We start from the raw sequence: 65,276 nt of genomic DNA on the forward strand, positions 1-65,276 counted from the left end.
TTTTTTTTATTGTACTTTAGATGAAGGTTTACAGAACAAATTGTTTCTCATCAAACAGTTAGTACACATATTGCTTTATCACATTGGTTAACAACCCCACGACATGTCAGTGTTCTCCCTTCTCGACCTTGGGTTCCCTATTACCAGCTTTCCTGTCCCCTCCTGCTTTCTAGTCCTTATCCCTGGGCTGTTGTGCCCCATTAATCTCCTTTTGTTTTATGCACCTGTCTAATCTTTGGCTGAAGGGTGAACCTCAGGAGTGACTTCATTACTGAGCTAAAAGAGTGTCCGCGGGCCATACTCTCAGGGTTTCTCCAGTCTCTGTCAGGCCAGTAAATCTGGTCTTTTTTTTTTTGTGAGTTAGAGTATATGGTCATTTTTTAAAGATAACTTTGGCAGCTTGTGTGGAGAAAGGATTGGAAGAAGCCAAGATGGCCACAGGGAGACTAACCTGGTCATTCAAGAAATACTTTTGAGGGCCTGAGGTGTGCCAGGCATTATGTTGGACAATGGGGATGCAGTGCCAAACCAGATAGTCCCTTCCTGCATAGAGTAAGGAGACAGACCTTAAACAAGGAGAAAGTGTTTCAGAAAGGATGGACAAGGATTTGGTACATATATAAAAGGAAGACTAAATCTAACCGAGGGCGGGAAATGATCCCTGGGGAAGATGTGTTTACAGTGAGCCTGGCAGCCAGGATCTGAGCCACCGGACTCCATGCTAATCCCCTGAGAACTGGAAGGGGGGGTCTTGGAGGAGTTCCCAGTTAGGGACCACCTCTGGAGGGGACGTCTTTGGTGGAAATGTGTGGGACATCCTCTACTCTTACCCTGAGTAGCAGGAGCCTCAGACCTCAGCTAATCTCCACAAGGCCTGAGATGGCAGAAGAGCAGGGATGCCTGTCCCCATCATGGAACCAAGCCTGGAAGGTTCAGTGACTAACTCACAGTCTACTGCAGAGATTGAAGACAGGCAACCTGCAAGTTACAACTGACCCACAGATGAATTTTGTTCGGGTGGCACAGTTTAACATAGAAAAAAATTATCTGTCAATATTTAAAAATCAACAGTATTCAAGACATGGCCCCCAGACTCTCTGTTAACCCAGAACTAAAACCATTCCCGAAGCCAACTCTTCAGACAAAGATTTGACTGGACTGTAAGACATAAAATGATACTCGTGAAGAGTGTGCTTCTTAGTTCAAGTAGATACATGAGACCAAATGAGCAGCCCCTGTCCAGAGGCAAGATGAGAAGGCAGAGAGGGTCAGGAGCTGGTTGAATGGACACGGGAAATCCGGGGTGGAAAGGAGTGTGCTGTCACATTATGGAGAGAGCAACTAGGGTCACATAACAATGTGTGTATAAATTTTTGTATGAGAAACTAACTTGAGCTGTAAACTTGTACTTAAAGCACAATTTTTAAAAAATGAGAAAGAAAAAATAATCAACAGTGTTCACTTAAAATTCAGATTTCTGGTTCTTTTTAAAATAAAGTCAGAAGAGCTGGCGATCCTGGGCCTATGTTCCTGACAGTGGAAGATCAGACATGAGAACTCCAGTTTCACTTGTCCTCTTGGCCCCTTCCTGCATCCATCTGACTCTTGAGTCCAGTCAATGACAGACCCAGACACCTGAGCCCTTGAAACCATACTTAAATCTCTTTTGAACCAACCAAGAAATGCTTCATAAGCCCCAGAAAACAAAAGGTCACATTCATGCACTTGTCAACTGACTGGTACATTATGGTGAGAGTGTGGATGCTAGAGCCAGGCGGCCCTAAGTTCCAGCTTTGCCATTCATTAGCTGTGTGACCTTGAGCAACTCACTTAGCCACTCTGTGCCTCAGTTTCTTTATCCTTATGATGATAATAAAAGGAGCCATTCTGGTGCAATAAGAAGCCCTGTGGCACAGTGGTTAACGGCTCACCTGCTACTGAAAGGTCTGCAGTCCGCACCCATCAGCCACTCCCTGGAAGAAAGATGTGGCAGTCTGCCTTCATAAAGATTACAGCCCTGGAAACCCTAGGAAACCCTGTGGGGCAATTCTACTCTGTCCTATAAGGTTGCTCTGTGTGGGAATTGACTCAATGACACACATGAGAATAGTAAGTCTACCTTCTTCCCAGAATTGTCGTGAGGCTTAAATGAGTTAACACATATACAGTACGTAGGCAAGTGCCTGGGACATGGAAAACAGGAAAAGGCACGGGAGGAAGTGACTGCCCAGGCCTATGTGTAAAGATCAGCTCTACCACTTGTTTACCGTGTGGCCTTGGACAAGTTATTTTACCCAGCTGAGCCTAAGGTCCTTTTAGGATTTGAAGTGCCTCCACAGATGGCAGCTGTTACTATGAAGTACTTGCTAAGTGTGCTTGGCTTGCTTCTCAGCATTTCACTCACCTCGCTGCCCACCCCTTTCAGAGCTAGGGAATGGATATGAATCTGGAAGACAGCTGAAAACAGCAAAGAGGCTCTGCTGGGCACAATGGCACCATTGTGAGCAAACGGAGCTCACAGTTTTCTTTCTATCCTTTCATCCTGAAGGGATGGCATTTGGGGCCTGGGTGGGAGTGGCCTGGAAATCCACCCAGAGCTCTGAAAGCTGGTCATCAGTCAGTGGGGAAGGTTAAAAATCTCAGGACACCAGAGGAGGCACAGCCCTACAGGATCTTTTTATGTCAGTCTCCTAGTTATGAAGCATCTGGGGCCCAGAAAGGGAAGAAAACCTGCCTGACATCATACAGCAAATTAGGAGCAGGGCTGGAACCAGAGCTTCATGCAACGGGTGCCAGGCGAGGCCCAACTGCCCCAGATCCCAAAAGGCATTTTGGACATCTAGACTTTGGACATTTGACTTTTTTCCAAATACAGTTGTGTATTCTATCATTGAACACACTGACAAGTTGCAAAAAGCAGACACTCATCTTGCAACTTAAACATTTATAATATATCTCAGTTGTTATAATCCTGTCTTACCATTGCTTCTTCTGTTTTTAACAGCAGCTTTATTCAGATATAATTCACATACCATAAATTTTACCCCTTTAAGCTGTACAATTCAGTGGTTCTTGGTATGTTCACAGGATTGTGCAACCATTGTTGTTGTATTTGTTAGGTGCTATCGAGTCGGTTCCGACTCACAGTGACCCTAGAACGAAACACTGCCCAGTCCCGAGCCATCTTCACAATCATTGTTGTGCTTGAGCCGACTGTTGCAACCACTGTATCAGTCCATCTCACTGAGGATTTTCCTTTTTTTTGTTGACCCTCTACTTTACCACCCATGATGCCCTTCTCCAGGGACTGATCCCTCCTGATAACATGTCCAAAGTGCATGAGTTGAAGTTTCACCATCCTTGCTTCTAAGAAGCATTCTGGCTGTACTTCTTCCAAGAGAGATTTGTTCATTCTTCTGGCAGTCCCTGGTATATTCAATATTCTTTCCCAACACCATAATTCAAAGGTGTCAATTCATCTTCGGTCTTCCTTACTCATTGTCCAGCTTTCACGTGCTATTAGGAGATAGACAATACCATGGTTTGGGTTAGGCGCACCTTAGTCCCCAAAGTGACGTCTTTACTTTTAACAGTTAAAAGAAATCTTTTGCAGTCTGGAAGCTCTGCTGAAACCTGTTCACCATGGGTGACCTTGCTGTATTTGAAATACCGGTGGCATAGCTTCCAGCATCACAGCAACACCCAAGCCACCACAGTACGACAAGCTGACAGATGTGTGGAGGTGCAACCATTACCACTATCGAATTTTAGAACCTTTTCATTACCCCAAAAAGAAACCCCATTACCTATTAGCAGTCACTTCGCATCCTTTCCTATAGACTTGCCTATTATGAACATTTCATATAAATGGAATTATGCAATATGTGGTCTTTTGTGACTGACTGCTTTCACTCAGCATATTTTCAAGGTTCCTCCATGTTGCAGCATTATCTGTATTTTAATCCTTTTTATTCCATTGCATGTATAATATACCACCTTTTGTTTATCCATTCATCAACTGATGGAAGTATAATTCCTACAATTTTGTTCCTCTTTTGTTTTGACTATTCTATGTCCCTTGCATTTCCATATGAATTTTAGGATTGGCTTGTCAATATTTGAAAAAAAACATACCTGGAATTTTTATAGGGATTATGCTATATCTGTAGATCAATTTAGGGAGTGTTGGCATCTTAGCAGTATTAAGTTTCCCGATCCAAGAACGTGGTCTGTCTTTCCACTTATTTAGGTCTTCTTTAATTTCTTTCAACAATATATATTTTTAGCTTTCAGTGTATATGTTTTACACTTCTTTTGTTTAAGAATAGAATTAGTCGGAAAGTGTTCCTTCTTCTATATTTGGAAGAGCTGTGAAGGAGGCATTTTTTTCAGCCATTAACACTTGAGAGAGAATTAGATTTATCGGGAGTTCTCCAATGTGACCAGCTAGCCGAGACCAGGGAGCTAAGTAAATTGGATTTTGTTTGGGAGGCAGATAGTATCTGTAGGCCAGGCTGGGGGCTCAGGTCCATTGGGGATTGACTATGACTGGAGAGAAGAGTATGTTACCAGAAAGGGAGGACAAATCTCACTGCCTTCCCAGGTTTGCCCCCATAAGACCTGTGCAAAAACTTAAGGAGATTCTGCAGTTAGGAAGTCCCTCTGCAAGTGCCAGGAGCCTAGAGCCCTAAGGTCCTGGGACACAGCAGCCTGTGTTTCCATGAGCTGTTGTTTCCACGATCGGGAAGGTGCCCATTCTTTTTCCTGCTGAAGGCCCATGGCAAGAACAACTATTTATTTCTCCTGTATTCTCTGAGTATGTAGGCAGCACTAGCTTGGGCAGCAGGGTGGCCTGTCCCTGCCTTCCAGGCTGTTGCCTTAGTCCTCACTCCACAGTGCCCATGGATCCCACTTGGCAATCAAGCCTCATGTGATCTATAATGCTATCTACTTGATGTGAATGCTACAATTGGAGGAAAGCACATGGCCCAATGCTGCTCACTTAATGGGCACCCACCAAGGTTGGAAAACAAGTTCTTGTCCTACTGAACTCATGACTGATGGAGAAGCCAAGTGTGCTATATGCTAGGCAGCATGTGCCACACACATCCATTCATTCAGTCCTCACAACACCCCTATGAAGTAGCTAGTTAGTTTTCAGAGTCACATGAATAATGAGTGGTCTAGCTGCTCTAGAGTAGTCTTCAGCCAGTGTCTGTGTGTGCTTGAACTCTGCACTAATCACAGCAGAGGAGCAGTGTTGAGTCAGAAAGCAGTACAGTTGACCGTGAGTGCATAAAGGACAACGTGTAAGCTGTCCTGGTAGGCAGTAAAGCCTACCTGGGGGAAGTACCTCCTGAACAGTATCTTCCAAGATGAAGGAATTGAGAATGGGAAGTGGGGGGTGAGCTAAGACAGAAGTACCCTTGGCATCCTGGAGGCTTGAAAGTGCATAGCTTTGCTCTTTGCAGTGGCTCAGTGTGGGTGGGGCATTGAGTGCAGGTGGAGGTTAGCAACTGGTGAGGCTGGAGGAGTTGGCTGAAGGTAGACCAGGCAAGCCTAGTAAGCCTTATTAAGGAGTTTGGAAGTTGGACTTCATCTCAAGGCAGTGGACAACCTTGGAGAGCTTTAGGGGAAATATCAGAAAGCTTGTGCTGGCTACAGAGGTCTCCGACACTGAGGAGTCTGGTTTAGCTGCAGTTGGTATGTAGGGGGCGGAGGGGAGGAGATGAGCATACAAGGATCTACATGGTTCTCAGCTGTCTCCATGATGACACTAGACAATAGTACAGTTCCTTCAAATGAAATTTCCTTACTTGAAATTTCAAGTGTTTTTGTGTTTTAGGCTAGCCTAGACCCTGGCTTCACTCCCTTCTTTCTGAGTCATGAACTGAGAAGGTGTCGGGGGAGAGGAAACGCTGGTGTGAGATGGTGAGGGGCTCCAGCTGTGCCACCAGCCTGTGCAACTTTGGCCACCCATCCCACATCTTTCACTCCCAGGCCTCCCCAAGCCCAACACCTAGCGTAAGTCAAGTTGTGCCTCTTAGGAAGAAGAAGCGCTTTCGTCCTTGCATGCAAAGAGACTCTAAAGAGAGACAAGCCCTTGTGTCTAGGGTTCTAGGTGGTTACCAATTCATGAGCTACAGGGCTGTGTCTTAGTTTCTTAGTGCTGCTGTATCAGAAATACCACAAGTGGGTGATTTTAAAGAACATAAATTTATTGTATCACAGTTGAGGAGGCTAGAAGTCCGAACTCAGGATACTGGCTCTAGGGGAAGGCTCCCACAGTTGATTCTTGTCTATTTCAGCTTCTGCAATCCTGGTTCCTTGTGGCATCTATCTTGCCTGTTTGTGTTCGCTTATGTCTGTGTCTATGCTGCTCTTTATAACTCAGAAGTGATTATGTTTAGCACACACACCTTACGCTGATAGGACTCATTAGCATACCAAAGAAAATTGTATTTACAGATAGGATTACATGCACAAGTATAGAGGTTAGGATTCCAGCACATACTTTTGGGGAGATACAATTCAATCCATAATAGGCGAGAGGCTCCTTAGAGATCTCCTAAAGCTCTCCTTTCTCTTAACCCTCTCCCTGTCACTACCATCCCCCCTGCCCCTGACATTTTGCAGACGAAGAAACAGAGGGCTGCATTATAAAAATTCCAAAGGAACAAACATCCAGGTCTCTGGTCCCAGTACATTCATTTCTGAATAACAATATTTGTATAGCTTTGTCTCTTTCTGGTCTGGAGTCCAAGGAGTTGATGCGATTTAAATGACTTCATCTTAAGGACACTATGAACTGCATAACTAACCAGCTTTCCCTTTTCACCTTGACTGCTAAAAAGCTTTGGGCCAGATTTACAGTCCACTTATATAAAAGAAGTACCCAGAACTTCTGGGTTCTCATTTCTGTACACCTAATTGTTAGCCATATTTTAAAGTTCTACCTTGTGTTACTTTACTTTTTAATTTCTTGCCTACTTTTCAATCTTTTTATTACTGCAGAAGTATACATATGCATTGTAGAAAATTAGAAAATAAAGACAAGCAAAAAGAAAAGTAAAAAATCTCAGATTATCACCACTCAGTTATCAACCATTAATACTTTATACATTTTATTCTGCAACTGGCTTTTTAAAATCAAACGTCTCCACTTTTCCATTACAGTAAATTCTCATCTTATCTAATATTCAGATGATATTCAAATTTCTCTAGTTTACACCAAAATCTCTTTTATAGCTCGTTTGGTCAGAACAACAGTATTCAATCCAGGAACACCTATTGCATCTGATTATTATGGCCCTTGTGTCTCTTTTAATCTAGCAGAAATATATAAATATAAACATAACAAATATATATATATATATAGCTTACTTGTTGAAAACAGCAAACCAGTTGTCCTGCAAAATTTCCCACTTTCTTATTTTGTCTCATTGCTTCCTTGTGGTGTCATTCATTTTGCTCTTCTATCCTCTTTATTTCTCATAAACTGGAATTAATATCTAAAGATTGATGGAAAGTAAAGCATTTTTTGGCTAGAATAAATACGTTACTAATGATTTGTGTACTTCGTATTGTATCACTACTGAAGACACACCATCTTGTTGATGACTAGTAAAACATTAAAAAACCCCATTGCCATTGAGCCCATTCCGACCCATAGTGACGCTCAAACTAACTCCTGGATTGGGGTGGTGACAGCCTGACCTCGCCATTATACACTTAGATTGCCCCCTTGCATCTAGAAAGTAACCAATGTGGTGTTTCTTGACCCTATGTAAATATCTAGTGCTCTGCCAACTATGAATGTAATTGTTTAACCACAATCGATAATTCTTGTTAAGGGTTTGCCAAATTATGCCTTTTCTAACCTACATTTTGTCCCCTCTCCTCTCCCCCCCCCCGCAAAGTAGAGCCTTTCCTCATCAACTGCAACTATTTGGTTATTGTTCCTACTGGAAAAGCAGAATAAATTCTTAATTCTTTCTTTTTAGTGGGAGGAGATTTGGAGTAGTAGTCCCTTCTTCCCACACTGAAGTTCTATCAATCTCTAGCATGGAAGTTTTCACCTTTTAATTTTGTGTGTGTGTGTGTTTGTGCAAATCTATGTGGTATTTTCAATTAATTTCTGAGACTGCTTTAGCTTTTTTACAATCTTTTCTGTGAACAGTATGGCATGGCTTAGATGGACCACCGTCGTGCCACAGAAAATCCCAGAAATCTCCCGAGAGGCCAACTACCTCTCTGTAGCTTTGTTTTCAATTCTGAGCGTTTCTAGGTGGTAGGGATAACAGTCCTCTGAGTCCGTTTTTGTATTCGGCCCCGCAAGTTTTGAGAACGTTCTTTGTCCCCGGTGCCGCAGACAGATGAGTTCCTGCCCGCAGCAATATTTAGGGTAAACAGGACGCACCCCCACGTTCACTTCCGTTCTCTAAGCGGGAGCGCGGGATTGCCTTCAAGTACCCGCTTTACCTTTAAGGAAACTGGAAGATACTGACCACTAGAGGGCCGTTTATACATTTTTATTAAACAGTTTATGGGTACGGAATCAGAAATGAAGTACAATTTTGAGAACAGTGGAAAAAACTTTAAGAAAAAAAGATTATAAAATATTATTTAACACAAAATATAATTCTTGGAAGATGTTAAAAGTAATCTTTCTCCTTTGAAAGGATCTCGAAAATTTTTCACAACCAGTTGCCCGGCTAGCTCAGTCGGTAGAGCATGGGACTCTTAATCCCAGGGTCGTGGGTTCGAGCCCCACGTTGGGCGACTTCCCTGTTTTCCTCTCCAGTTGCTTATTAGTTCCCTTCCATGGTAAAAACCACTTCGAATTATTAGTTCCCTTCCATGGTAAAAACCACTTCGAATTCTAATCACCGTTAATAAGAGACTTTACCCCTGAGTTTATTATTTTCACACAATTCAATACATAAAAATCTATAAGCTAGTAAATCGAACTAAAATATTTTCATCTTGTAAATACACAGTTAAAGCTTGTCTGGTGTAAAAAATATTTTTACCGAGTGGCCTGTTTGAAGGACAGCAGAATGCCAAAGATTAAGGGATAAGAAGACGTAAAAAGTAATGAAATTGTAGAGTTCATGAATATTGCCGAAGTGCTCTTTGTCAAAACATTTGAAATGTGTATTTTTGACTTAATGGTATCAGTGAGATACTACAGACTTGTTTGGAGAGCAACTCCGATTCACAGGGTTTACTAAGCATCTTATTTTTATATCCTGAAATTTAGGTAAATTCATTTGTTTTCTGTCCTTGGGAAAGGCTAATAATTGTTATGGACTGTTGCTACAGTTTTAAACCACTGTGAGATTGTTCAATGATGGGCTAATAAGATAGTCATTGTGAACAGGCCTTTAGGACTTTTTTTTTTTTTTTAAGTTAGTGATCCAAACAAAATTTTTCCTTCAGTCATTTTGAACTCTCAAAACACATCTCAAAGCAAATATAACTCTTTCCTTCATCTGTTTTCCTAAATGTATCCAGTTTCTTAGGGCAGAAATTGCTTTATGTTGATGGTTGCAAATTCTTTATCTTCAATATTTTCAGCCATTCTCAGCATTTCTCAACCATTCTTCACAATTTCTATGTTATTATTTGCTCATCAATTCAAGATACAATTTCAGTCCTTGGAAGTAAAACATGGAAAATTTCAGCATCAGAAATGAAAGTCCCTAAATACCCCATTATTACAGAGAGGGGTGGAATGGAATTTTTCAAGAGAAGCAAGCCCAGTCAGAAAATGCAAACTGGCAAATTGATGAGAAATCAATGAAAATATATATCCATTTTAAATTGAAGATCAGCATTCCAGCTGGAAGGCAATCTTGATTTTTCAAGGTATTTTGTTGTTAGGTGCCACCAAGTGGGTTCCAACTCATACTGACCCTATGTACAACAGAACAAAACAGATCCTATGTATCACAGAACGAAACACCGCCTGGTCCGGCCCCATTCTCACAATCGTTGTGCTTGAGCCTATATGTTGCAGCCACTGTGTCAATCCATCTCCTTGAGAGTCTTCCTCTCTTTCGCTGACCTGCTATTTTACCAAGCATGATGTCCTTCTCCAGGAACTGGTCCCTCCTGATAACATGTCCAAAGTATGTGAGATGAAGTCTCGCCGTCTTTGCCTCTAAGGAAAATTCTGGCTGTACTTCTTCCAAGACAGATTTGTTCATTCTTCTGCCAGTCCATGTATATTCAACATTCTTCGCCAACACCGTAATTCAAAGCCATCAGTTCTTCTTCCATCTTTCTTGCTCATTGTTAAGCTTTCACATACATATCAGGCAAACAAATGTATTTTTTATGCCTTATATCAAATAATTGTCGTCACCTTCATCCTCAAAAGCCTTTACTAAATGCAATGGTATTTTTGATGTGGTCCTAAATTTAGCTGAAGTGAGGAAATTAGTATCACAGCTCCTTCAGAAGTAACATTTAAAATGAACTTGATCTCAAAGTATATTTTCTTCTTACTGCTGGCTGATGACTTATTATATTGGCTAGTGATTTATCACTATTTGTACTAAAAGAATACGTAATTCAAGGATTTAACAAATAAAACACATTTTATTCTCCCATTGAACTCATATTTGAAGACTTTATGTTCAATTGATTTATAAATGAAACATTTTAGGGACGTGTGCAAATCCCCTGTGGTCCAGTTTATTAAATGGCAAGAAAGAGAGGCAGAGAGACGGAGTCTCAATCAAATAAAATGTGTGGACCTTGTTTGGAACCTGATTTGAACCAACCAGTCTTAAAAATCATGCATGAGACAACTGAGGGAATCTGAATACTGACTGGGTATTTGAAGACATTAAGAAATTATTTATTTTTATATATAATAATGGTTTTGTGTTAAAAAAAGAGTTCTTATTTTTTGGAGATATATACTAAATTATTAATGAATGAAATAGACATGATCTCTGAGATTTGTGTGTATGTATTTCTTGGGAGAAAGAATGAGGGAGTACCAATGAGACAAGATTGGCCATGTGTTGATAATTATAGAAGCTGAGTGATGGATATCAGGGTTCATTTGTACTATCCCTTCTACTTTTGTATATGTTAGAAAATTTCCGTAAAATGAAGTACCGCATTTGATTATGCAAAAACAAAGTGTCTTAACCACCTTAACCCAATCATCAAACTTAGCATCACTAATAACTGGATAAGCAGACATAATGTGCCTCCTTACTCCTTATGTTGACAGCATATTGCATTCTCTCCAGTGGAGCCCTGCTGGCACAGTGGTAAAGAGTTTAGCTGCTATCCAAAATGTCAGCAGTTCAAATCCACTGGCTGTTCCTTGGAAACCCTGTCAGGGCAGTTCTACTCTGTCATATAGTTCTACCCTGTCTTGTAGGGTATGACTATGAGTCAGAATTGACTTGATATAATGGGTTTGGTTTTATACAATATTCAGTCAACAAATATTCAACTTGAATCTAATCGAGTCTTTAGATCTAACTTTCATTTCAGTTTATAGGAAATATAAGGGAGAGAAGTTAAGTAACATCATGAGTAAATAATCAGACAAATCCAGAACGTCAGATACTCAAAAAGCCAATGTCATGGACAATTACTGATACTACTACTAAAAAGTATAGGGGGGTACTTTTGTGCCGAGGACCCCCACTAGGAGACCAGGAGACTGACAAAGCCAATGAACTGTTATTCAGAATAATGTTTTTAAATACATACAATAAAAACAGGATTTGTAAAGAAAATTATATTAAAATACAATTATCAAAAATATTTTAAAATGTGATATGATAATATATATGCTTCATTATTAATGCATTAAATAACAAGAACTACTGGCAAGTCTGAGAACTAGTTACTAGTTTTTAGTTATTTCAAATTAGTGATAAATATAAAATATATTTCTGAGATATCTGCAATAGCTGTAACAGCATGAAAACATCTATAGTTTCTATTGGTGACAAAGCCACAGGGGCTGGGCTAATACTGCTGTAGTTCGCTACCTTCATTCATAATGAAAAGAAATGCTAAATTTCAGTTAGATTTTGGTGAAAATAAAGATGTGACTTTTTTCCCATCCAAGTTCATGGACCTTTTGCATTGTATCCAGGTTAAGAACCTCTGCTCTAGATTTTAAAAGATTAAACAGATTTAACAACCAAATGCAATGTACTATTATTTAACAGTTCTTGTTTTGAAAAAAAAAAAGCAAACAAATATAAAAATATTTTGCCGACAATTAAGGAAGTCTGAATACAGAGTGAGTTATATGATTTTAGAGAATTATTGTTAATTGTGTTTGGTGTGATAATGGTATAGTGGTAATTAGAAGAATACTTTTATATTTTGGAAATGCGTACTGAAGAAATCAGGGATGAAGGGGCATGATGTCTTCACATACACAGACACACACACACACACACACACACACACACACACATAGAAAGATATTTACAATTCCTTTATGTTGAATCTAGATGGTAGATATTGTATTATTCTTTCTACTCTTTTGTGTGTTTGGAATTTTCATAATAAAAAGTAAAAAAAAAAGTGACTTTAAGATCTTTTTATTGAGGTATAATGTAGATATGGTCAAGTGCATTAATTGTAAGTGTATAGCTTGATGAATTTTTACATGTGTAAACACCCATGTAACCATACTAGTTCAAAATATAGAACATTTCCAGCACCGCAAAGTTCCCTAGTACCCGCTTCCCAATCAACCTCCCCTTCCACCCCAGTTAACCACTATCCTAATTTCTATCACCATTGATAAAGTATATACTCTTTTGTATCTGGCTTCATTTGTACAACATGACTTCTTGATATATTAAAATAACTTTTTAGAGATTGATAATACCGTGTTTGGCAAGGATGTGAGAAAACAGGCTCTCTCTTAAATTGCTGGTTGAAACGTAAATTGGTGAAGCCTTTCATAAGGAAGATTAAAATACTCACACCCTTTGCCCTAGTAATTTTACATGTAACCCGTTGCCATCAAGTCGATTCTGGCTAGGGGTCCTAAAATAGTAACAGCAATGTGCACAAAGATATAAACTCAAAGACATAAGCTTCTAATAGTCAAAAATTGGAAGCAACATAAATGTCCAGCAGTGGAAATGAGGTTAGATAAATTATTGTATATTTATACTATGATATGTCATGAGCTATTAAAAATGTGAGATATAGCTATATGTAAGTGGAATGACCTTTAGGCCCTATCATTAAGTTAAAAAAGAGGAAGATCCAGAACAATATGTATACTCCATTTATGGTAAAAGAAAAAAAAAAAACAATAGAAAGGGGTTGAGAAAGATGCATACACCAAATGGTGGGGAGGCAAACGAGCGGAAGTAAAAAGGGCTGTTCAAGTTTTGTCCTGTATTCTGTACTTCTGAATTCTTATATCATGTACAACCCAAATATTCAAGTACTACTTGTGTAATTAAAACATTTTTAACTTTAATATAAATAAAAGAACAAAAAAAGGGTGCTAGGATAACGAAACTACACAAACAACTACAGCAGCTCTTACTTTTGTTGGGGGAACTGGGCAGATTGGGGCTGAGGTGGGAAAGAGACTTTTCATTATCTTTATTTTTATATTTTGTAATTTTTTCATTAGAAAGGTATAGTCTATTCAAAAAAATAATTTAAAAAAAGTGTACTGGGCAGTTTTTTTGGGGGGTGGAGTCACAGAGACCCTTCCCCATTTTTTCATGTAGTTAACAATGTAGTTGCCCCGAAGGAGTAGTAGAGACAAGATGGTGTATATTTAACTGAAATAAGGAGGATTTTTTTTGTGGGTTTCTGTGGTCAAAGAAGGAATGGTATTAAAAGTAGGATTGAAGGAGAAATAGGAATCAGATAAATGAAGGGTGGTTTGGAGTTGGTGGGGTTTACAGCACGCTCAGAGGGTTTAGGAAAGCCATGAAGACGAGGATTTGTGCAGGCCCTCTAGATAGTGTGGGGACTGTCTGTGGAAGCACTCAATCGCCAGACTAAGGACTTTGGGATTTATCCTCGAGGTAACGTTTAATGAGCGCTTATTCACTGTTAGGCACGACGCTAAGCCTTTACATACAATTCTCATAATAAATCGTTTGAGAAGATGCTATTAACATTCCCATCTTGCAACTGAGCAAACTAGGAACATTTTGAACTGGGGAACGACAAGAAGAAATCCATTTGTTTAGACTGTGCGTATACTGAATAAGAATAGCTCAAAGAAATTAGGTGACAACAAATGGCACGGATGATAGCGCAGGTACCGAACCCCGACTTTGGTGTTGTTTGGTATTATTCACTTAAGAATCTTGGCGGGCAGAAATCCATCGATCTCAAAAAGCCAAAGCTCGATCCCGCAGCATGCCTAGTTATGTCCCGCTTCATTTTCCCGCTCATTTCCACAGGAACGGGGCTGGAGAAGAGTGGGTCTGGCCATCAGCTCCACCGAATAAACCAGCAGTGAGCTTCCAGACGCATACCCTATTTCCCACCCGCTTCTCGCCAGAGCTGCCTCTAAATTTTTCCTGCTACTCTGGAGAAGCTATTGAAAGTGAGTTTCAGAGGCAGCTCTGTTCTCTCAGGCTACTGCAACGCCCACATCATTGCAGCCTTGTTTTGCCCATGGGACTCCGCAATTTAGCCTTTCACATTCTTTTGTTGTTGGTGCTCTGCAACACCAACACACAAAATCAAATCCAGGCTTTAAGAATTCCGGATGGGCCAGGAGAATGGAAGCTGGGAAGTGAGGAACAGTCGGTGAGGAATGAGAAGGCGCGGGGGGAAGAGACGCCCGCCCCTCCCCCCACTCCTTTGCGCCTCTATGGACTTGGAACTACCAAGCCCGGCGTGCCCCGGGGCGGTGCGGGCGCAGGTGCGCGTGCGCGGCGGGCAGCCGTTGGCTGAAGCTGCGGCTGCGCTGGTCGCGGTGCTGTGAGGTCTGCGGGCGCTGGCAAATCGGGCCCAGGATGTAGAGTTGGCTGTGCCTGACGGCGCGTCTGAGGCGGAGTTGGGTGGGGTAGAGAGTAGGGGGCGGTAGTTGGGGGTGGTGGGAGAAGGAGGAGGCGGTGAATCACTTATAAATGGCGCCGAAGCAGGATCCGAAGCCTAAATTCCAGGAGGGTGAGTCTGGGCCCTTGGGGAAAATGCACCTAACGGCTAAGGAGAGGGAGGCGGGCTTGCGATGGTTAAGGTTTGGAGGTCGGGGGCGGTACCGGCTGCCCCTTGAGAAGGCGGCGGGCAGTGCTTTGTGCAGAGAAAGCGCATTGCGGAGGATAATTTTCGTGCGTCATTGGGAAAAGACGCTTTGTGAAACGAGAGCGTTACGCAGGCGTTTAGAGTGGAACGCTTTGCGCGTGGCAAAGCCTTAGTCCAATGTTTGTTATTGTTCTGAGGAAGGGCGCGGAGAAAGCAGCCTATTGTAGGGAGGCGACGGATGCGCCATGGCGGCCGTTAAGGGAAGTGATGTGGCGTGGGGGGAGGGGAGTTAACGGCGGCCGTTTCGGGCGGTCTTGCGGAGATGCCGGCTGCGTGGGCGACCAACGGTTGGCAGGCCGAGGCTTGCTTGGAACCCCGAGGTGGTCCTGTTCTGTGGCGACGCCGAGCTGCGGAAGGGGGGGGGTTTCGCGCCTCGGGGCGGTGGAACTGCGTTGTAAAATGGCCGCTTCAAAATGGCCGCCTCGTCATGGCCGCTGGCGTCTCGGCCCCGGTCCGCAGACGCGGCTTAAGGGCAGATGCAGCGCCCCCATCAACAACAACCATACGGATACCAGGTCCCTAGCGCTTACCTCAGCGAGGTGGGTGGGGACAAAAAAAAAAAAAAAGACTAGCCTTTTCATCTGCTTTGTGTTGCCTGAGGCATCACTTTGCTTTCGTAAGAACGGAGTGCCAAGATTCTATGTGAATGTGCGCTGTTGCTGTGCGGTTGCTTGTTTAAAAACAGAACTTTAATGCAGTATTATTGGTGTTTCCATTTATAGTAAACCCTGTAGCCTTGATGTCGTTTTTAAAGCATAGCAGTTATTTGACTAATTGCAATAACGTTTGATTAACAGTAATTTGAAAGTTGAATTAATTTTTCATTGATTGGCTTTTGATCGACAAGTTTTTGGCTGGCGTTAGAATGTGATCTCCAGTGAAAGACAGCTCTTTAACTCTCACAAACAACGCATCTACCCCAAATAAAGTATATTGGTTTTTTTGGGCTGTTTAAGTTTCGATGAGTATCCTTACCTTCTTCTATTCTGCCTTGAGAAGCTATGACTCTACTGTACCTCCTACGGATTTATTATTTTACTAGGTGCTTTAGAGCAGAAATTCTTAATCTAGAGTCAGTCTATCGAATTCAGAGGGTCCGTGAACTTGGACGGGAAAAATTTTTTTAAATTTTTTTCTACCTTCTAACTAAAACTGGGTATTTCAATTATGAATGTAGATCCCCTCCAAAAGAAAACACCGATAGTAGTATTAGCTGTACTGTGACTTTCTTACCAACAAAAATCTCAGAGATACTTTCACATCCTAACATTACAGTTGTGAAAGATATCTTTATGTATCATTTACACTCCCCATTACTTCAAAATTATGGTAGTTACTGGATCAACAGCTAAATCTTGTTTACTGCAATAAGGAGCATATGTAATACCACAGAACACGATATTTAAAGTATTTTGGTAACTATTTCGATATAGTTGATTTCTTTTGTAATACTTGGTTCTATGCATATAAAAACATTCTAAGACTGTCAAAAGGTCCATGGCAGAAAAAGTTAATCTCTGCTGTAGGATATCGAAGGAGGAGAACCATTGAGGTCTGGCAGTCAACGATGGCTTTCTGGAGGAAATGGGATAGTTCTAAGCTTGAGGGATGGTAGAGTAAGTGGTAACAACAAACGATAATCCATATATTGCCATAGTGGTGAATTGGAGAAGAGTAGGAACCAAAGTTAGGGCAGGTAAGGTTTTGAAAGTTATGCAGAATGTCTCTGCACTTTTCCAGGTGTGTTTTCTACTCATGTCAATACTGAATTGTAGAACCATCTTTAAAAAGTTGTAGTTATTTATAAAACATGTTCAGAGGGTTGTAAAAGAACATTAATGCTAATAATTATCTTGAAACACTGGAAAAGTCAAGTTTATGAAATAAACAATAGGGATATGAATTATGAAAATGTGGAAATAGCCTTTTTAATTGTTTTTCTTGATTCTTGAAGGTTTCTTGTTCAGTGATGATACAGAGTATGTTATGTAAGCAATTTTTAAACACAGTGACTGCTTAGCACTGGACTTGGTCTTCACTTGAATGTCTATTAAAGCATAGAATAAAGGAAACTTGGGGGTGTACCCCATTGTCAGAGATTAAGAGACTGGCTGATGCTGGCTTGAGAGTGATGTTCCTAGGAAGCACAAACCAGTGGGAGGATGAGGAATTGGAAGCTCATCAGCCTTGAACTTTAGCATTGGGTAGAATTTCCTTTGTAGTTTGATACTCAAAAGGATGAGAAAAAAGATTGAGTAGAGGAAGATATTAAGCAATCACATCTGGTACAGAGTTTTGCTCTTTACTCAATTACTGATCTTTCCATTTCCATGAAAAACAGGTATTTGTTGTCATGTGTCATTCTCCTCAGCATCTCTATTTTGTTCTCAACAGAAATACAGGACCAGGTAGGAGGTCGTAGGACCTCAGCCTTAGTGCAGTTATTTTTGGTAGCAGCGGCCAAAAGAACAAAAACAAAACCTCTGATAGACCCATTTTCAGAACGCGTTTAAAGTATCTAAAGAGTGAAATAAGGAAACAGATCTGATCTTTGGTGCTCCTCCTTATTAGCACTGTAGCTAATCTGTGTCTCCCCACATTATTTCCCACAGTATTCAGTGATGACTCCAGCCCAGCTCTCCTCGGCTTCAAACATGTGCACCTAACAGTTTACTAGATATTTCCATGTTGGATGTGCTGTAGCCATTGTTACATAGTCCAAAACTGATCTGAACCCTGTAACCCCCATTTCATGTTCTGGTTAATGCTCCCAGTAGGTTGGGACTCTGTCTAAATCTTTTCTATTTTTGCCTTATCTGACCTTTACTCCTTACTGCTTTTGGCTTTGGTTCAGACTGATTTGAGTTCTTACCTCTGGACTGTTGGAGAAGTCTTTGACTGGTATCCCTGTTTCCAGTCTCTGCTTTAATTAAGCTCTGCATGTTGTTGTTAGTTGCTGTCAAGTTGGCTCCGATTCATGGAGACCTTATTTATAACAGAATGAAATGCTGCCAGGTAGAATGAAATGTTGCCAGGTCCTGTGCCATCTTCATGACTGTTGGTGTATTTGAGTCCATTGTTGCGGCTGTTGTGTCAATCCATCTCATTGAAGGTTTCCCTTGTTTTCGTTGGCCCTCTGCCAAGTATGATCCTTTTCTAGTGATTGGTCTTTCCTGATGACCAAAGTAAAGTAAGCAAGATGAATTCTCTGCGTTCACTTCTAAGGAGCATTCTGGACCCTTCTGGCAGAATAACACGCTCTGGATAGACCTGCCAAACACTAGCAGTGGGTTCTTCAGAGTATACCGCTGTACAGATAGTGTATATGGAGAACTTGTATTTAAAAGTAAGGTTACTGGGTTCTACGCTGGGAGATTCTAATATTACAGGTCTCTGATGAGGCTTGAAAATAATATAGTTTCAAAAACTGCTCTAAGAGATTCTCAGTCATTTTTGGGAATCCTGTGAAGGATAAAATCCAGACTTTATAACGTTTAATATATGAGACATTCCATGATACATGCAACTTTAATGACAAGTTTTGCATGTTTATCCTATGCTGCAATGATAGTGAACTACTTACATGGTCCTCTTGATAGTGTCACCCAATCTCTCGCTTAAGTTGTTTCCCTTTGCCTGGACCCTGGCTTCCCTGTGACCCTCCCAAGAAGCACATCGTTCTTCTCCTTACTACTAATTTGTGAAGATAGTTAAAATTTGAAACCCGGGAGATTGTTCCAAACTATTTGCTTACATATATGTGTCCCCTACTAATCTGAAAGAGAGTGCTTAGCACACAAAAGGCGCTGGTTAAATATTTTGTTAAAAAATGAATACTGGTAACCGTAAGATATACAGATTTGCTGCGCGATAACTATTTCACATTAAAGATGCATCTGTAAGTTGTCAGTTTCGAAAACTATGTTTTTAAAAGCAACAGTAAATTAAAAAATGGTGAAACCCATATTGCTCAAAATTTGAGAGCTGTAAGTACTTTTGTTATCTCTGAACCCCCCGCCCCCCGGGCTTGTTGATACCAAGTAGACTGAAACTAATGCGTGAGAAATCTATTTCTACTACAATCAAATGTAATCTGAGATACTGCTGAAAATTGCCTGCATGATTTGTCTACTGAGCAAGTTTGGAACAGGGCTTAAATTTGGCAAAACACAATGCACTTCTTCTCACCTTTAAGCAGCGGTGATTTCAGGTCTTATTCCAGCCCCTTTCATTTTATTTAGCTTTGCAAGTCTTAATGATAGATTCAACATAGATTGTAAGTTCCAAAGGTTAAGATTTTTTTCCTATTTTTTTGTTTAGTGAAGCACCTTAGCACCCAGACGTTATTGAACACATTGAAGGAATGAACATAGTGGGACGCCTTAAAAAAAAAAAAAAAAGTCCTCCCCGGTATACATTGAAGTTTTAATGTATAGAATATTTTACTCAGTTTAATCAGTAAAGGGGTTGGAAGTAAGTGTTTAGGTGGAAGACAAGGTCCTAAACTGGTAAAACAGATGGGGAAAAGTATTTAAAAAACATTTTTTTTAAAGCAAAAAAAAGATACACAATTAAACACAAACCCTGCCAAGCAGATACCTGCCGTAGATTTTATTTGCTTAGCAGGTGATAGATGGTTTGATTTTAAATAGATAGCGTTCTAATAAATTGTTTTTTTGTTGGTCACATCCATAGCCAACAACTACGAATACATAAGTTTGATGTCTCTCACATGTAAGTCTTTATATAAAGGTGAATTGCAGTTAACTAACCCTGTACTTCTTCGCTTTTGCAGGTGAGCGAGTGCTATGTTTTCATGGGCCTCTTCTTTACGAAGCAAAGGTAGGAAACCTGTTTTCCTCTGAGAAGTTGGCCAAAATGACTGCTGCTTAGATCAGACTTTAAAACGAATTTCAGTGTTTTGTTGCTTCAGCAAAAGAGTTGCCTTTTTTCCTTCTCTTTTCCCCTTCTTCCTTTTCTGGGTTTCTCACTGCTTGCTTAAACCAAACCAAACCCGTTACTGCTGAGTCGATTCTGAAGTGATAGCGGCCCTCTAGGACAGACTAGAACTGTCCCATAGGGTTTCTAAGGAGAGGCTGCTGGATATGAACTGCCAACCTTTGGTTAGCAGCCAAGCACTTAACCACTGCGCCACCAGGGGTGGGTCAAATAAAGCATTGCTACTCTTTTCTGACCTTGCCATTCATCTTACTGACCTGGTAAAAGGCCCAGTGGTTAGAAGGAGCAGTTGAGGGGGGTGATAGAAGACTGGTCGGTTGTGGGAGTAAATAACATTATAGTTGATGACTTGTGAGAGAACACTGCCAAAGTTAATTTTATATGCAAATGTAATATGCTTCATAAACATTGAGCTAATTATATTAGGTTAAAGGTAAAGGCTAACATTAAAAATGAATGCATTTAACTTTTGATTATTTGTTGGTTTGTCTGGCAAAATTTGAATCCTTCCAAACTCTTTTAGCCAAAAATAAACAGGATAATGCATTCCAAAGTTTGTAGTATTTTGTTTCTGGTAACCTTTTTAGCATAAATATTTAGGACTTCAGTGTACTTTTAATACTTACAGTTTTTAAAATGAACAAGTTATAAAAATGGAAAACAGTATAATGTTTAGTTACAAGCAGTTTTTACATAAATTCTTGGTAAATAGCTTATACATGTCTGTGAAAATAATCTTTTATTTGTAAAGTGTTGGGCACTGTGACCAAATAACTGTTTTCACTTGTGTTTTAAACACATAGATGTGTGTTTTTAAATTACCAGAATGGCTGGATTTGGAATTAAAGATGGTCAGGAACTTGAAGTGTGTATGTATGTATATAAACTTAATGGTAAAATATGAAATTTGTAAGTAGATTATGAGTCCTTTTGGGCATTTAAATCCCTGAATGTTATTTTCGTTGTATCTACTTCAAGCAAACTTTTTAAACTGGCAGGTTTTTCTTTGGTAGCAAAACACTTCCGTGAACAGTTTTTAAATGGCTCTTGGAATAGAACTATCTTGCCTTGCCTCTGATAATGACTTTTAAATCCAAAACCAGATAATCACGACTTGTTAATGGTTTCCTCTAATAATTCATTCTTATTTATTTGGCTGTTTTTAAGAAGAACACAAAATGTTTTTAATCCCTTACTTTGCTGGTTATTTCAGCTGGTTTTCTGCAGTGCGTCAGTTTATTTTTCATAAGCTAATGGGAATACTTTTATGTAATACAATTAAATGTTTTCTTTAGCTAGACTTTGAGAAAGCACTCACAAATAGCTTTCATTAGCTTTTCATTGAGCTAACGCTTAGGTTGACCTTTTATGTTTATGATGCTTCAGTTTTGTTGGACCTTTTGTGACTGATCTGAAAAGTTTTATAGCTCTTAGATAGTGTTTTAGAGAGTCACATTTTGTTTTCATTTTGGCCACCAGAAAGAGTTTTAAGTCTAGAGAGTATGAGAGAATACTCTAAAATCTTCCAGGTAGTCTTTTTTTTTAAAGTTTCATTTCTAAGTGAATTTTTTCTTCTTTATTTCAGTGTGTAAAGGTTGCCATAAAGGACAAACAAGTGAAATACTTTATACATTACAGTGGTTGGAATAAAAAGTGAGTATTAGATCTTTAAAAGCAATGTTATATTTATGGTTAACAGAGTAATTTGTGTCAGACTGACACAAGCATGTGAGTCTTAATTCTTATACAGTTTTAATATCGTACATAGTGGAAAAAAGATGAACCATTCATAGTATAATGAAGCTATAATAGTAATTAGTTACTCAGAGCCATTTTATTTTAAATGTACTTGATTTCTTGAAGTATTTTTTGTGTTGGCATGTCTCACAAACCAACTATCCTGGTTGAATGGTGATTGACAGATTAGCACGCTACTCTGATAGATTAGCACACACTGCTACTTTGGTACATTTTCAGCCAGCCTGAATTTTCTGGTGTTATTAGTAGAAACTCAGTGACTATATACATTATTTCAAGCAGTTATACTCAAAACTGGCTGGATTTTTCTACCTAGGAAAAGAGGATTACCTAGTTTGGGAGTAATGATAGAATTTATCAAGCCATTTTTCTGAACTTCGGAAACAAATGTTAACAGAAAGTGCTCTCATGTAGCTCACCTTTAGCATATGATTTAGCACAAATAAAAAAAATTAATTACAGACCCTAATTTTCCACTCCCAAGAGTTACTCTTTTTTGGCAGTGGTGTATTAGTCTGTTCCGGGGAGTGGACATGGGTATAGATTGAACACATTCTAGAATATCCTAGCCACTGGAGCTCCTTCTCAGTGATGAGTTTTTATCTTCATGGCCCACAATTACCACATCCAGTAATTTACCTAGGACGCATTTTTGGTGTCTGTAATTGAGTAGCCTGTAATTTTTACAATGAAAGGTTCTAAATTAACTTTTATTAATGGTCTTCTGTCCTTCAAAGATAGCACTGCCAGTAATAATAGTTCTTTTATTAGTTGTTTTCTAGTAATTTTTAAGGCTTTGTGTCACTTGAGCCATGCTCTGGTACTTAACCAGGTGAGCAACGCCATATGATTTGATGACTACTCTGTTGCCATGAAAGGAAGTTTTCTCTATGAAATTTACTGACCCTGTAACTTTGGTCTTGTTTCATATACTCCACTATCTGGGTGACTAACCCAGTTAATTTTATTTCTTTGTTAGGAATTTTTTTTTTCACATATCAAATGCTTCTAGCCAAGAAGAAGTACCAGACCCTTAGCTTCCACTAGTCATACCCATTGCCTTCGAGTCAATTCCAACTCACAGCAATCCTATAGAACAGAGTAGAACTACCCTATACGGTTTCCAGGGAGCAGCTGGCGGACTTGAACTGCTGACTTTTTGGTTAGCGGCCAAGCTTTTAACCTCTTTGCCACCAGGGCTCCTCCATTAGTTGCAGAAATTTGGAAATCTAAAATGTGTAAAAGCACAATTTGCCAACTTGTGATTTTTTTTTTTCAGTTATGAGGAGTAAAGTATATCTCATTAATAATAGGTAATACCAGTAACTCAAAGTAACCCCCATGGGCTTTTGAGAAATTAGGGAAATAATAGCAAAAACGGTCTTTTAGACGTAAAGTATGGCTTTAAATGTGATCTTAGTATTAATGCTAAATTCATTCTAATATCCAGGAAAATTTATCTTGTTTTTTCATAGTATGTCTCATAGCTTTCTCTTTCCTGTTAAATGTTAAAACTGTATTTCAGTCTTTTGTTAGACTTACATTTTACATGTTGATATTCTGTCAATATCCAGATAAAGCTGAGTGTATATTTTAAGTTATGAGGAGAATCTCAGTTCTCTACAAGATATAGAACACCTTATGTATATTATTAATGGGAAGGTTAAGTAAAGTCCAAACGGTATCAAAACAAAAACAAATGGCAGATTCATGGGATGGGCCTCTCCACCTCCCCCCACCCCCACCGGCCGATTTTTAAAGAATTGTTTTTGTTAGAATTTCACCTTAGTAACACAGTTTTTGTACTTAACTCTTTCATGTATAATATTTTGTATAAAATTATATGTAGGTACGTATAGTTCAAAGACTGGATTTTAAGGGACATTTGTAATTGTTCAGAAATTGTGAAAATACCAAATGCTTATGTTTTCTATTTTTGTAGCTTCAAAATAAATATTTTTCCTTTGGTAGTATTGTTCAGTAACATGAGTAAATGATAAGCTTGTGTAGATTTAGTTTTTGTTTTCAGCTAATCTTATATATTAATTACTGTGGAAAAAATCGGAAAATGGCACTAAATATTAGAGATGTTTATTAATATCTTTGTAGATGTATTGAGGAATAATAAAGATTTTATCTTTTGTGGTTGACTTGGTATGTAGGTAAATACATGTAATTTTGAAAAAATTGAACTTAGTTAAGTATTCAGAGAAGAAACCTTCAAATAAACCTAATTTGACAGAGGGAGGAGTTATTCAGATACCTGAGTGTGTTGTGATTTTATTTAGTGCTCTGTAAATAGTTCCCAGGGATCATTGTGACCTTGGGAATTGATCACAAGCTGCTTTTGGATGTTTGTGAAAAATTTTTTTATGCTTGACCAATAAAAAAAAATCTCTGGGCCTTCTGTTACTACCCTTAGTAGTAGTATTTCTCAGGGCAAAGGATGTTGTCATTTCCTTTTCCTTTGGTTTAGCAAGGATTTCAAGCTCCTGACATATAAAGGAAACTATAGCAGTGATTTGGTCTTTTGTTCAGGGTGCTTATTTAGATGTATTTGGAAACATTTAATGAGGTTTTAGATCAGAGGGAGAATTTGCAAGGTTCTCAAATGGAACCTTGTGGTAGTTAACAAAAATCGGCTAGCTCTCTTTGGTTTAGAGAGAATTGTAGGAGTTGTAAGTAGACATATAAATGAGATCCCCATTTTAAAAAATTGGTTTGTAGAATACCTTACTTAAAAAAATTATACCAAAAAAAAAAAAAAAAACCCATACAACAAAATCTCAAACCCCAAATTTGAATTTTCTTAAACTTTAGTTAATATGTATACTTTTTTCAAAAGTATACTAGGTATTAAGATATTTCAAAATTTTCAAAAAACATTATTGGAATTTGTTGACACAGACATTTCAATATTCCATTTGTAAGTAAATCTTAATAAAGCTTAAGCTAAATTCTGCACCTAGTTACTGAGATTACTTTGTACTATGCTGTCTGTATCAGAAGTGCTGTGAGGCCCAGGCGCTCTGAAAAAACTTTGAAGACACGTGAGGATATTGTAGCCCTTTTTCCTGTTCCTGAAGGAGCCCCCTCAGTACACCACCCCCTCCTGACCTCTAGGTAAATGCATGTTTTAAAGTTTTCTCTAGGAAATTATATTGAAGATTGCTTTTTAATCTTAATTTTTTTTTTTTGTTTTGGCTATCTTATATAAGAGGTCAAAGGTGGGAAATCATTAAAAGGTTTCTTTTGCTTTGAGGATACATCTAATTGTGTCACTAAAGGAGCTCCATCAGCAGGAGAAAAGGTTTACTTTGCTTGAAAAGTTGAGCATTCCCTAAGAAATACCCCTAAAAAAACCAACCATGGAATATTTTGTTTTGAAGGAGCTTTCAGTAGTGCCCAAAATACCTTAGCAACTACGTATTTTAAGGGCATGGGTTCTAACTTTTGATTTTTTAGAAAGCCAGCTTTCTGGTCAGCCTTGGAAGTTAGTATATTCATTTGTGAGTGAATAAAGATTTAAAATCGTGTAGTGTGGTAAACTGTTGTAATATTTTAATTTACGTACTTAGCTGAGTCAGTCTAGAGGGTGTTTGAGTATTATAGGCCTCCTAATGTGTTTGTGACATACCGTCAATGTTTAGTTAACATGTGTCAGGTAGTCCTGTGTTTTACATGTGTTATTCAGTTCTCATGACAGTCCTGTGAAAATAGGTTCTGCTACCCCCATTTTACAGGTGATGAAACCAAGGTACAGAGAGTTAATATTTTGCTATGACACAGAGCTAACTAGCCAGTTAGTTTTAGTTTTTTAAAAAATAACAGTTTATTATTGACTTTTGTGCTTCATTTTCGGCAATTAAAATTCTTTTAAGGTAGTGGTTTCATTCTGTAAGGCTAATGGTTTAGAGATTCTTACGTGACATTAACTACTATAATCTTAATGCCGTTGCTAAAAATGATTTGAACATTTCTGTTTTTGAACTCATTGGCAGTTTAGATTTGGAATGCTGTTTCTGGAAATACTAGATTTTCATTTTTATGAGACCGACTTTCATTAGACTGTCATTTTAGTTGACAATGGATTTGTAGTACCAGTTTATCAAATAACTTCAGAGAAATCCGAAGTCTTCCTTCTTGGATCTCTGAAAAATGATTGGCTTCTGAGTGGTAATTAAAATATTTTTGAATGATATTTTAACTTTTCTCTTTCTCAGCTGGGATGAATGGGTTCCAGAAAGCAGAGTACTCAAATACGTGGACACCAATCTGCAGAAACAGAGAGAACTTCAGAAGGCCAATCAGTAAGTTTGTTTTGCAAAATGAATATGAGGAAATGCTTGGAAATTAGTTTTTGAACATAGAATGAACAATGCAGTCATGTTGGTTGCCTGCTTATAAGATGATTCTTGGTACCTGTCAGCTGCTGTGTTATACCTTAGACAAACCTTTCCTAGTTAAAGAAATAGTATACCTGTCATCAAGCATTAGCGCCGGAAGTGGAGCCAGGATTCTGTGAGAAATTGTGATAGTTGTAGGTGCATTGTTCTGTCTTATCCTTTGAGCTGTAGACGGTACGCTTGGTTGTTGGGGGAAACAAAAAAAAAAACGGGAAGGGGGTCCCCATTATTAAGCTCTGAAAGCACATTGAGAAAGGAACGTTAAAAGACTGTATGGTCTATAGGGGGGTAAGTGTTTTTCTTTAAATTTCAAAGCTGAAATGTATATCAAGAAAATTGAAAAGATAAAATGGGATCAGTTAAAAGAAAACTTACTTGTAAAACTTTGGAACTTAGTGTATTCCAAAACAGGAGTGGAACTTTCAATTATATGTGATGATACGACCTATTATAATCACTTCTACTACATTTAATTTTGGTAGTTACAGAAGAATCGAGTTTTAGGCCTTTATTCTTCCTTTCTTGAGTTTTGTAGATTATCTCTTGGTGTAACTTGTTAAAAATTTTGTACTAGAATGTGCATAGACTTGGGAACGTTAAAAAGGCGCCTTAACTTTACAAATTTTTCATCAATCTCAATTTGAATACAGATTTCTAGATGAAATCAAGAGGATACAATTTATTTTTCCAAATAAGTATTAATTTTATGACTTTGTTAAAATTATTTTTGAAGGGAGCAATATGCAGAGGGGAAGATGAGAGGGGCTGTCCCAGGAAAGAAGACATCTGGTCTGCAACAGAAAAATGTTGAAGTGTAAGATGCTCAATCTTTGTTTTAATATTAACATACCACTTTATAAGTGAAATTCAAACCTGACACGCAGTATCACGTGTTAGGGTTTATTGAAAATGGAAACCTTGGGAGCGTTGTTGGATTTTGAAAAAAATGTCAGAATCCCATTCTTGAGTGTCATTAGTTGAAGTCTTTAAGAATACGTATTAATTCTTTAGTTTTCTTCATTAAAGTTTCTTCCGTTGTCTTTTAAATTGTTTATGTAAATGTATGTGCATGTAATATGTTCCTCTCTTACAAAGATAGTATTAAATTAACATTTGAACACAAGTTTTGAAATTTTTTTGGCAAGGTTTGCTTTTTTCAGTAGTGATAAAAATATATACTAATTTCACTGCCCCCCCCCAAACTCATGGTAAGGATATGTGCGATGTTAAGGTTTCAAGTTAACAAGTTAACTCCCTCCCCACAAATACTACTTGTTGTTAAACTCTTTAGATTTTAGAACATTTTGGTAATACAGCCTAGGATGTGGAAGTCATGTGCATGCACATGTCGTATATGTCTAAAGCTTATGTACCTGAAAGCAGGTGTACAAGTGGTAACTTTACTTAATAAGTATTCTTTAATAAGTATTAATAATGTAAGAAAAGAACATAAAGGCCATAACTTTTATTAAAAGAGAATTATTTATAAAAACAAACACTTAAAGAGGCTTGAGGTATGTGGTCAAGTGCTTGTTAAGGTAGTGAAATATTTACATTCTGTTCTTAGAGTTACTGATTTGACTTTTGTACTTAAAAGTAAGGTGTTGGTAATGAAGTTAGTACTGCATTTTGAAGTATTTGAAGCTTCTTTATCTCTTTTGGTGAGAAAATAGTTAATTGATTTGGCAAAGATTGGGTGTGTTAACATTTGAGGACTGTTCATAGCTTCTGTTTGTTATAAGTAGTAACATTTCTGCGGTCTGCTTTTTCAGGAGAACTGGTGATAAATTTATTGAGATTTAATAGCAAATAAGTCTTAAAAGGCAGCAACTTTCTCATATAGAAAAACTATGGTGGATTTTATTAATAAAGTAATACACTTGTTTGTAACTAATCGCTGTGTACTACAAGTTGGTATAGAAGCCTAACCTACGTAAAAGTTATTTATGTTTGAATGTAAAGTGTTCTGTGCAGTTTTCACTAGAAAAGTAATGGCTCAGTTAAGTATGAATTAAAGCTTCAATTTGCCATCCTTAGACAGTGGGAGCTTTTTCACATTGGCTCCTGAGTCTTGAAGGATCCTGAATCTTTCGGGTCTTCCTTGCCAGTAGGTATGGCAAGATTTTCCAGGCTCATCTTCTTCCTGTATGTTTCCTGCCTCAGACATGGAATCTGATACTGCCCCTAGGAAGGCTTCCTTTTAATGAGAAAGTGATATTTTGATAAGATTACAGTATGGATGCTAGAGGTCATCATGTAATTTTAAGTACTACTATTACCTGTGTCTCAGTCATCTGGTGCTGCTCCAACAGAAATACCACAGGTGGATGGATTTAGCAAAGAAAAGTTTATTCTCTCATAGTCCAGTAGGCTACAAGTCCAAATTCAGGGCGCCAGCTCCAGGAAAAAGCTTTCTCTGTCATCTCTGGAGGAAGGTCCTTGTGATGCATTAGTCTTCCCTTCATCTGGGAGTATCTCAGCACAGGAACCTCAGGTCCAAAGGATGTGCTCTGCTCCCAGCACTGCTTTCTTGGTAGTGCGAGGTTCCCCTGTGTCTCTGTTTGCTTCTCTCTTTTATATCTCAAAAGAGATTACATTAAGACACTGTTTAATCTTGTCAACCTCATCAGTATAACCTCATTACAGTGATAGAATTTGCAACACATAAGGAGATCATATATAATCTCACAGTGATAGAGTTTACAACACATAAGGAAATTACATCAGATGACACAATCATAAACACTGAGACTCATGACCCAGCCAAGTTGCTGCACACATTTTTGGGGGGGACACAATTCAATCCATGACAACCTGGTAGAATACTAAAAACCACACCTGCTGCCCTCGAGTGGATTCCGACTCATAGCAAACCTGTGGGACAGACGAGAACTGCCCTGTAGGGTTTCCAGGGAGTGGCTGGTAGACTCGAACTACCAACCTTTTCTTTAGCAGCTGAGCTCTTAACCACTGTGCCACCAGGGCTCCCTCATAGAATAGGAGGTCTGTTTTAAAGTGAAAATATTAGGTAGTCTAAATCTGGTGAAAAAAATTTTTTTCTTTTTAAATTCTTTGTTCTTTCATTCTGCTTTGAGGTTTTAATGTGATTTTAATGTTAAGTTACTCTACTGTATATTTAGTGTTTGGTAATTATTCTGTTATTCTGAATATATATAAATATAAATGCTTCTGGTTAGAAAGTATTTTATGAACCAGGTTACCTTCACTTTGTTGAAGTCTAGGTCTATAATGCTGTGTATTATTTCTAAACTGATAATGAATACGCGTGAATTTTGTTGGCACTTTGGCCTCAAAGGCTATGTTTTTATTTAGTGAATGGCTGACTTAAGACTTCAGTCATTCTTCAAAGTAGATTGCATCTAACAGCTTATGTTTTAACTATAATATTTAGTCATTGGCATTTAGAAATAGGAATACAAACTGAACTTCAGTTTATTATTGTATGAAACCTATTGCACAGTTTGAGAAACTAGCTTGCTTGCTTGCTTCGTTAACACGAGCAGAAGGTTGAAGAAAGAATGTCCAGGATTCCTTGCTACCAGGATTCATTGAAGTATATAGGTTATTTACTTTAGAGTTGAAATCAGCTGTCAGTATTTTTTGTGACCCCGTAAGTTGTAAAGTGAACCCCAAATTGAATGATTAGAGTTAATTAATAACAATTATAAATATTTAAAGCTATGGAAAAGTAAAACTGTTAAGGTGTTTTGACATGTCATACCAGCAGTAATCCACAGTCATGGGCTTTGTAAACTCTTTTCCTTGTAGAGTCATGTGCCGTATAATGTCCTTTCAGGCTACGCCCGATTGCATATACATCCGTGGTCCCCTAAGGTTATAATACAGTATTAACTTACTTAACACATATATTACCTTGTCAGATACATTAGCTGAAATACAGTACTGTATGTGTACAGTGTCCTGGCTGTTTCGTCAATATAGGTACAGTACAGTATTCCATATTGCTTTGCTAAGTACAGGCAGTCCCCAGGATGTACAATCTGCAGTTATGACCCAACGCCCGTAAAGCCTATTATATTAAAATTTCATTGTACATACAATAGTTCATAATAGCAAACAGGCACTACTTTGCTGTGCTCATCAAAACATTATTACTGTATTGAAGTTTTTTATGCGTAGAAAGGTACACTGTATACTAAGACAAACATTTGACTAACTGATGTTAGATACAGACTGTACCTAACTCTTCCGACTTAACGTACAAATTCAGCTTAAAGACAGACTTAAGAATGGAATGCGTTTGTAATCCGGGGACCACCTGTGTATTAACATTGTGTTGTGTTTGCCCAATGTCCAAGTCACATAATGTCCTATTTCACAGAACATATTGTGGACTTTACGTGATGCATGACTGTATTCCAGAAATACTTAATGCCAAAAGGCAAAATTAATAATTTTCTGTTTGGTACCATATAAAAAGACATGAATTAAATTCCTGTAAGAGATAACCAAGAGGAAGGAGATGTTACTTTTGTCCCCCCTTAGATGTGGGAGAATAGAGCATGTGGCATATAGAAAAGGAGGGAATATAGTTAGAAACGAGATAAGGTAAAACAGTTTGGACCAGTCAGAGTGGAATAGCAGATTAGTCTTAAAGAATAGACATATTTAAAATTGAATTATGCTGGTACTAGAGTAACTGGGAAAACATATTTTAATCTTTGGAACTTAATTTATTTTTCATTGTGCTTAGGTGAAAGTTTACAGCTCAAGTTAATTTCTCATACAAACATTTATACACATATTGTTATGTGACCCTAGTTGCAATCCCTACAATATGACAGCACGGTCCCCATCTCCATCCTGGGTTTCCTGTGTCCGTTCAACCAGCTCCTATCCCTTTCTGCCTTCTCATCCGACTCCCCGACAGGAGCTGCCCATTTAGTCTTGTGTATCTGCTTGAACTAAGGAGCACACTCTTCTTGAGTTTTATTTTATAGTCCAGTCTAATCTTTCTCTTAAGAGTTGACTTCGGGAACGGTTTTAGTTCTGGGTTAAGAGAGAGTCCGGGGGCCGTGTCTTCTGGGGTTCCTCCAGTCTCAGACCTTGAAGTCTGGTCTTTTTACGTGGATTTGAGTTCTGTACCGTAGAACTCAATTTTTTTTTTTTTTTTTTTTGAACTATGAATGCATTGGAATAACCCCAGAAAGAAGTCACCTGAAGTGTACTTGGTTTATTTTTCTATTATATGGAAGAAGTGTGAATTTGAATTTAATCAACTATCAATAAAGCTGGAAACTATATATTTACTGCCTTATCTTATCCAAGACAATATTTCTCATGAACTTAACCCTGGTAACAGGGAATTGAAACAAAAGCAGCTTTAATAGCCATAATTATTCGTATTTCTGTTTTTCTCCCCTCCTTTCAGGAAAACAAAAAAGAATAAACAGAAAAGTAAGAATATTTTTTCTTTAAATTAATTTGTTTTACCTTTATAACGTTTACATTTTGAAATTACTGTTAAATTGAAAAAATTATAAAGATTTAGAGTAAGCTTATGATACTGATGATATCAAATGTTAGTTTGCCAGCAGTGTTATAGGATGGGGAGTTAGGTAATTAGTGGTGGAGACCTAACTGATGTTCTTTTTACCGTGGAGAAACTTGTAAGCATTCATTTTTATCTTCCTGAGTCTCAATGACTCCTCCTAAGAAGTTAATATTTTTTAACAAATGGAAGATGGTAATATTATTAAATACTGCTTTATAATGTTTGATAGAGCTTTTAGTTCTTCAACTTGGATCCAAGTAACATCTATGTAGTGGAAAGATAGGTGGGTCAAGAGACTATTCTCCTCAAAGAGTTTCTTAATTAATTAATGAAAAACTATCATTTCACTTGTTCTCCCCCATCCTCCCTCCCTCTCCTCCCGGATTTTGTAAAGCACCTGGAAATGGAGATGGTGGCAGTACCAGTGAGACTCCTCAGCCTCCTCGGAAGAAAAGGGCCCGAGTAGATCCTACTGTTGAAAATGTGAGTTTTCCGTTATGATTTTGAATTGCATGTTAAGAATTTTTAGTCTCAGCCATGTGTTATAACACAATTAAGATAATCATAGAACTTTGATTCTCAAAAGCATGCTACCATGGTTAAAATCTGAAATTAAAACTTTAGCATTTTTTCGGTAAAGGTTATGTTTGTATATGTCTTTTTTTCCTTGGTAGCACTAGATTACCCTCCCTCGATTCATTATTAGATAAGCTTTATGTTTACATAAAAGACTAAGTATTTATTTGATGTTAGACTGGTTAGACTTATTAGGTCACATTAAATAGTAAGTCCCAAAATGGTTTAGTAAACCTGTTTAAAAAAAAAGAAAAAAGTCACAAACCCTTTCAGTTACTGGTATCTGTGTAGGAGTATAATAGCTTATCTAAGTGGTAAAGTGTCTTATTTCTGATTTATTATTGTTACATTTATAATTTCCCAAGTTACGAATTTGAAAAATAGGGTTTTAATATTTAACATAGTTTGCATTTCTGAAGCTGAAATTAGAAAGCAATAATATATTTAAAAACAGTGGTCTGTGCCTCACACCATACACAAGAGCAAATTCAAAATGGATTAAGGATGTAAGTGTACAAACTAAAATCATAAAATTTTGCCAGGCCTAACTTTCAACAACAGAGTATCTAATATAACAAAAGCACAAAGAGCAAAAGATTAAGTAACTCTTAAAAAATAAATAAAATCATAAAAATTAAAAAATTTTGTTCATCAAGACTTTACCAAAAAAGTGAAGGGACAAGCTACCGACTGGGAGAGTATCTTTAGAAACCGTATATCTGACAAGAATCTAACAACCAAATTGTATATAAAACTTTGACATCTTATCAGCAGAAAGACAACCCAGTCATAAAGTGGGCAAAGGACTTGAATAGGCATTTCACCAGAGGACGTTTAAACACACTAAACGCACGAAAGGATGCTCAGTGTCACCAGCCATAAGAGAGATGCAAATCAAAACCACAGTGAGATAGCCTTTTCACTCCTACTAGGATGGCTAAGGCACACACACAAAAAAACCAGAAAATAACAAACGTTGACCAGGATGTGGAGAAACTGTGGAACCCTTACCCATTGCTGGTGGGAATGCAAAATGGTACAACTGTTGTGGATAACAATGTGGTAGTTCCTCAAAAAACTAAAAATAGACCTGCCATATGACCTAGCAATTTTACTCCTAGGTATATACCCTAAAGACTTGAAAGCAGAGACTCAAAAAGAGACTTGTGCACCAGTGTTCATTTTAGCACTGTTCACAATAGCCAAAAGATGGAAACAGCCTAAATGCTCACCAACAAATACTGAATAAACAAAATATTGTACAGTCGTGTCCCCCTGCCCCCGCCGCCAGCCCTGCATCCTCGGTTTCGCTTTTCGTGGTTTCAGTTACCTGTGATAAACCACAGTTCGAAATTGTTAAATGAGTACATAGCATGATGAAATCTTGCACCGCCCCACTCTGTCATTCATGTAACTTTCGTTACAGTATATTGTTATAATTGTTCCCATTTTATTATTGTTAATCTCGTCCTGTGCCTAATTTATAAATTAAACTTCATCGTAGGTATGTATCGGACAGATCATAGTATATGTAGGGTTTGGCACTATCCGTGGTTTCAGGCATCCATGGGAGGTCTTGGAACGTATCCCCCATGGATAAGGGGGGACTACATACAGTGGAATGCTACTCAGCCGGTAGGAGAAATGAAGTCTTGATACATGCTACAGTATGAATGGAGCTTGAAGGCATACTGCACGAAATAAATCAATTACAAAAGGAGACTATATTGTACGACCTCACTAATATAAACATAACAAGAAAAGGTAAATATAGAGACCAAAGTTTATTAGTGGTTACTAGGGGCAGGAGGGAATGGGAAAAGGGTTAATAGTGATGAGAAAATCTCATTGATGAAGGGTAGTGTTGCACAGCTGATTATTGGAGTTGCTGCCAATAAGTTTTACACCTGTAGAAAGCTGAATTGGCAAAAATTGTGTGATGAATATATTTACAACAGTGACAAAAGAGTAGCTACTGAGTCTGTACAACCAAACAGCTTATGGGATTTGGTTCCTTGGTTTAGAGGTTTAGGGTCATGGTTTTCATGGGACATCCCAGTTAATTGGCCTGATGTGTTTAGTGCTTCTCTTCTACATCTTAGTTTGTTGTGTAGTGCCTGAGGTCTTAAAAGCTTGCAAGCAGCCATCCAGGGCACAACAGTTGGTCTCTATTTATCTTGAGCAACAGAGGAAGAAGGAGAGTCTGGATAGAAGAGAATATGGAATGTCTGGTGAATTGCCTCCATAAACAACTGCCTTCTTTGCCATGAGACCAGAAGAACTGAATGGTGCTGAACATTTTGATCAATGATTCCATAGGATCCAGATCAAAAAGGGTAAAATGCAGAATAGAATTCAAATTCTCATGGACTCTAGACTTTCTGGAGTCATGGAGGAGGGATGAACCCCTGAAACTGTTGCCCTGATGTAGTCTTTAAACCAAAAATATCCCCTGAAGCCTTCTTAAAACCAAACAGTATTTTAGCTTAACTAGTGAAAAAGGTTTGCCTTGAACATTATGCTCTTTTAAGAATTATATGGGATCAAATTAACAACAGAAAAGATAGGAACTTTAGGAGTAGTGAATTTATGATACTGAAAGAGGGTGAGAATAGTTGCATAACTGGAAGAATGTAATCAATGTAACTAAATTGTACACGTAGAAACTGTTTTGTGTATATTCTCAATAACAACAAAATAAATAAAACTCAGGAAAAAATAAAATATAACAGCAACCCAACAACACCCCCCTCCGCCCCCCCAAAAAAAAGAAATAGTCGTCTGTTCTGAAAGTTAGGCACCTTTGGGCAGCTACCGAGGACTTACGCAGCAATCAGTACATTTACTTATGCTGTATATTCATGATAAATGGATTAAATGTTGAATTTGTCAAGGATTTCATTTTACTTGGATTCACAACACCCATAGAAGCAGCAGTCAAGAAATCAAACAGTGTATTGCGTTGGGCAAATTTGCTGCAAGAGACCTCTTCAGAATGTTTAAAAGCAAAGATGTCAGTTTGAGGACTAAGGTGCGCCTCATCCAAGCCATGGCACTCTCAGTTGCCTGACGCATGCGTGAGTTGGACAATAAATAAGGGAGGCTAAAGAATTGATGCTTTTAAATTATGTTGTTGGTGAAGAATATTGAACATACTGTGGACTTCAAGGAAGAACGAACCAATCTGTCTTGAAAGAAATACAGCCAGAATGCTCCTTAGAAGCAAGGATGGCGAGACTTTGTCTCACATACTTTGGATGTGTTTTTAGGCGGAACCAGTCCTGGAAAAGGAAATCATGTTTGGTAAAGTAGAGGGTCAGCAAAAAAGTGGAAGACCCCTGTCTTAGTCATCTAGTTCTGCTATAACAAATACTACAAGTGAATGGCTTTAACAAAGAGAAATTTATTTTCTCACAATCTAGTAGGCTACAAGTCCAAATTCAGGGCATTAGCTCCAGGGGAAGGCATTCTCTGTCAGCTCTGGAGGAAGGTCCTTGTCCTCAGTCTTACCCTCAACTAGGAGCTTCTCCACATGGGGACCCCAGGTCCAAAGGATGCGCTTTACTCCCTGTGCTGCTTTTTCTTGGTGATAATAATGAGGTTCCCAACTCTGCTTGCTTCCCTTTCCTTTTATCACTTGTAAGATAAAAGATAGTAGTGCAGGCCACATCCCAGGGATGTGACCTTAGTAAGGGTGTTACAATCCCATCCTAATCCTCTTTAACATAAAATTACAATCACAAAATGGAGGATGACAACCACACAATACTGGGAATCGTGGCCCAGCCAAACTGATAGATTTTTGGGAGAACGTAGTTCAATCCATGACAGCCCCCAACGAGATGGACTGACACAGTGGCTGCAACAGTGGGCTCAGACATAGCAGCGATTGTGAAGATAGCACAGGACCAGGCAGTGTTTCTTTCTGTTGTAACAGGGCCGCTGTGAGTCGGAGCTGACTCGACAGTTCCTGACATAAACTACATGTATTCAAGATGCAGCTTCTACGTAGTCATGTTTGGGATAGTCATTTGGATATCAGTGGTAAATATGAAAATACCAAGTTAAAATCGATCAAGTCAGGGTGTTTATTTCCACAAAAAGAGGAAAGTTGTTAGAGGATTTTATTAAAGTTATTAAAGGTCGTTTGCCTTCACATGAAAATGCACTAAATGTAGACTACTTTGGTTCAATATAAGGTTCTTTTCTCCCAGCAGCTAAGTTGTATGTCTTTTCATTAGCAATTTTTGAAACGACAGTTCTGGCTGCATGGTTGAATACTTGAAAGAATTGACATCCAATGATTTGTAGAGTCGAGAAAAAGCTTGTTATTTAGCAAGGAAAGATTAGTTTTTAATTCCGTTTTATATTTAGGAGGAAACATTCATGAACAGAGTTGAAGTTAAAGTAAAGATTCCTGAAGAACTAAAACCATGGCTTGTTGATGACTGGGACTTAATTACCAGGCAAAAACAGGTAACTCAAAAAACTACACAGTTTGTAAGCTATGTTCTAGGCTGACCAAAAAAATGTTTTTTTCATGAAAATGTTATATAGACTTGAACTTCAAGATTTGATTAGTAAATAATATTTTTGTTCAGAAACTGAACAGCTTGACCCTCAGTAAGAATGACTTGGAGAAGAAAACATAGCAGGTACATAAAAGTCCTTGAGTTTATAGTGATACTCAGGGAAAGCAGAGCTGCGTTGCTGATTTATTCTGAAAATTGATAAAGGCAAAGAAACATGTGTTTTCTCTCTTTCCTATAGGGAGACGCTGATTTCAGGGTAACAATTATTTGAGAAAAGGTTCCCCATTTATGGGGGAATTCTGGCTAATAAATGCCAAAGGAATGGTAATCATTTCATGATTCTTGATCAAGTAATAAATAATAGGTAATGATTGTGACTGCTGACCCGTTAGATAGAAGGTTTTGGAGAACTTTATAGTGGATAGATCACGTTGACCAGGACTGAACACACTGATGAATCTTAACTATCATTGAAAACAGGACAGCCACACATGATGTCCCTGCTAATGGGATGCAATGGGAAGTACACAGCACCTTCTGTGAGGTATTTGTGGCCCAAAAAAGAACCTGAATCTAAGCTCATCCTAGGTCTAATTACTAGTTTATAGGAAATAGTGACATGGAGGACCATGATCATCAAAATCCAAAATGAAAAATTATCTAGGACAAATGAGCCAGTTTCTTTTAACAAATGGAATGGGTAGGGTGAAGATTATGGACTGCTTAAGAATTAGAAGATTTAGAGACATGGGTCATAAACAATATATGGTCTTTGGATCCTTATTTTACTCTGGAGCTAAACTGCCAAGGTTTAAAGCTTGGTTCTGCCACCTACTATCTGTGACCTTAGACTAGTTTTTCAACCTTTTTGTGCTTTAGTGTCTACATTTAATGGAATAATAACACCTACTTCATGGTGTAGATGTGAGAACGAAATGGGATAATTTATGTAAATGCTTTTGACAATGTCTTGGCTCATGATCTTAAATGATGACTTAATAGTATCATGGAGGCACATTCACGTCCATACAAGAGGAGCCCTGGTGGCCCAGTGGTTAAAGCACTTACCTGCTAGTTGAAAGGTATGTGGTTTGAACCCACCAGCCACTCCATGGGAGAAAGATGTGGCAGTCTGCTTCCATAAAGGTTACAGTCTTGGAAAACCTGTGGGGCAGTTCTGTCTTAAGGGTTGCTATGAGTTGGAATTGACTCAACCACAATGAGTGTATGTTCCATATATAGTGATTGTGTTGTGTGTATGTGTCCAACAGATTGCAAGTCTTCAGAGCAGTGCTAATAGGGTAGCCACTAGCCACATTTGGCTGTGTAATTAAATGTTTAGTTCCTCAGTTGCATTAGTCGTGTTTCAAGTCCTGAATAGCCACTTGTGAATAGGGACCCTGTGTTGGATTGTATATAGAACTTTCTATCATTGCAGAAACTTGTATTGGACAATGCTACGTTAGAGGCTTTGCCTTTTCTCCTATTTTTAAATTTTTAAAATTTTATTGTGCTTTAGGTGAAAGTTTACAGCACAAATTAGTTTCTCATTCAAAAATTTATACACAGACGGTATTGCAACATTGGTTGCATTCCCCTGCAGTGTGTCAGCACTGCCCTTTTCCAGCCTGGGTTCCGTGTGTCCATTCATCTAGTTTTCCTGCCACTTGCTGCCTTCTTGTCTTACTTTTTGGGCAGGATTTGTCCCTTTGGTCTATTTTTAAATATTATTAGGTGTTATTAGTTGTACTAAAGCTGTTTTAGTGTAATTATTCTTCAAAAAGAATACTGGTATTCAAGTGTGGTTTTGTTTTCATAGCTGTTTTATCTTCCTGCCAAGAAGAATGTGGATTCCATTCTAGAGGATTATGCAAATTACAAGAAATCACGAGGAAACACAGATAATAAGTAAGAGTATACACACCTTTTTAGTGTCTCAAAGGCATTTTTCTTTTAAATATGTTATTTCCAAATTAGTCATTTGAAACTTGTAGTCACTCGAAAAAATGGACGCCATCAGAAATTAGCAAAATAGAATTTCATTTGTTTGGTTACAGGGATTGGCTGGCAGACATTTTCTTAAAGAGCCATATATTTCAGGCTTTGCAGGCCCAAAGACAAAATTGAGAGGTTTATATAGATAATTACATAATCATTTGAAAATGTAAAAACTAGTTTTAACTTGAGGATGTAGTTGCTGACCTTTGGTTTAGCATATTTTTTAAACGTCATTTCGTGTAACCCTGTTAAATCCCTTTTAAAAATAATCTGTACAGCTCAGCAGTGGTTCACTGCCCCTAGTTCAGCCTGAAACTTGATTTCTTACCCTTGTGTTGGTTGAATTTTTTCATCGGCCAGCTTTGATAGTAAATTTTTTTTTTTCGTCTATTAGGGAGTATGCTGTTAATGAAGTTGTGGCAGGGATAAAAGAATACTTCAATGTCATGTTGGGCACTCAGCTACTTTACAAATTTGAGAGACCACAGTATGCTGAAATCCTTGCAGATCACCCTGATGCACCCATGTCCCAGGTTTATGGAGCGCCACATCTACTGAGATTATTTGGTAACATGCCATTTAGCAGAAGGAATTTTACTTCTTTTCTTTGGACCTGTAGTAATCTTAATTTTTTTCTCTTATCTAAATGAACAAGATGTTTTCTGAAACATGATTTTGTTGGCAGTTAGAACTTTAAAATGTTAATTATCAAAATCTATTTAAAAGTAGAGTTTCTCAAATCATCTATTTTAATGGAATTAGTGGTTGCATTTGCTTACATTATTAAAATATATGGTTATAGTGCTGCTTGGATGTAATTTTGACTTAATTCTTCTGTTTAAATAGTACGAATTGGAGCAATGTTGGCCTATACACCTCTGGATGAGAAGAGCCTTGCTTTATTACTGAACTATCTTCATGATTTCCTAAAGTAAGTTTACATATGCTTGAAAGTAAAAACATGAATTAATACAGTGTACTGAAATTTACTCAGTGATAGGGGAGATTAATGCTATATATAGTGAAACACAGTACAACTAAAGTAAACAAAATGGAGCCCTGGTGGTGCAGTGGGTATGAGCTTGGCTGCTAACCAAAAGGTTAGCAGTTTGAATCCACCAGCTGCTCCTTGGAAACCTTATGGGGCAGTTCTCCTCGGTCTTACAGGGTTGCTGTGAGTCGGAATCAACTCGACAGCAGCGAATGTGTTTTTTTTTTGGTTTGGTATAGTGAAACATAATACAACCAAAGTAAATAAAACAATGTGGTACTGGTATAGGAAAAGATAGATGGTCCATAAAACAGTATAAATAAGTACAAGTATATGGAAATTTTAGAGATGGCTTATCAGTGCAGCAGAGGAAATAGAATATTTATATTTAATAGATGATGAGGGACAGCTAACTAGTCATTTGGAAGAAAACAAAGTTAGATCCATTCTTAATGTTGTATACCTTAATTCTAGATGAGTCAAAACTTTTAATCTAAAAATTTAAACTATTAATAAAATTGAAGAAAAATGTGGGATAATCCTTTTACAATTTCGTGGTGAGAATGGCCTTTCTAAAAATTGTACTGAAATAATACCGGAAACAGTTGACAAATTTGACTGTAGAAAGTTAAAATTCCATGATTAAAAATAACCTTTAAAAAGAAGTCAAAAGATGGAGTATTTGTTACATGTAGTTGTTAACATATATGCTAATACGCAAGGAGGAGTCCTTAATAAGAAAAAGATGAACAAACCAATTTAAAATAGAACTGGAAATTCACAGAAATGACATGCAAAGTACCATTAAAATTGTTCTACATTTTCATAAAAATACAAATTAAAATATCAGTGAAATAGCTCTTGTCAGGCTGAGATTCAAAATATTTGATGGCTGTTGTAGAGAGTAGTTGATGCAACTTTTTGATGTACTTAGACTTTGAACAGTTGTATTTCTGAGAACTTACCTTGTAGAAGTACTTAAATTTTCCAAGATTTTCAAGCATGTTTGAGTTTTTTTTAACAATGTGTCAACAGTCTCTTCCATTGCGTTCTGGTTGTTTCATTTCCAGTGCTGTAGTTTCCTTGCCCCCTTATCTTCTCATCTTTGCTTTAGAGTAATTGTTGACTTTTTGGTCTCATATAGATGATTTGTTTTCCCTAAATTTTACTTAACTTTGTTATTTTTGAGACTATACACAGCAAAACATACAGCAGTCCACCTGTTTTTTACATGTACAGTTTAATGACGTTATATTCTTTGAGTTGTGTAACCATTCTCACTCTTTTTCTGAGTTGTTCCTCCCTCATAAAGATAAACTCACTGCCCTTCAAGTTGCTATCTAATCTTTTGTATTACTGTTGTCAGTTTGATCCCATACAGATAGTTATTAAAAGAGCACATGCTCAAGGCAGGCCTTTTTTACTAGTTAAGCTAAACTATTGTTCAGTTTTAAGATGACTTCAAGGGATATTTTTGGTTTAAAAATTATCTCACGGCAGTAGTTTCAAGGGTTCATCCTCCCTCCATGTCTCCAAAAAGCCTAGAGTCCATGAGAATTTGAAATTTTATTCTGCATTTTCCCCTTTTTGATTAGGATTCTTCTGTGGTATCTTTGATCAAAATGTTCAATAATGGTAGCTGGGCACCATCTAGTTCTGGTCTTATGGCAAAGGAGGCAGTTGTTCGTGGAGATGATTTTTTAATGGAGCTTGCAAGGACTCATGGGTAATACCCTTTATTTTGAACAGTGAGGAATTTGAAACAACCAAGCAGCTATTAAAAGAATAAATACACTGTTACAGAAAGACATCCATATTGTGTTAATTGAAGGGAAAAAACACCAAGCTACAATAAGGGGGTATGGTATGATTCCACTCATTTGTGGACAAAAGTCCATACTTAACAGTATGCTCATTTCTTGAGCATGAAATTGGGGTTAAAGTTTGGATTTTTCAGTTTCTACTTTATGTATTTCTCTGTTTGGATTTTCTTATAGCCATGTAAATTTTTAATTAAAATTTTGAAACTGCAGCATGGGCCTGGGCATCTAAAAGGAATTCAGGTCCTTCGTCTGCCAGTGATAAATGTCCTTTCTAGACCTGAATTTCTTTAAAATGAAAGTACTCCACTACCTGACATTTTAGATCCCTTTCAACTCGAAAATGCTTTGATTTTATGGTGTTAACTTCATGTTTAAACTTGAAATTTACTTGTAAATTTTTGAATCTATGTTAAGGATTTCAAAGAGCTGAAGGAAAAGACCTTAGATGTTAGTCTTTTAGTGTAACAGTAAATTTTTTCTTTAAGGATAGTTCAAGCTGTCAACTTGGTGTTCTGATTTAACTCTTTGTAGTGGCTGAAAGTGCAGGGGTCATGATGTTTTCTGTGAAGAAGGATGCTGTTCTTAGTTGCCATTGAATCAACTCAGACTCGTGGCATCGCCATGTGTGCAGAGTAGAACAGCTCCATAGGATTTTCCAGGCTGTGGCCTTTCAGAAGCAAGTCATCAGGCCTGTCTTCTGAGGAGCCTATGGGTGGGTTTGAACCACCAACCTTTCAGCAAGTAGTCGAGCACTTAACTGTTCGTGCCACCCAGGGACCTCAGCCTTGTGTTTTGTTCTCATATCTGTTGTCCCCTGTTTTCAATTAAAGAAGAATAGCTCTGGACTTTATTCCTCTGTGGATAGTTTTATCAGGTATATAACCTTATTTACTCCAGTTATAATTAACATCGTTTTACATGAGGTGATGATCGCTTTTGTGTATTTTAGAAAACATTTTTTATGTGGCTTATGTATATATATATCCTGTGGGAAGAGGTTTGGATCAAGATATGAGTCTCCTTAATCTTTTTAATGAATAATTTTACTTTTAGGTACCTGGCAAAGAATTCTGCCACTTTGTTTAGTGCCAGTGATTATGAAGTGGCTCCTCCTGAGTATCATCGGAAGGCTGTGTGAGACTGCTGACACTCATATTTGGATCTCTGTAAACACATTTTTGTTCTTAGTCCTTCTCTTGTACAAATGATGTACTTTGAAAATGTTGGCATATAACAAAATTGATGTATGTTTGTTTTCTGTTTGATTTTAAACAGAGAAAATAAAAGGGGTTATAGCCCCTTTTTTCTTTTCTTTCTCTCTCTCTTTTTTCATTTCAAAATTGCTGCCAGTGTATTCAGTGATGGACAACGGAGAGACATGCTGTAGAGTGTTTTATTACCTAGCTGACAAAGCTGCTTTTGAATGCTGGTGGTTCTATTCCTTTGACACTACGCACTTTTATAATATGTGTTAATGCTATATGACAAAATGCTCTGATTCTTAGTGCCAAAGGTTCATTTCAGTGTATATAACTGAACACACTCACCCATTTGTGCTCTCTCTCTCTTTTTTTTTTTAAATGGTGCTTAAAGAGCCCATCCTTTGCAAGTCATCTATGTTGTTCCTTAGGCATTTTATCCTTGCTCAGATTGTTGAAGAATGGTGGCTTGTTTCATGGTTTTTGTATTTGTGTCTAATGCACGTTTTAACATGATAGATGCAATGCCTTGTGTAGCTACAATTTCTGGACAAGTTGATCTTTTAGGAATTGTTTTTCAGATCCTCAATAAATTTTTTCTTTAAAATTTCAAAGAGTAATGTGCTTGTGTGGATGCATTACAAAACCGTTTTTGTGGCGTGTATTCCTTCTTGTATTTAGAGAGTGATTTTTCAGGTGGGTGTTCAGTTTTCTGGTCTGGCCTTTATGGGATAAGAAACGTGGCTTCAGTACCTAGTTCTAAGCCATAGCAGCTTTGGCAGTTTGCTGTCTTAATTCTCAGCTAAGAAGCTAGAGGTTCACACATTATTTCTCTATTTTCCCAAGACTTAACTATTGGGGGCATTAGGGGCATTTTTACCTGTGTAACAGCTTGCTTTCTGTCAATAATTGTTTATTTTAAGGTATTTACCCTTAAAAATGAGATAAAAGCAGCAGTGTGCTACAAAAATTTGTAAAGGGCAATATTTCTTTCCTTTGGTAGAGGTTCCAGAGTGGTCTGGACTTGGGTAGGGATCATATTACTTACTGACAACAAAAATGCAAAGCATAGGTAAGTTCAGATGGCAAGAGCTATAGCAGTACAAAGGAGAGTGAGTTCAGATGGGGGATAAGCAAATAAGCTCCAAGAGGCAGTAGAATTTGCTGTGGGCATTTGAAGGTGACCGTACCGAGCCATAGTAGTTACTCTTCAGCCTCCTCATTCTTTATACTCACTCATTCTGTGCTTTTTATTTATTTACCCTCCCCCTTTTGTCACAGGTATACTTACTTAGTCTAACAGCTACAGAATTTTGTTGCTTGGAACCTTCTAGCTGTTGCATTTTATTAGTTTACCTAGAGATGATTAAATATGCTCATCGTCCCTTGAACATTGGTGCTATTTGTTTACAGATATGCTTTTACAGTCACTTCATCTAAGAAAGATTAAGGTGGTGGTGTCCTTTTTTTTTTTTTTTTTTCCTGTATTCCAGTGCCTACACAATGCTGTTTTTTGATCACAGTAGTGATACATTTTTACTAAGCCAAGATTGCATTTGTATGTACATCTGTTTTTAATTTGTACAAATATACCTTAATTTGAAACCTTATAGGCCACTTCCTGTAAGAGAGCCACTCAAATCTTTCTGGTATGACCATTTTATTTCTTCTGTTAAAAATTGAGGACTCCAAAGAGCCTCTGTTTATATAATTAAGTTTTTTCAATTTTACCATCTTAGAAACTAAATATTTAAAACATAAAAGAATATGTTAACATGTTCCATCAGCCATCAGAGTGATATCACATGTCATGTAACTCTGGAAAACACACATAACTCCTGTGCAAAAAAAGTGAAATGATTTCTTGTTCTTGTTTGTTGCCGTTGAGTTGATTTCAACTCAGTGGCGATCCCACGTGTAGAACTGCTCCTTAGGGTTTTCAAGGCTGTGACCTTTGAAAAGAAAGCAGATCGCCAAACCTGTCTTCCAAGGTATATCTGGGTAGGTTCGAACTGCTAGCCTTTCAGCCAGTAGTCGAATGCTTCAGTGTTTACACCACCCAGGGACGCCTAATGATTTCTTAGTAGTATGAAAATAGCTTTAACCTCACAGACTCCCTGAAAGCATCCCAGGGACTACGGGAATCCTTGGGCCACTCTTTAAGAACTGCTGCTATAAAGCTTTATCACTTGGGATTTATAGCAATACTTTTATTGTTGTGTATTCAGAAATTTTAGTGTTTATTCACAAAGCTTGAAAGTCAGGATTTTGTTAATTATTCATAAGACTCCCTCAAAATTTAAATACATGATTAGAGCACTGATACTAAAGAAAACACTAATCTTCTTGGATATTAAGTCAAGAGTTTTTTTGCATTCACTAGTAATTCTTAATGTGTCTCCAGAACGTGTTATATAGTCATAAGAGTAGCTTCAGTTATAAAATGTCAAGATAATCCTGATCATTGTAGTTCATTGCTTGCCAAAAAATGAAAATCAGATCAATACTAATATTATTAAAACCATTTTTTGTTTTAGTGTTTTTTTTAAACCAAGATCTTTATTCCCAAACGTTTACATTTCCCAGTGTTTATTAAACTAACCACTGTGTTTGAGCCTCAGCTAAATACTCTCCTGGCTATTTGCGCCTCCGCTTCCTTGTTAACTGTTACAGTTCAGCTAAAGTTTCAGGGCTCTTTATGAGTAATACGTGGTTTTTAAAAGTTTACTCCATAACCATCTTAATCTTGGTTTCCAAAGTATTATGTTAATTGTGTTTAAAAATCATGTATGGTAAAATGGCAAACAATATATAACATTTTGGTTACATTCATAGTAGAACTTAGTATACACATGTTTATGGAGAAATAAAGACTTGGTCAAGTTATAGGTTATAATTATAGGGGTAGGACATACTTGTGAAATAGTTTAGCTTTCTTGACATGTCCATGGCATTTGATAGTGTACGGATACCTTGTTTATTAGGCACTTAGTTTTTATAGTTTGTCCTATTAGTCAGTTGTGATATTTTCAAGGTTTTCAAATAACTTCCTCAGAATCATAGATCCTTCATATCTTTTCCCCTGAGCCTGTTTTTCACTTTTGCTGAGCATGCTCTTGTGCAGTTCTACAACTGCCATCTGTCTTTATGGGCATTTGTTAATAGCTGCTACTATTTTTGGCATGTATTTTAGGTGACAGGATTTGCCAAGTTACCTCAATCCTTCCTTATAGCAACATTTCAAAAATTGTTTTACAAGGAGAAGTCAAGGTTTCAGAGGTAAGAAACTTGCCCACTGTTGTTGAGCTAAGAAGTGGCAGACAGAAAAAAAGAAAAACCAAATGCATTGCCATTGAGTCGATTCCGATTCATAGCAACCCTATAGGACAGAGTAGAACAGCCCCCTTGGGTTTCCAAGGAGTAGTTGGTGGTTTCAAGCTGCTGACCTTTTGGTTAGCAGCCAGGCTCTTAACCACTGTGCTGTCAGGGCTCCTAGAAGTGGCAGAGCCAGGTGTAAATACTAGCCACACATCCTTTCAATCACTAAGTCTTAGCCAATTATCAAATATTTTCTGTTCTCTTTCCCAGCTGTCTCTTCTCTATTAGTATGTATTTTAATAGTTTTTAGTCTAATACCTGCTGCCATCCCCATCCCACACACATTCATTTCATTCTCCACATTGCCACTAGTAATTATTTAAAATAATCATGCCACTCTTCTCCTTAAATTAGATAATACTTGAATCAGTAGAGTTAAGCCAGATGAGGTTAAGGTGCAAAGTCCCACACACCTCTTCACCTCACCGTGCTATGTTTCAGCCAATGCTTTTTACTTTGCCTCTAGGCTTTCACGTGCCACTGAGTGAAAACAAGTTGGAGAATAATATACCAATATGTGCAAAAAATAGTACCCTATTTTCTAGGGATATACATAAAGTGTTTTTTTTTAAGTCTGGAGACTTGTTTTGGGGCAGTACAGTAGACTAAGAATGTGAAATTGCTCCCACTACAGAATACTTAGAAATGCATGTATGAGCACAAAAGGAAGTTAAGGAACGTATTTTAAAAGTAACAGGCGAGGGACCCTCAAAACTTTGGCTGCTCTAACTTTAGACAACATGGGGATACTGCATATGAAGTATGTTTAAAGAAAAAGAACTGAAAACATGAGAATGGAACAAAGACCCAGTATAAAGTAATGGCAGACTTGATAATTAAGATCAACCTACCATTGAGGACTCTTAGAACATAAGCAGAAATATAAAACATGAAGCTTAAAGACACTGGAGAGTTAAGAAGATGGTGAAGGCTTAATGGACCAGGATCTGGGAGAGGTCAGAGTCCCAGGGGATGTCAGCCTATGTTTAGTGCTGCTTTTATCTTGATGTTTGACAAGGTAAGCATGGGTGCCTGGTAGGTTGAGTGATTCTTTTGACATTCTCACTTGGGCTTAAGGACATGAATTGGAGTCCAGGGCCTGCCAAGAAATGAGGACCCCAAAGACTATATACCAGAAGAATAAGGGTGAACCAGCTATAGTCAGGTCCTGGCAGGGGCTGTAGCTCAGCTTTTCAGTCACCTCAATCCCTGAAGTTGAAGCAATCCCGGATTACTTCAGGTACCTGGCAGAAGTAAACATAAATCCTCTTGGTGAATAATAGCTTCACCCTGATCCTCAAATTATTTCTCCAGTTGCAAATACAATGTCCAGCACATAATAACATGGCATGTGAGACAACACTATATGAAGAAAACAAAGCATCAAGAGAAACTGACTTGAGAGGCTATTAGATTCAATCTAACAAATGACAGATATCCTAAGTCAGTCTTACAAGGCAAGTCAGATACTGGAGTTAACAGACACACTTTAAACAGACACACACTTTAACCATGCTTAATATATTCTGAGAGGTAAGAGTTGAGAATTTAAATAGAGAACTCTGTAAAGAACCAAATGGGAGTTCTAGAACCAAAAAATAATAGCTAAAATAGGAACTCAATGAATAGATTTAACAGATACAGCTAAAGAGAGAAAAGTAAATTGGAAGACAAGGCAGGAGTGAAATATGCATATTGAGGCACAGAGAAAAATGAAAAATGCAGTGATAAGAGTGTTTATAAGATAATGTATAATCTGAGTTCCAGAAGGAGAGTAGCAAGAGAATGGGTAGAAGTAATGATTGATATGACTGACAACTTTGCAGAACTGATGAATTGTAAGTCTAAAGATTCAAGAAGCCTTAAGAACCTCAAGCATGGTGAAAATAAAAACCATGATAGGTGTATCATTGAAAACGACAAAATTTTCAAAGCATCCCAATAAAAACGAGATCTAACAGTGCAGTTAATGGGAACCAGGAGACAATGGAATGTTTAAAATGCTGAAAGAAAACTGCAACCTAGAATTCGAAACCCGATAAAAATCCTTCAAGAAATAGACATTTTCAGATAAAAATCAAAGAATATGTCAAATCATTACCAGCAGGAAAAAAAAAACCCTGAAGGATATTCTTCAGACAGAAAGGAAATTATCCCAGAAGGTAGGAGATAAGATGTGAAGCTCAGTGAAAATGGTAAATATGTGGATAAATCTAATGTTGACTGTATATAATAATGTTGAGTTTCAAATACAAACTGCTTCAATAATGTAAACAGACTAAATTCTCTAATTAAAAGATTGCCAAACTGGTTAAAAGCCACTCAACTGTATGCTGTTTACGTCTAAAATACAAAGATTGAAAGTAGAAGGAAGGAAAAGAGAAAAAGAAGATTGTATTATCTGTTGCTGTGTTAACAAACCACCCTAAAATCTAGCTGGCTTAAAAACAATAAGTAAGAAGACCAGACTTAATGGTCTGACTGAGACTGGAGGAACCCTGGAAGGCATGGCCCCCGGATTCTCTATAAACCCAGAACTAAAACAGTTTCCGAGGTCGACTCTTCAGACAGGGATTGGACTGGACTGTAGGACATAAAAGTGATACTCATGAGGAGCGTGCCTCTTAGCTCAAGTAGATAAAAGAGACTAAACAGGCAGCTTCTGTCTGGAGGTGAGATGGGAAGGCAGAGAGAGTTAAGGGCTGGTTGAGTGGACATGGGAAATCGGGTGGAAAGGAGGAATGTGTTGTCACAGTATGGGGAGAGCAATTAGAATCACATAACAGTGTATGTATAAATTTTTGTATGGGAGACTAACTTGAAACGTAAACATTTAAACTACAACAATAAACAAAACCCAATAATTTGGTATTTCTCAAGATTCTATGAGTTTGCTGGGCTCAGCTGAGCAGCTGGATTTGGCTGGGATTACTTGTGAGCTAGATGGAGAGAGAGAAACCTTTGAAAATTCAGGGGCTTGCCACTTTGGTGACATTTTCTGGCTGTCCTGTAGTCTGGAGCATTTTGGGATGTTCCCACTAAGGGGAATGCCAGCTTGCTGCATCTTGCGCTACCATTAAGGAAGGCACAACACGCAGTTGACATCTTGGATATTGAGATACCATAGATTACATTTGAGTGTACTGCTGTGCTGCATTTACTGAGTAACCCAGAAGGCTGCCTGCCAATTTTGAGTAACACAAAGCACTAGTTCTCATTTTGTTCTCAGAAAGCCTTTACACATTGAAAAGTCATTGAGGACTCTAAAAGGGATTGTATGATTTTATATATATGTTTACCATATTAGAAATTAAGAAATTTAAGATATTCATTGAAAAAAAACCATTGTATTTTACCGTAAATGGAATATTCTTTAATTAAAATAATGATTTTCCAAATAAAATTTAGTGAGAAGAGGCACTACTTTCAATGTTTGCATTGTCTGTTCAGTATATTGTTTCAGTTGAAGTATGTGGAGAAAATCCAGCATCACACAGAAAAGGGAGTATTTTTAATAGCTTTTTCAGATAATTGTGGATATTCTTTGATAACTGCACCAAAACTCAACAAGTGGTAGTTCCTTAAAGATTAACTGCGATGTGGAATATGAAACCATATCATAAACTTTACTCTTGTTACATTAAAATCCTTTGGTCTTTGAATGGATCTTTTATCTATGTATGTTTTTGTAACATCGTACAGTGGTCATTTGGAAAGTACTGGTTTACTGAGTATGCAGATTTTCCAAATGTTTACATATCTTATACAATATGGATGATTGGTGTGCAAGGATTTCTGAGTCAGAGTTAATGGGAATGGGCCTCTTCAAACAGACCCAGGGTGAAGATATTTGTCTCGTATGAAAGTTCACCAAAGGACATGCATGATAGACGAGGCTCCCATGTGTCATTCCAGGTCACATGCAGAGAGGATACACGTAGGTGTCGAGGCCACAGCCCCAGCTAAGTCTCATCACATGTGAGTGAGCGAGCCTTTCCAGCTGATGCTGAATGGAACAGAGATGAGCTGTCCTCTCAAAGTCCTGCCCAAATTGCAGGTTTGTGAGCAAAATAAGTTATTTTAAGCCAATAAGTTTTGAGGTGATTATGCACGATAGAAACCGTAACACCTGGTTACTGCCTCTACTGATTGTCTGATCTGCCAAGCACAAAGACCAATACTGAGTCTCTGCTATGGCACCATTTCCTGGGGGTACCAGCCAGCCACTTGGTGACAGGTTGACTACTGTATTAGTTTCCTAGGGCTACCACAACAGAGTACCACAAATTGGGTGACTTATAAGAACAGAAATTTATTGTCCTAGTTCTGGAGGCTAGGAGTCTGAATTCACAGTGCTGGCAGGGCTGTGTTCTTTCTGAAGGCTCTAAAGGAAGATCCTTTTTTGTCTCAGGTTCCGGCAGCCCACGCGTTGCTTGGCTTGCTGCTGCAGCATAACTTGTCAAATGGCTGTTTTTCCTCTGACTCTATGTCTCCTATAAGAACACCACTATGGATATATGAGTAACCCATATTTTCAGGGAGCACCCTACTGCTCCTCCCACCCCAGCTTCAGACAAGAACAGGTCACTTCAGTGACAAAATAGTCCACTCCACCCTAGAATGTTTCATTGGGATCACATCCTGTAGGAGATTCAGATTGGTTCCAAATTCTTTGACACTTCTACTGAGAGGTAGTAGTCTGTGTCCCCTGCTCTTGAATCTGGGCAGGCTCCATGACTTTTTTAACCAATAGAAAATAGCAGTTTCAAACATAGCCCTCAGCTAGCTTGGCAGCTTCCATTTCCTGTCTCTTGGAAATCTGAGCCACCATGTAAGAAATCTGACTACCCTGAGGCTACCATGCCATAGTTTGAGATGCTCAAGTCACGCAAAGAAGCCCTGGAGGATAGATGAGGTGCTGTGTGTAGGGAGAGAGGGCTAAGGAGTACAGAGGCACCAGACATGAGTGAAGAAGCCATCTTGGAAGCAGATCCTCCACTTGAGCCACAACAGCCGACGCCAAATGGATCAAAGACAAACCACAACCAAGTCCATCCTGAATTCTTGACTCACAAAATTGTGAGTAAGATAAAATAGTTTGGGATAGTTTGTTATGGCAGCAATAGAAAATCGAACACACACTTTATAATGCTTTTGTAAAAATCAAAAGAACATATTCACAATCATTTATAAACATCAAATTGTGCCTGTGCCTGATCCTTTGGAAAATCCTACCTTATTAGCACAACACAACATTTGCCTTGTGACAATTCTTTCATCTGTGAAAAACATTTGGTAACTCTAACTAGGAGAGACTGGTACCTTTCACCTTGGACAATTATACCTCCAACAGGTGATTTATGAGTTAAAAGGAGCAGATAGGATGAAAGCATAAACTGTTCTGGTGGTGCTGATACTTTGAGGGAGCAGGATGAGGCTGGTTCTGGGAGTGTCCCCTTCCCCCCAAAATGGAGACTGGAACCAACAGCTGTTGCCAGGTAGCTGACAAAACAGCAGGTCACCAGGAAGGAGGCAGACCCTTTTCCCCAACTCCTGTCTTTCTGTCTCCCTCTAGTCTCCCCTCTATTGGCAGACCGTAACAAGAAGCAATGGGCAAAGGAGAAATATAATCCTGGCCCCAGGATTACAACAGGATATATAGAAGGACAGGTGTGTAGCTGAGACCCAATAGCTTCATAACCAACACAGTCCTCCCCTTAGGATACTCAGCGACAATATACACCCTTCCACACATTTTAACCACCATACAATAACAGTAACACTTGGTGCTTCAGCCTAACAAGATGCAGCTATCCTTCACACAAATGAAGACACTCATTCTCTCCACCAAAAGGGAAGACAGTGCCAACAGTCATTGTCTCCATAGCTGTGCAGTGTTAATTACTCATCTAATTCAAATACAGTCCCTTCTGACTTTTCTGTAAAATCAGGAAGAAAATACATTTGCTATAGTCCTCATTTCCATAATTGGTCACAGACCACAGATGATATTTAAAACGTTATTCTTCTACCTAGTCCATGTTTCCTTTGCTCTCAGTCATGCTTTTGGTTTATTTTATTTTATTTTTTAACCAGATGAGGTGTTATGGTTTGAATTGTGTCTCCCTCAAAATGTATTGTAAATCCTAACCCCTCTATGGCTGCTAACCAAAAGGTTGGCAGTTCGAATCTACCAGGTGCTCCTTGGAAACTGTACGGGACAGTTCTACTCTGTCCTACAGCATCGCTATGAGTTGGAATTGACTCAATGGCAATGGGTATACCTGTGGTTATAATCCCATTTGGGAATGGGTTTTCTTTGCTATGTTAATAAGACAATATTAGTGTAGGGTGTGTTGTCAGTCAGTCTCTTTGAGATATAAAAGAGATTAAACAAGCACACTAGCAAGCAGAGATGGGGAAAGAGAGATGCTAAGCCACATGAAGATCACCCAGGAGCAGAAGCTCAGAAGAGACAAGGATCTTCCTCCAGAGCCTACAGAAGAAGCCTTTCCCTGGAGCCAACACCCTGAATTCAGACTTCTAGCCTCCTAAACTGTGAGATGGGCTCAGACATAGCAATGATTGTGAGGATGGCGCAGGGCTGAGCAGGGTTTCGTTCTATTGTACGTAGGATCACTATGGGTTGGAACCGACTTGATGACACCTAGCAACAACAACAAACTATAAGAATATAAATTTCTGTTAAAGCATTTAACTTGGGGCATTTCTGTTATAGCAGCACTAGATAACTAAGACATGGATTGAGTCCAAAAGTTATTCCTGATGGGTCTGAATCCTCAGTGGTCTTGTCTTTGTTTTTTAGTTTCTGTAGTTTTCTATTAAATTTTACCTAGAGACATGAAAGTACGAAGAGGTGTCCCACAGAATCCTCTGAATTCCAGACATGGTCCTCTCTGCTATCATTGTGTAGCAGCACAGAAGTTCCTCCTTGATAATAGGAGCCAAACATCCCAGCCAGTTCAGTGCTCTCTTCTTTGCCTGCTGGTTCAGCGAACTAGCAGCCGAAAATGGCCAGAGGGCTATCTCAGCTTCCAATCCAATAGAATCATTATGTTCCCTGAAGGAAGCTACTCCTTGGGAATCAAAACTTCCAAACCAGCAGAAACGAAGTTGCAGAGATGAGAAGCAAATATTGTGCATTCAGTTTGTAATAGTGAGAGGACTGTCCAACTTCCACCCATTAATTCCCTATCCTGTGTATTCTGGCTGAGAGAAGATCACCATATACTGGCCATTTCATTTGAAGCTTATCAATTTTTCAGATCTCCAAACTGGCAACACAACTGAGTCTTCTGCAGCTCATTCCACCAGTCTCTCAGGCTGATGAAATATGCCAGATGGGATATGTTGGGCAGAATACCATGCAAGTGAATATTCTGAGTCCACAGTATTGGCAGAATAGCATTACAGGCAGGGAAGGCAAATCCATGTCCAGAATAGATGTCTATTCCAGTGAGGGCAAGTTGTGCCCCTTTATGATGGAAAGGGTCCAGAATAATTGTTATGGATTGAATTGTGTCCCCCCAAAATATATGTTGAAGTTCTAACCCTCAGTAGTTACGAACACGACCTTCTTTGGAAATCAGGTCTTTGAAGATGTTAGCAGTTAACATAAGGTCATATGAGAGTACCAAACCAAACCCACTGCCATCAAGTCGATTCCAACTCATAGCTACCCTATAGGACAGAGTAGAACTGCTCCATAGGGTTTCCAAGGAGCGGCTGGTGGATATGAACTGCTGACCTTTTGGTTAGCAGCCAAGCTCTTAACCACTGCATCCCCCAGGCTCCAAATGAGAGTAGCGTGGGTCCTAATCCAATTATGTTTGTTTTGTGCCATTGAGTTGATTCTGACTCATAGTGACCCCATGTTTCAGAGTAGAACTGCTCCATAGGGCAGTTGGAGTGTTTCGGTCCCCTAGGCTATAGGGTCACTATGAGTCAGAATTGACTCAACAGTCATGGGTTAATCTTTACAGGAGTGGAGTGTCAGGTCTTTTCTCAGAGCCACTGGTGGCTTCAAACCATCGACCTCTTAGCAGCCAAGCGCTTGACCATTGTGCCACCAGGGCTCCTTACTCTGGTGTAACCTCACATTACAGTAACTGATAGCATCATCAAAGACTCAATTTCCAAACAAGGTTACATTCACAGGTACCAGGGGTTAGGGCTTCAACACTTCTCTCTTGGAGAAAGTAATTCAATCCATATACCAAGTGTTTTGAATGGCTCCTGGCTCCTTCCCCTTTCTTTCTCCCTTCTTTCTTTTCTTTCAGCAGTGATTTGTTACTCTAGCAAATCCTAAGAACACAGAGAGGAGTAAGACAAGAGGATAAGAAGAACATGTTCACGCCTTCAGGGACTTCACAGTCCATAGGGGAGACAGATATATAAACAAATAATTCCATAGACTTATTGAACAGGAGCTGTTTAAAAATGCTTTTAAAATGACTTTAGGGAGAAGCCTATCTTTCTCCAAGTTTCTATCTCTAGCTATAAAATAGTAACTGCTATTAACTGCTTAACTCTTAACTGCTGCCAACTAGTCGACCCTCTTGGACAGGTTTGGGAGGAAAGTTGTGCCTCTTCTACCTCACACTCATTTCCCCATGACGCAAGATGACCTGTCTCTGACTTGTCTAAAATGGTAAGAAGACCATGGTTGGCGTTGGCTCTGGCTCTCTCCTAAACCTGCCTTCTGCTGAGCCTGGGCAGGTCTAATGCCCACATGCTGTCTTGCCTCTGGCTCCTGCCCTCTGCATTTGCAGGGTATGAGGCAGTCTGAGACCCTCCAGGTAGTCACCTGCAGACCCAGTCTTTCTTAGGTGCAGACTGTAAGGGCCAGGCTGGGGTTATGGTGGGCTGGTGGGCAACGGTGGGGGAGGTAGGAAGCCCCCCTTGGCTGTGTATCCAAGCCGCCTCCTCAGATCCAGTGAAAAAGCAGATACTGTATTTTAATTCCCAGTGGCCTGTGTTTGTATCTGAATTGGCTCAACAGTTAAAAGGGAGAGGGGTGTCCTTAACAGCCCCAGACCTCTGATGCCAAAAGATGTATATGCTTTGTTGAAAGAAAGACCAATAATCCAGCAGTGTATTGATTCTTCGCCCTCACACGCGTTCTCAGGTTAAGTACTGTTAACATTGTGGTACAGGTTCTTCCAGATCTTTTTCTATCAGTGACACAGCTGGATTTCACTGGGTCCAGAGCAGAGGAGAGAAACCCAAAACCTGTGGGAACCGACTAGAGGGAGGGCAGCAATAACTACGAATTATGCAAACACTCAAATGTCCTCCTGCTCGTTGTTGATAAGCCCCCGTTGTTATTCAGCAGGATGGAAACCTCACGTGCCCTGTGTGGGAAAGCTGCTACAATGAAGCTAAAAAGTAGAGAAATAGTATTTTAAGCGTTGCTTGTTTATATCACAGCATTTAGAATATTGGGAATAATTAGAAAAATGGGAATTGAAAATGAGGAACAAGAAATGAGAGATGAAGTGGACGGTTTCAGAAGAACAGATGGAGGGCCTTAGAATGTAGCCTTGAGAGAGACAAAGAGCAGGGCAGCTGAGCCCAGTGCACCAGGCCTGGGATATGATTCCTGCACCTAGGAGTAGGGCTCTAGGGAGGGAGGTGAACACACAGGTGTATGTGTGGAGGGGGGCGTAGGGGGTGATTAAGATTAGACAAACCTCTGAGTGTGTGTGTTTTTTTAGAAAATCAGAGAGACCTTAAAAAAAAAAAAACCCGTTGCCATCTAGTCTATTCCTACTCATAGCAACCCTATAGGACAGAGTAGAACTGCCCCACAGGGTTTTCAAGGCTGTAATCTTTACAGAAAGACTACCATGTCTCTCTTCTGCTGATGGGTTCAAACTGCCCACCTTTTGGTTAGCAGCTGAGTGCTTTAACCACTGTGCCACCAGGGTTCCTATCAGAAAGACCTAGTGGGTTTTAATCCCAGGGCTGTTGATATTAGCTAGCTAGCCTTGCAAAAATTAATCATACTCCCATCTGTGAAATGAGGATAATAATAAAACCCGCTTTGTAGGCCTGTTGCAAGGGTTGGCAGTGATAAAGGTAAAATAGCTTAGCCCAGCTTGGGCCTGTATTTCTTTATTTTTGTCCAGAGTGGTCAAGAAAATGGAGGAGCTGGAACTTGAACTGAGGCAGCTGAAGCCCCACCATGTTGTACTTCTTTGTGTTGAGGTGATTAGTTACCACGGGTAGTTGCACTGCGTGGAGTCAGTGTTGGAGCCATGAGTGCCCTCTCTCCTGGAAGCAGGCTTGGGTCCTTGGCTCTTTCTGGGCCTACACCTTGCATGTGTTCTGGGTGATGACAGGTGTCTGGCCCAGACCAGGCATCCAGGTGGTCACCAGGAGCAGGGCTAAGTGAACCCAAGGGGAGATTAAACCTAGGTGTGCTTTAGGGCACCTACAAAGCAGGGGAGCCCAAAAAGGGGGACCAGTTCCTCCTAGCAGGGCCTGATCCTTTTTTTTTTTTTTCCATCATTTTTTATTGTAAGAAAATACACAGTTTGAAAGTGTGAATAATGCAATATTTATGACCAAGATATGGGACTTAGGGACGGGAAGGGAAATAAAGAAAAAGATCAAGATGATCTGATTGAGAGACAGTGTTGAACTCCAAATACTGAAATGGAAAAGGAGTGAGGTGGGGGGAGGAACAGGAGGAGGAAGTAAAAAAATTTGATCAGAGAAAAAGTTAAAATACAATATGAAAATAAGTAATACCTCTCCTTAAATTCCTTCTATACACAAAATACGTGATTTGCCAAAGTCTAATTTATGCTACTGGGGTTCTGTGAGCTCCTTTAGTGTATTCACATCCTCTGCAACAGGAGAAAATGATTATGATACAATCAGAATATGCTGAAGACAAGTTAAACTCTTGCCAGCAGGTTCTTAAAAATCACAAGATCTCTTCACCCCACCTATCCCCCCAATCCCCAAAAAAGTAATAATATGTCACCACTGATATGTACATCACAATTAGTTTCTGTAAAATGTATCAAATTCTCAATCTTTAATAAAACTTTGTTTTTTTTTATTTTTTTTATTCCTGATGAATAAATACCAAAAAAATAAAATAAAATAAAATAATGCAGCAGCTAGTTAAGGTGTAAGGCTGCGGATATTGTGTCTCTCTCCCCCTTGGCATTTATTATTTATTTACTTATTTATTTTTTTGCTTTACTTTCACAGATTGGTGGTAATGAGTGATTGCTTAAAGCAATATACATCCACTTTTGTTGTTGTTGTTGGTTTATTGGTTTTGTTAAAATTGTCTCCAAAAGCTTTCACTGAAACATTTTGAATCACATCAATACTGTGACGTGTACTATGAGTGAGTAGAAGAGATGGCCAGGTTCTGGCCAGCACTGAAAGTTGACACGGGGGGAGGAAGGGGGCCCCTGATGGAGTAAGAGTAAACAGGCACTAGTCGGACACGATGTCAGTAAGAGTGAGAGAGAGAGAGCGTGAGAGCAACGCCTGTTAAAATGGGGAATGTGGTTTTGCAGGGTCTGAATTTCTTTTGTTTTTCTTTTTTTTGTAAATGGCAAAAAATTTAATCTCATCTATAGTCCTCCTTAGGAAAATCTAATGTAACCAAATTCCCAAATCCCATTCTGAGGCTCTGCACATCAAAAGTTTCAATCTCTCGCTCTTGCCTTTCCAGTAGGTACTTTATTCTCTCGCTGCGTTCCTTCTGAAGGGCAGCCAGCTCTTCAATCTTCTGCACAAGATGTGCTCTGTGCAGAGACACCCTCTGCTCTACCTTCTGGAGCTCGCGTTCATGCTGTGCCTCTGTTTGCATCTTGATTTTGCTCTGGTAGGCGTTGAGTAGCTCCATTTCCTGCTGGAGCTGTAGCCTCAAGGTCTGGCATTCTGCTTCTTGAGCCTCATCTAGCCGTAACGCTTGAGAGGCCATCATTTCATTTATACTCTGTTCATACTGCTCTGCCAAAATGGCAAGTTTTCTTGTCTGCTCATCTTTCAGTGTCTTTAAGATTGTTTTGTGCTCATTCTTTGGAGTAACTTTCAACTGTTGATTCTTGAGTGCTTTATACTGTTTGGTCTGTACTTTGCGAGTGTCTTGAAACTGTTTTTTAATTTGCATTTCCATGACCTTTAAGTTTTTTGGCTGTTGCCGGAGTTCCATGACATGCTTCCTGTGCAGTTCCCTTTCTCGCTTCTTGTTGTACTCCATCCAACTGGTTTTCCAGTTCGGTCTGGTGCTGTAGATGGATCAGGTCCATGCGAAGCTTCTGTAACGTGTGCAGCTGCCTGTACTCTAGCTCTCGGGTGGACTTGTCGTGCCGGATTAGCATGGCATGCTCCATCTCCTTCTGGGTCCTCTTTTTATTTAGTTCTTCCCGAATGTTCTGCTGCTCCACCTCGTGCCGCTTGATCATTATTTTCCGCTTGAAGAAATGACAGTTTTTGTCACAGTACAGTCTCTGTTGACTGAGAAGGTGGGCTTCCTCTTCAGCCTGTGTGTGCTGCAAGTTCTCTTTATGCTTGGATATCCTCTCTTGCTTTTCTTTCTTGGGTGTGCTATGGTCCTCATTCATTTCCTCTTTTATTTTTTCCTTACAAATTTTTTACTGCTTCTTCTGACTTTCTAAGAAAGTTGTCAAGTCTTTCTTCTGCTGGGCCAAGATCTGTTGCTGGAACTTCTCATCTGCTGCAGCTACCTTTGCCTCTTTTTCTACGATAGCCACTTGCTTCTTGGCCAGCTTCTCCAGCTCGATGGATGAGTTGTTGGCATGCGTCTCCACCTCCTTCTGTAGCTTGAGGCGGTGCTCGTCCGTCTCAGCCTTCAGCTTGTTCTCCAGGGCGATCAGCTGCTTCTGGTGCTGGTGCCGCATCCGCTTATAACCTGACAGCTGTTCCCGCAACTCGTTCTCCTGCTCATGCTAATGGATCTGCCGTGTAACCAAAGATGCTGATTTGATTGTGGCAAAGCGCTCTCTGTTCCGGTAGTGGAGGGCCCAGCTCTGAATTGACAGGGTAGGCAGCGGCTCAAACCTGGGATCACCGTGGCCCGCCTCATCCCTTATGAATACATGATCCTTCCTGTGCACAGTGGAGGAACTGGAATTTATTGTGCTTTCATCCTCCTGCATCATGACAAGCTCAGAGCTGCTCTCATCCATGACCTCCTGCATGCTGTTCACACTGCTGCTCTGGCTACTTGTGCTCACAGACATGCTTGGGATGGAATGGTTGCTACCCAGGCTGTCCATTTCCCTGCTCAAGCTGGTTCCATGTTCGCTGTTTTCTTTATCTTCTTGTGATTCATTCAAGGGTCCATTTCTTGTCTCTTGGAAAAGAATTTTTTTCATTTTTCGGTACTGCAGGTTATCTAGCTCACGAACAGCATCTTTTGTCCTCTGTATAAGGTCAATCAGGACACGCAGTGGTCGATCTCGTCGAACAAAGTCATGCTTTTGAGACCGAGGCAGCTCAGCTTCTTGTGTCCCTTGTCTCTTCAGCTTCTGCTTCCTGTGGCCTCTCAGCCCTCGGGCCTCATGCCCGCATCTGCCCTGCTGGGGCAAGTGTTCCAAAGCTCTGTAGCTCCACCGGTATAAGTGCCTGGAGGCACCCCACTCTGCCAGGAAGCCTCGAGCACACAGGCACTCAGCTCTCTCGCTCCGTGGGTCGGCTCCATCGCCATCTTGCACTGGTCTCCTGGTTCTGCTGCTGTTGGTTATCTGCCGCTGCCGCTTCTCTGCTGCTGTAGGTTCTCTGCTGCTGCTGGTCCTCTGTCACTGCTGTATGTCTATCCATTCACAGTTTTAAAACCGCTTCCTTATTTTAGGTATCTGTTAGAGCAGCACCCCACTCTCTCGGTACCAAATTCTGTCTTAGTCATCTAGTGCTGCCATAACAGAAATACCACAAGTGGATGGCTTTAACAAAGAGAAATTTATTTCCTCACAGTTAAAGTAGGCTAAAAGTCCAAATTCAGGGCATCAGCTCCAGGGGAAGGCTTTTTCTGTCTGTCGGCCTTCTTCTCTTCAGTGTTCCCCCAGACTAGGAGCTTCTAGGCGCAGGGACGCCCATCCTAAGGACGCGCTCTGCTCCTGGCACTGCTTTCTTGATGGTATGAGGTCCCCCCGATTCATTTTTTATGGGGCCTACTGCAAAATGAAAGGAGCCCTGTGGCGCAATTGTTAAGTGCTCGCCTGCTAACCGTAAAGGTTGGCAGTTCGAACCCACCCAGTGGCTCCTGGGAGAAAAGACCTGTTGATCTGCTCCCATGTAAAGATCACAACCTAGGAAACCATATGAGGCAGTTCTACTCTGTCCTATAGGGTCACTGTGAGTCGGAATCCACTGGATGGGCACACAACAACAACAGTGCAAAATGAAAATGTGGGGCCCCTTGGTCAAAAAGAAGGAAACAGTGCCAGTAGAGATACAAAAATATAGAATGTTTTCCTTTCTTCTGTGGTTCTTCTGGACCTGTCATGGTACTTTTTATTTGCTATTTAATGTCATGCTCCCTCAGGCATGGGGATGATCGCCTGGGAACGCAGACCCTCGTAGGCACCTGGGTCCTGCTTTGGGACTTGATGCACATGTGGCCCACCAGCCGCCTGGTTTCTGCTCTCCCAGCCTCCAGACCAATGCATGGGACCTGGTCAGGGTAGGGAAGTCAATCTCCCCAACCCACGGTGGATGGGCGACCCACAAGTTTGGACCCTCCATGGCAAGACTTGCTTGGTATCCGGATCAGGGTGAGTGAGAGGCTCACCCCACCAGATTGCCTACCTGACCTGCTGTGGAGCTGCCATCCTGGCTCGGGGACAAACACTGCCATGCCCCAGCCGGAGACACCTCAGGCATGTGGGCAAGACTCCAACCCTCCCCTCGCCTGCACCCAAGCCTGCCAGGTGTCGAGGAAGTGGGACAGGGAAGTGGGTGGCTGAGAACCTGTCCAGGGGCTGCAGGGAGGTGGTGGGAGGTGGGATCGTGTGTCAACTGAGAACCCAAGCACCTGGCACATGCTCCGTTGTCCCATCAGACTTCACTTGCAAGGCACATCTTCAAAGTAAAAATGATTAAGAATTTTAAGATGGTGACTGCAGACCATTAAACCCCAAGCATGGGCCCTTCTGAGCGCAGGCCCTGGGCTACTGCACTGGCGAGTGCCCACGAAGCTAGCTCTGTCTCCCAGTTTTCCCAGGACGCTTCTGGTTTTAGCACAAAAAGTCCTGTGACTGGAGAATGCCCTCAGTCCCTAGCAAACTGGGATGGTGGCTCATCTGAGACCCAAAACAATATTGCAGCCTAAGTTCCCTTTCATCAACCTTAGCCAGTGTTTGGCAGCCTAGAAAGAAGTTATTTTAATTTTGGCCTGTGTTATAGATTGAATTGTGTCTCCTGAAAACGTGTTGTAAATCCTAACCCCTATACCTGTGGTTGGAGCCCTGGTGGCACAGTGGTTAAGAACTATGGATGCTCACCAAAAGGTTGGCAGTTCAAATCCACCAGCTGCTCTTTTGAAACCCTATTGGGGCAGTTCTACTCTGTCATGTAGGGTTGCTGTGAATCAGAATTGAGTTGATGGCAGTGGGTTTGGTTTTGGTTTTTTGATACCTGTGGTTAAACTCCCATTTGGGAATGGGTCTTCTTTGTTATGTTTAGGAGATAGTATTAGTGTAGGGAGTGTCTTAAATCAATCTCTCTTGAGATATAAAAGAGATTAAACGAGAGAGAAGCAGAGATGAGGGAAGAGATACCAACACACATGAAAATCACCTAGGAGCAGAAGCTTAGAAGAGGGAAGGACATTCCTCTAGAGCCTGCGGAGACAGAAAGCCTTTCCCTAGAGCCGGTACCCTGAATTCGGACTTGTAGCCTCCTAAACTGTGAGAAAATAAATTTCTGTTTGTTAAAGCCACCCACCTGTGATATTTCTGTTATAGCAGCACTAGATAACTAAGACAGCACACATGTGACATTTCAAAAAATACAAGTTTATTCTAACTTTTATTCACACACAGGCACACACATCTGAGTAGGGAAGGGGCTTAATCTTTTCAGGTCTTAGGATTGCTGAGGTTCTTCAGCTCTGTCCCCAGAGTAGCTCTTCTTTGCTGGGACACTGCCCTCCAGAGGTGGCTGGATTCTGAGGAGGGAATGAATCCCCTTGCAACCAACTCTGCAGGAGCGGACGCTGTCCCACACAGCCCTGAATCACCTTTGTGGGCCACAAGCTGTTGTACTAATGAGAAGGTGCCTGGGCAGAATCGAGCCCTCCTGGCAGGCGCCCGGTGGGGTGGAGTCGGTGCTGGCTTAGATGCAGCAGACTTGATTCCTCTCCCAGGACCCGAACTTGTAACGATTGGCAAGCCACGTCATTTCTCTGAGCCTCATCTTCCTCCTCTGTAAGTGGGAACATCCTGCCTCATAGAAAGTTATGTTGTTGTTGTTAGCCGCCATCAAGTTGATTCTAACTCATGACGACCCCATCTGCGCACAGTAGACCTGCTCTGTAGAGTTTTCAATGCTATGAAGCAGATCGCTAGGCCTGTCTTCCAAAGTGCCTCTGAGTGAGTTTGAACTGCCAACCTTTTGGCAAGTAGTCTAGCACTTAACTGTTTGTGCCACCCAAGGACTCCTATAGAGGGTTATGGGGAGGATTAAATGGAGTTGTATGACTGAAGCACCAGCACAGAGCTGGGCATGCAAAAAAAAAAAAAAAAAAACCCGTTAATGTCGAGTCGATTCCGGCTCATAGCAGCCCTATAGGAGAGAGTAGAACTGCTCCACAGCGTTTCCAAGGAGCGGCTGGTGGATTTGAACTGCTGACATTTTGGTTAGAATCTGAGCTTTTTAACCACTATGCCACCAGGGCTTCATATATATAGGGAGAGAGAGAGAAATAAATTTACTTGAAGAAAATGGCTCACACAATTGTGGGGACTAGAAAGTCCCAAATCCATGGGTCTGGCAGCAGGCTGAAGATCTCTGCTGGCTCATATGGTTGGAGGGGGTGACAAACCACAAATCTGCAAGTCAGGTGGCAGGCTGGAGGCCTCTGCTGGCTCACAGGGATGCCAGGTTTGACAAAAATCTGTAGGATCCAAAATCTGCAGGTCAGGTGGCAGGCCAGAGACTTCTGCTGGTTTATGTCCCAAGAAGCAGAGGTCAGGTGACAAGAAGAATGCAGGACGGAGGAAAAAAGCAAGCTTTGCCAGAACATCCATTTATATACTGGAGGCAGGCCACACCCTCAAGGAAACTCCACTTTCAACTGATTGGCTGCTCACATCAGATCACAAAATGAAAGGTGATTACATAGTTTCTGCCAAACCACTGAGAATCATAACCTAGCCAAGCTGACACATTAACATTAACCATCACACCACTCAACTGTTTTCCACAGTGCTTACACAATTTTACAATCCCACTTGCAATAGATGAGGGTTCCATTTTTTCTATATCCTCACTAACACTTTTTATTCCTTGTTTTTCTGATAATAACCATCCTAGTAGGGGTGAGTGGTATTGTGGTTTTGACTCCTGAGCTTTTGAACAGTTTTCTCCTTCTACATGGAATGCCTTTGTATTTCTTCATTAAGCCCATTCATCCTTCAAAACTCAGCTCAAATGTCTTCTCCTCTGTGAAGCCTCCCTGGATTCCTGGGGACACAGCCAGTACCTTTGCGTTTTCAGAGCAACCCAATGCACCCCTCACAGCACTTACCCTTGGACTGTTTTTTTTTTTAAGATATAATTCATATACCATAAAATTTACCCTTTTAAAGTGTAAAATTAAATGGTTTTTAGCATATTCACAAGGTTGTGCAAGCATCACCACTATCTAATTCCAGAAAATTTCATAACCACCCAAAAAAGCCCAGACCCATTAGCAGTTACTCCCCAATTCCTTACCCACCCCCCCAACTCCTTGCAACCACTAATCTACTTTCTTGTAGACATTACATGTGAATGGAATCATATGATACGTGGTCTTGTGTGCCTGGCTTGAGCCCTGGTGGCACAGTGGTTAAGAGCTTGGCTGCTAACCAAAAGGTCGGCAGTTCTAATCCACCAGCTGCTGCTTGGAAACCCTATGGGACAGTTCTACTCTGAACAAGCCCATGAAAAGATGCTCAATGTCTTTAGCTATCAGAGACATGTAAATCAAAACCACTTAATTGTACTAAAGTATGCAGGCACCCCAGGGGAGGTAGTTTGCCTGGTGATTTTTAACCTGCTGTAGCATTAATCAGAAATAGTAGGCTTACAGAATTAATCTTGTACCTAGAAGAGGAGGAAGAGATCTTTCTGGTCATGCACCCATGGTTACAGGACTGTCATGCTGTTTGAGTTTAAACCAAGACACACAGAATTGTCAGACCAGGTGCAGCTGAACACAGGCCCCTTCCTCTTATCCCCTCTCCCTTTTCCCATGCACTCTTGAGGTATAAAAGTCCTAGATTCCTTTATCCCGTCATCTTTCGCCTGCAACGTATCTTGGGGCCTTAAGCGTGCAGAAGAGATTTCCTGTGTCAACTCACCCTGGGACAGGAGTCTGAGGGGAACCCATCCTATAATGAATCTTACTCGATTCATCTGTGTCCTAACCACTATGTAAGCAAATGAAAGCTTGTGATCTCATCACTGGGTAATGCCAATTAATTAATTACAGCCCTCTACAAGCCCATTTTTTACCTCGTCTCACCACAGTAGTATTTTTTTTAATTGTACTTTATTTTTTTATTTTATTTTATTTTTTTTTAATATTTTATTGTACTTCAGGTGAAGGCTTACA

At 39.5% G+C, this 65,276-nt stretch overlaps 2 protein-coding genes and 1 non-coding gene across 4 annotated transcripts; 2 read left to right on the forward strand and 1 right to left on the reverse strand.

Annotated features, from left to right (window-relative positions):
- The first annotated feature begins 8,708 nt into the window (after window positions 1–8,708).
- On the forward strand, window positions 8,709–8,781 carry TRNAK-CUU (transfer RNA lysine (anticodon CUU)). The gene has a single exon. It is a non-coding gene; the product is annotated as a tRNA-Lys (tRNA).
- Window positions 8,782–14,873: 6,092 nt separating this feature from the next.
- On the forward strand, window positions 14,874–44,559 carry MORF4L1 (mortality factor 4 like 1). Of its 2 annotated transcripts, XM_004387479.2 has the most exons (13): window positions 14,874–15,150; window positions 20,081–20,127; window positions 21,830–21,897; window positions 25,009–25,125; window positions 26,226–26,312; window positions 27,142–27,222; window positions 31,822–31,847; window positions 32,339–32,427; window positions 36,895–36,996; window positions 38,872–38,960; window positions 39,445–39,617; window positions 39,897–39,981; window positions 42,918–44,559. In XM_004387479.2, the coding sequence occupies exons 1-13, from the start codon at window positions 15,111–15,113 to the stop codon at window positions 43,000–43,002; spliced, it is 1,089 nt and encodes a 362-aa protein (XP_004387536.1). In that variant the 5' UTR covers window positions 14,874–15,110; the 3' UTR covers window positions 43,003–44,559. The 2 variants fall into 2 exon arrangements, with proteins under 2 accessions (XP_004387536.1, XP_004387537.1); XM_004387480.2 differs by lacking the exon at window positions 25,009–25,125 and having other exon boundaries at window positions 42,918–44,558.
- Window positions 44,560–57,515: 12,956 nt separating this feature from the next.
- On the reverse strand, window positions 57,516–61,339 carry LOC101361470 (serine/threonine-protein kinase TAO3-like). The gene is given in 3 exon segments (XM_023741695.1): window positions 57,516–58,691; window positions 58,693–59,934; window positions 61,265–61,339. Coding segments are annotated over 3 exon segments (1,950 nt in total). The 3' UTR covers window positions 57,516–58,058.
- Between the last annotated feature and the right edge of the window lie 3,937 nt (window positions 61,340–65,276).

This window comes from Trichechus manatus, unplaced genomic scaffold, assembly GCF_000243295.1.
Source record: "Trichechus manatus latirostris isolate Lorelei unplaced genomic scaffold, TriManLat1.0 scaffold00186, whole genome shotgun sequence".
Lineage (NCBI taxonomy): Eukaryota > Metazoa > Chordata > Mammalia > Sirenia > Trichechidae > Trichechus > Trichechus manatus.

Bases quoted from the DNA above. Each gene is read 5' to 3' on its own strand.
- MORF4L1 (XM_004387479.2), top strand. From the start codon at position 15,111: ATGGCGCCGAAGCAGGATCCGAAGCCTAAATTCCAGGAGG. The intron at 21,898-25,008 runs GTGAGTATTAGA...TGTCTGTATCAG, and splicing joins TACAGTGGTTGGAATAAAAA to AAGTGCTGTGAGGCCCAGGC. The intron at 36,997-38,871 runs GTAACTCAAAAA...TTGTTTTCATAG, and splicing joins TAATTACCAGGCAAAAACAG to CTGTTTTATCTTCCTGCCAA.